This window comes from Rhinatrema bivittatum, chromosome 2, assembly GCF_901001135.1.
Source record: "Rhinatrema bivittatum chromosome 2, aRhiBiv1.1, whole genome shotgun sequence".
In the NCBI taxonomy this organism is placed as follows: domain Eukaryota; kingdom Metazoa; phylum Chordata; class Amphibia; order Gymnophiona; family Rhinatrematidae; genus Rhinatrema; species Rhinatrema bivittatum.
The window spans coordinates 365,452,885-365,524,973 of record NC_042616.1 but is presented as its reverse complement, the minus strand read 5'-3'; the positions used below and the strand labels follow the sequence as shown (position 1 = coordinate 365,524,973).

At 43.9% G+C, this 72,089-nt stretch overlaps 1 long non-coding RNA gene across 2 annotated transcripts; it reads right to left on the bottom strand.

The window, feature by feature from the left end:
* Positions 1-48,082: 48,082 nt before the first annotated feature.
* Positions 48,083-58,929, bottom strand: LOC115084716. 2 transcript variants are annotated; one of them, XR_003854638.1, is made up of 3 exons: positions 58,843-58,929; positions 48,700-48,923; positions 48,083-48,212 (listed from the first exon to the last, which is right to left on the bottom strand). It is a non-coding gene; the product is annotated as an uncharacterized LOC115084716 (long non-coding RNA). The 2 variants fall into 2 exon arrangements; XR_003854637.1 differs by lacking the exon at positions 48,083-48,212 and having other exon boundaries at positions 48,533-48,923.
* Positions 58,930-72,089: the final 13,160 nt, after the last annotated feature.

Sequence of the window (72,089 nt, the reverse complement as noted above, 5' to 3'; positions counted from 1 at the left end):
AGAGCATAGAAGCTTTCAGCACTGATGGTGCTAATGCTCTGAAGACTTTGGATGCCAGTGCACAGACAGATACTGATGCACTGATGAGAATTGGTGTCAAGCACTGTGGTGGTGGTGGAATTGCAGGGCATCAGTTCCATGAGGCCCATTCCCTTCCATTCCATAGATGCATCAGTTCTACAACACCCATTCCATTCCATTCTATTGTACAGATATATATGTTCCATGGTATCCACCTATGGGATTGCCACTTGGTGCCAACTGCATCAATGTCAGATGCTGTTTCTCCAGTGGAAGTCAAGATCAGGAACCAAAATGATGTATGGTTCTATTGTGCATTCTGGAATTGAAATCAGATGCTATGCACTGACAGTAGGCATTGGGCACTGGGGCACTGATGCCTCTGTTGAGCATATCAGTGGAAGTTTAGGCTGAGCCCTTTAGGTAGATATACGAGATCCCACCTATTCAAAGTCAGGCTATCCAGACCAGATGGGATTATCCATGGAGAGGAACTATGTATCAAAGGACTCTTCAGATCAAGGGGATTTACCTCCTCCACAAAGAATGGGAAGATCTCCAGAGTAACTCTCCTCTGATGGCTTGTGAATTTGGTTTCCTGTTACTGAAGAGCTCAGCATGAGTTATTATGCCAGATTCCAAAATCTGTAAGCAGCAATAAGCTCATGAATTCTATTATGTATTTTATGAGGTGGAAGCTCCATTTCTAGGGGCTATGCCCATGATGGCATAGCTAATGATCAGCCAAGGGGGTTCTTCGATCATCTCCTCTTTGCCCCTTGACTTTCTTGGGTCACCGGGGGATAAAGGACTGAGGAGCAGAATCACAGGGTCTGTTAGACCTGTTTCATTTTAAGTACCAGATGCTGGTGAACTCTTATGGTTGTAGGCACTGAGGGCTTAGTGTTATGGTCATCACATGCCTTCTCCACTGCCACTGTAGTCCCATTATACACAGCCAGTAACTCATGAGTGGGGCACATTAGTGAAGGATTTGACCCCATCAGCAGTCTAGTCTATTTCTCGCCCTCATGAAGGAGAGCAGAAGACACAAAGACCACAACATAGCCCAGTCAGAGCCCGGCTTGGGGTTTTGAGTGGATTAAGGGAATATTGCCCAAATCCCAGTGTCACTGCTGTAATACCTCCCAGTTGAGAGGTGGATGTTAGTTTAATTAAATTCAGAGTATCCCAAGATATTTGAATTATCATGAGGAGAATACCCCTATTAATACTTCTCCAAATTTCTTTTTGCTTGTACAGCATTTCAGTATCAGGGAGTGTTCTATTCTTCTCTACCAGAGATCCATGGGGCCTGACCAATTTACATGAGAGGTGTTATGGCCGCCTGCCGCGGCAGTTCGCGACTGGGGCCAACTGTCATGGCGGCCGGCCGCGGCAGTTCGCGACTGGGGCCAACTGTCATGGCGGCCAGCCGCGGTGGTCCGCGGCCGGGCCCTGGCACTCACCCGCGGCGTCGGGTCTCCACGGAGGCTCCTGCTGGTGCAGGGAGCCTCGGAAGACATTTCCCACGCGGCCAGGGCCGATGTGCGGCCGGTCGCAGGCCTCTGACTCCCGCCGTGGCTCCGCCCCCTTCTCAGATTCCCTAGGGCCGCGCGCGCGGCTGAAGACAGCTCTTAAAGGGGCCACGACAGGAAGTGTCGTGGCTCCCTTCTGCAGCACTTCCTCTGGATTATGTATTTAAAGGCAAGGTCTGCTCCTCAGACCTTGCCTTAGTATTGAGGTTAGTTTGGTTACTGCGTTCCTGGTTTCCTGGTGCTTCGTGCCGCTCCTGTTCTGCCTTCCCTGCTGCTTGATTCTTCTGGTTTTGACTTCGGATTGGATTTGGACCTCTCTTGGACTCTGACCTCGGATTGGACGTGGATCTCGCCTTGGACTCTGATTCGGACTGGCTTTGGACCTCGAACTGGACTTTCGACCCTTGCACCGGCTTTGGACCACGCTCTGGATTTCGACCCCTGGACTGGCTGCGGACTGTGCTTGATTATTGACACTGGGACCGGCTTGTTGGATTTCTTCTACTCCCCACAGAGATCTTTCACGACCTGCTGGAGGCACCAGCCGTCTGGAAATCACGACCTGCAGGAGGCGCCTGCATCCAGACCATCTTCTGTCTTCTGGGAGTTGCCTAAGTCCCAGCGGCCGTGGTCCTGCGGGCTCCTCCGGGGGACTCACGTGCTTCCAGGGCGAAGTTCGATCCACATCGTCCACAGGCCTCGCCATCTGACGGTAGTAGTCCTCAAGGAGTTCCGTCCTTAATCGACCATACTGAGTCTACAGCAGAAACAAGGGTCCACGCTCCAGCTCGTAACAAGAGGAATGAGGATGGTATCTGGTCACGTGTTCCACAGCCCTTCAAAAAACTTAGTGGGGCTTGGTCCCATCCTGGACATGAGGGCATTATACGATGCCTGCTAGGGATACCTGAGATGATTTTCTGTGGGCACTTTGGTTTCTTCTCAGAAAAGGAGATGTACTATACTTCCTAGTCCTGGGGAAGTTACATCTGAATACTGATCTTTCCAGCTCCTAGAGAGTGTATTCCTTGTATACAAAATCCACTTCCAAAACTGTGTACTTAATGTGGCCTCACATCAATACCCTGCATGTCTTACAATTGCTACCGGTGCAATTGGTTGGCCCCTGTCACATGGTAGGGGCTAAAGGTCACCGGCGCCATTTTGCTTAGTGGCAGCCGAGGCCTCGGGAGCACCAGATCGCTCCCAGGCCCTCCGCTGGACCACCAGGGGGGCGACTGGAGGGTGGCACTGGGGGGGAGGCAGGGCAAGTTGGGGGCTGGCTGCCTGCTGCGGCGCCCCCTATGTCTCGGTGCCTGTTCTCCGGCTGTGCCGATCTTCCTTTCTTCGGCCACGTGATCAGCTAGACCGGCTGCGCCGATCTTCTCTCTGTGTGTGTGTATGTTGTGTGTATGTGAGAAAGGAATCTGCCAGTTTAAAAAAATGAAATGTGTTAATATATTTACCTCAACTTTTGTGCTGGTAGAGCAACTTTTGAAAAGTTGGATGAAAGATGAAATTACTGAATTTTAAGCATCCCTCTTCTGGAAAATAAAATTTAACAAAGTGGGTACAGACAAATACTAAAGCAAAAAAAAAAAATTAAAGTATTTAAAATGTTCATCTCAGCACAATCACAAATTTAAGATACTGATGCCAGGTGATTTTTTTTCTTTTTAAGCATAATTTAAGCATGAAGACTAGTATAGTTCCAATTTGAAACGGTTTTGGTTTTTTTTTTTTAAGCCTTTAGAAAATGTATATTTTTAAATGACTAAGACTGGAATCTTCCCATTTAAAAGGGAAGCTGACTAAAGATGTCTTTCTGTTCCATATCTCCCACATAAATAATCATACAACTGATAGTTTGAAGAAAGACACTTGCATTATTGCCTGAAAGTGTAAAACAAGAGAAGCTGTACGGTGTGGGTGGCTGTCCCTTGGGAGGACAGAACCTGAAGGAAGAGTGTCATTTCGCCTTCTGATAGAAATGTGGTTTTCTTATTTAACAGATGGGAGCATCACTTTTACTTTTAGTAAAAGTGAAAAATGCTGCAAGTCTGAAAGCAAGGTGCTTCTGTGAGAGTGTAATGTGTTTGTGGGACAGGGAGGGTGCTTCGTGTATGTGAGACAGGGAGGGTGCTTCTGTATGTGTGTGGTGTATATGTGAGTCAGGGAGGGTGCTTGTGTGTGTCAATGTGTGTGTGCAAGAGAGATGGAGCATGTTTTTGGCTGGCTTGTGGCTGTGAGAGAGGGCATGTGAGTGATTGAGCCTGTTTGTAAGTGAGATAGAACATGTGTGTGATTGAGAGCTTGTGTGTAAGTGAAATAGAGAGAGCATGTGTGTGATTGAAAGCCTGTGTGTAAGTAAGAGAGAGCAAGAGCATTGTGTGATTGAGAGAGACTGGACAGAGAAGTGGCGTGTGTATGTGTGACTGATCAGGGAGATGACTGGTATGTGTGTGCTTGTGTGTGTGTGAGAGAGGGAGAGAGAGAGAGAGACTGGTTGGGGAGATGATTGGTGTGTGAGAGACAGAAACTGGTCCTGAGGGTGTGACTGGTGTGTATGTGTGTGTGTGTGTGTGAGAAGAGACTGGTTGTGGTCCCTAAGGAAGAGGACTCTGAGGACAGCTTCAGCAGCTACTGCTGCTTCTGGTGTGGCCTGCAAGGGAAAGGAGTAGGAGAACTGCTGGAGAGGGTAAGTAAAGGTGGCTTTTTTAATTCATTTTTTTTATTGACTACCATTTTAATTATTGGGTAGTATGTGATGTGTCTGCTGTTTGAAATATTTTATAGGTGTTTGGGAAAGCTTTCAAAATTTGCATGAGTCTTTAGTTATTGGATATTCTATTCATCAGCTGTTTTGAAATTATTTTATTTGTAAGATTTTATAATTATGATTAATTATTTATATATCTTTATTTTATTGATTTGTTTCACGAGGAATGGTGAAATTTTTGTTTTTCCATTGTTACACTGTATAGAGTCTGGCGGGATGCACATTTCTATTTATACTTTATGTGGCTTTATTCTGTATTTGGTGAGGGTTTGTGTTTTGCATGCAAAGACTGAGATGAACCATTCTTTTAGCATGTGATTTCTCTGTAGGGATCTGTAGTAGCATGGTCTGTTCTGTTTTCCTGATAGGAGGTGTATTGATATTTTAGATTCTGGTGTAATATTTGTGGTATTGTTTTATATAGGTGGGGTTGTTATTCTTTGAGTGTTAGCAAATAGTACTGTGTTGATACGGGAGGACCATGCCGAAATATATCACAATAGGTATGATGCCATTTGAATTCCAAGATGCAAAGTTTTCTTGATTGGCATTATAATAATACATGAAATTATCACAACAACTTGTATATTAATTTTACCTCAGAATGTCATTTTTCATGTAAAATATGTTATAAATGCATAATTTAAAATTGTGTATGGGGAGGGGGCGCCAGACTGTAAGGTTTCCTAGGGTGCCTAATACCCTTGCACTGGCCCTGAACATGATTCATATGTTGAATGTCTGCGGTGAACAACATACGGTAAGTATGTCACCTAACATCCATTCATGACAGGTCAGATTAGCCTTTATAGGATCAAAGGTAAGCAGTTCTTCTCTGATACATCAACGTTGTCAAGGAGTACACTGAACCCTATAATATTGGTGGGTCCAAACACTCCTTTCTCAGGCAAATCTGCAACATATATCCATGAGAGACTCTCAGACCTGGTGGCTTTTTCATTCCAAAGTTGTCTAGTACAAATTATCCTGATTATGGTTATGTCTAACCTTGGATTGAGGAGCTTCTGTAGAGGGCTTCACACTCAGGTTTGCAGGGACACTCAAAGGACGTATAAGGACAGTAAGCTTTAACCTAAAATCTTGAGGGTTCAATTGGCCAAACAACTGATCCTTGTCCAAACAGACATTAATTGTACCTTGTGTAACAGGAGGTTATCCTGTTGAAGAACAGGACCATTTTTACAGTAAAGCTCAAAGCTCTATGCCAAGTGGATAAGAAGTCTGTCCTGATGATCAGATTGAGCCTGGCTCTGAAACCTTCAAAGGTGCCTACTCCAGATATTTCTTAGGAGTAACACACCTGCTGTTGTGCTCTGCGGCCGCGGACGGCTGTGACCGCGTCCCCCTACCTGACCAGGACCGGTGGGCCGTCGCGGCAGCGTCGGGCATTCGCTGGTGACTGAGGCCTCTGGTCTCTGCGCACTGGCGTGGGTCCCTGGGCTTGGGAGCCATTCCTGCTCTCTCTGTGCAGCATCGGGTGGCTTCCCCCGCGGGCCAGGAATCCAAGATGGCTGCCGCCATCTTAGGCGTGAGGCCGCGCCTCCTCCCCAGATTTAAAGGGACCTGGTCCCTTTAACTAGCTACAGCTGCATCCAATGAGCCAGAGCAGAGGAAGTATAAAAGGAAGCTTCCTCTGCTCATTCCTTAACTTGGCAATGTCCCACGTAGTCGAGTCTGCTTGCTTCGGTGAATCTTCTAGTGCTTTGATCCTTATTCCTGTCTCGTCTTTGTGTTCCTGCTTCCTGACTTCGGATTGGCAAGTGGTGATTCCTGGTGTGTGACTTCGGACTGGCAAGCGGTGATTCCTGGTGTGTGACTTCTGACTGGCAAGTGGTGATCCCTTGGTGTGTGACCTCGGACTGGTAAGCGATGACCCTCTGGCACTTGACTTTGGACTTTTTCTGGACTACCATCTCCAAGGGCCCACCTAAGACCCAGCGGCCCGGGTCCCTATGGGCTCCTCCCGTGGGGACCAAGGGCTTCCAGGGGTGAAGCTCCAGTTAGCCCTTGCACCGAACTCTCGACTCCTTGACCTCTCAAAGGTCCACCTAAGCCCCAGCAGTCCGTGTCCCTCTGGGCTCCTCCTGGGGGGACCACGGGCTTCCAGTGGCGAAGACACAGTTCCGCTCCTCAATGTCACGACTCTTCGTCTGCCTCCACAGTAGCCTTGTCTCCGGTGCTGAGGGTCAGCTGGTCGCATCTTCTGACCTGACTCGCCACCTGACGGGGGAACCTACGGATCCACTTCCTAAGGTACACCATCCTCCCATCGGCCCAAGGGTTCACAACCTGAGCATAACACCTGTGGTACCTATGTTTATATCTCCTTTAAGATAAAAGCTCCTGCAATGGGCTGTGAACTGGGCAAGCCACTGTTCAAATCCCACTGCTGCTCCTTATGATCTTGGGCACGTCACCTCCCTCCATTGCCTCAACTACAAACATATAAGTAGATTTACTAAGTCATGATAAGGGTATATTGTGTTTAAAACATACAATACATTATGAAGAGATTTCTAAGAATCCTGAAGCCTACTGACCACTATCTGATGCTGCTCATACATGTTGGCATGAATGATAATGCGAGGTACCACACTGATTGTATCAAAAGTGACTTCATGGCTCTGGAAGAGATGGTAAAGCAGATAGGTGCACAGGTGGCTTTCTCCTTAATCCTCTCAGTTAAGGATAAAGACTAAGGCAGGGAAGTTTGCATTCTGGAGTTAAATGAATGGCTGCACAAATAGAGTTAATATGAACATTTTGGCTTCCTAATTTAAGGAATGATTGCTGATGGAGAGGAAATCCAGTTGTCGAAGAAGGGGTATGGTGTCTTTCAACACAGAATGGCAATCCTACTGACAAGAGCTTTAAACAGAAAACAAAATCCCAAGGTAAATAAAACATTAAATATTCATATAGAAATGGGAAATATGGAAATAAAAGATAATATTTGGAAAGCTATGTACATTAATGTTCATAGGATGGAGAATAAAGTCCCAGATTTAGAGGCAGTCAGGAAGAAGCTGATTTAGATACAGCAGTCAGTTGTCATAGAGACAACTTCCCGAACCTCATCTAATACGCCTCACCAGCAAACACGCGACACAGTAGCTGTATATACTGTACACTGTACATATTGTATATTTGTATATAATTAACCTCTTCTATCTCTCTTCAATTTCTCCACCCAGTTCAACAGCCCTTGTTAATTGTAACTGCATCTCTTCATCACGTTTATTTATGTTCGTTGTTGTATTCATCGCACCCCTGTTTTATGTAAACCGACATGATGTGAATTTTTTCATGAATGCCGGAATAAACAAACCTTAAATAAATAAATAAATAAATAAATAAATGTAAAACCATGACTGGGATATAGTTATACCCAGCTAGAATCTATTCAGGAAGGTCTAGGTAGGAAGGAAAGGAGGAAGCGTGGCATTATATATAATGAACAGTATTAAAGCAACAACATTGCTGGTCTTAAGAGGCAAGGAGGAGACACTGTGGGTTAATCTGGAAAGAGGGAATGGAACATCTGTTTATATTGGTGTAATATACAGACCTCCATCACAGAGAGAGGAAATGGATTGAAATTTAATGGAAGATATTCAGAGAATAGCTGTGAAAGAGGAAGTGCTGCTGTTAGGGAATTTTAATCTTCCACATGTTGACTGGTACATCCCAACTGCAGTATTCTACAAGCAGGAACATCCTGGATTTTCTGCAAGGAGAACCATTCTGTCAACTGGTAATGGAACCCACATGGGAGGAATCAATACTAGACCTGGTGCTTACCAATGGGGACAGTATTTCTGATGTTGTAGTAGAATATTTTCTGGAATCAGTGATGACCAGATGGTGTAATTCAATATTAGGATGCAAGAGATGAAGGTTGATTCTAAGGCGAGGGTCCTAGACTTCAGGAAAAATAACTTTCTCAAAAAGTGGGAATACTTCAAAGAGCTGGATGGTAAAATCTAGGTGAAATAGAAGGACAATGAGCAAAATTAAAAGGAGATATCATAAGGACACCTAATCTTTTTGTTAGGAATGTAAATAAAGGGAAGAGGAAAAAGAGACTGCTATGGTTTTCTAAAGTAGCTGAAAAGGTAGGAGAAAAGGTTAGCATTCATAAATTACAAAAGATTGCTGAAAGAGGAAGACAGGTTTCAATACCTGGAGAAATTAAAATTTACTGAGAAAATAGTCAGGAATGCAAACATTCAAATAGAAGAAAAAATAGTAAATACGGTAAAACGGGTGGACAAGACTTTTTTTTTAGCTATGTTGGTGATTGAAGGAATTGCAAAAATGGAATTGAGAGATTCAAAGGTGAAGGGGACGAATATGAAGAGGCTGATGAGGAAAAAGCAAAATTACTTAACAAATATTTGTATTCAGTGTTCATTGTGTAAGGGCCTGGAACAAGACCACATAAAACAAATAAAAATAAGATTGGAAGTGAGGTAAACCTTAATCAGTTTTCAGAAGTGTATTCATGAGGAGCTAACTAAACTTAAAATACATAAGGTGTTGGGGCAGGATGGGACACACCGGAGGGTACTAAGGGAACTTAGAGATGTCCTTGCAGCTCTGCTGACTGACATTTCCAATGCTTCTTTAGAGTCTGTAGTAGATTCAGAGGACTGGAAAAGGGCAGATGTGGTTCCTATTAGAGATGTGAATCGTGTCCTCGATCGTCTTAATGATCGATTTCGGCTGGGAGGGGGAGGGAATCGTATTGTTGACGTTTGGGTATGTAAAGTATCGTGAAAATCGTTAAAATCATGAGCCGGCACACTAAAACCCCCTAAAACCCACCCCCGACCCTTTAAATTAAATCCCCCACCCTCCCGAACCCCCCCCCCAAAATGCCTTAAATTACCTGAGGGTCCAGCGGCACACTAAAACATGGCACACTAAAACCCCCTAAAACCCACCCGACCCTTTAAATTAAATCCCCCACCCTCCCGAACCCCCCCCCAATGCCTTAAATTACCTGGGGGTCCGTAGCGGCGGTCCGTAGCTTAAATTACCTCCGTAGCGGCGGTAGGATCGACTGCAGGAGGTCGTTCAGCGGGGGTCCGGAACCCTCGCTGAACGACCTCCTGCAGTCGATCTCCTGCCGGCGCCATTTTCTGTACGGAAAACGATTCGCGGCAGGAGATCACTCCCGGACCCCCGCTGGACCCCCAGGAACTTTTGGCCAGCTTGGGGGGGCCTCCTGACCCCCACAAGACTTGCCAAAAGTCCAGCGGGGGTCCGGAACGACCTCCTGCGTCGAATCGTTTTGGTCTATGGCCGCCGCCATTTTGCGGCGGCCATTTTGCAAAATGGTGCCGGCTGAAGACTACACGATTTAGCTACGGACCGCCACTACGGAGGTAATTTAAGGCTACGGAGGTAATTTAACCTACGGACCGCCGCTACGGACCCCCAGGTAATTTAAGGCATTTGGGGGGGGGTTCGGGAGGGTGGGGGATTTAATTTAAAGGGTCGGGGTGGGTTTTAGGGGGTTTTAGTGTGCCGTGTTTTAGTGTGCCGCTGGACCCCCAGGTAATTTAAGGCATTTGGGGGGGGTTCGGGAGGGTGGGGGATTTAATTTAAAGGGTCGGGGGTGGGTTTTAGGGTGTTTTAGTGTGCCGGTTTTCCTGCCCACCCCCTTCCCCCGATTTACGATTTTTTGACGATAAATCGGGGGAATTGGTATTGTATCGTGGCCCTAACGATTTTTGATGATTTAAAATATATCGGACGATATTTTAAATCGTCAAAAAACGATTCACATCCCTAGTTCCTATTCATAAAAGTGGAAGTAAGGAAGAGGCTGGGAACTACAGGCTAGTTAATCTGACTTCTGTGATGAGAAAACTAATGAAATTACTGCTGCAGCAGAGGAAAATGCAATTTTGGAATCTAATGGATTGCAAGAGCTGAGGCAGCATGGTTTTACCAGAGATAAGTCTTGACAGATGAATCTGATCAATTTCTTTGACTGGGTGACCAGAGAGTTGGATCAAGGGAGAGCGCTAGAAATAGTTTACTTGGATTTCAGCAAGGCCTTTGACATGGTCCTGCACAGAAGAATTATACATAAATTGTGAGCACTTGGTATGGATCCTAGAGTGACTGGCTGGGTTAGAAACTGGCTGAGTGGGTGGTGACAAAGAGTAGAGATAAAGAAATTTTCTCTGAGGAGGGGGTTACTACTAGCACTGTGTTTCAGGGATTGGTCCTTCGACGTGTTCTTTTCAACATATTTTTAAGTGACATAATGGAAGGGTTGCCGGGAAAGGTTTGTCTTTTTGTGATGATACCAAAATCTATAACAGGGTGGACAGCCAGGAAGGAGTTGAAAACATGAGAAGGGATTTAGTGAAGTTTGATGAATGACCTAAGGTCTGGCAGCTATGATTTAATGCTAAATAATACAGAGTAATGCATTTAGGATGCAAACCCCAAAGGAAAAGTACAATGTTGGAGGAGAAAATATTCTAAGAAGAAAGGAAGAGTGGGATTTGGGGGTAATTGTATCTGATGAACTTAAAGTGGCCAAAGATGGCAAAAGCCAGAAAGATGTTTGTTGTAGGGGTGTGCATTCGTATTGAACATAAATGTAAAACGCTACTTTTTTTTTTTTTTTAACTTAAAAAAGTGATGAGACATAAACGATCGGATTTCCAACTTATTCAACATAGCTATGTTGAATAAGTTGGAAATCGCGATTGTTGATCCAAAATAAAAATTTAAACCCCTCACCTTCCTTAATCCCCCCCCCAAAGACTTACCACAACTCCCTGGTGATCCAGCGAGGAGTGAGGATGCCATTTCTGAAATCCTTTCCGAGGAGCACGTGACGTCGGCTCCTCGTCGGAGTGACGCGGCGTCACGTGATTCCCCGCGGGTTTGCGCCGGCACGCTCGTTCAGCCCAAAAGGAACTTTTGGCCAGCTTGGGGGGGTCAGGAGGCCCCCCCAAGCTGGCCAAAAGTTCCTTTTGGGCCGAACGAGGGAACTCGCGGGGAATCACGTGACGCCGCGTCACTCCGACGTGGCGCCAACGTCACGTGATTCCCCGCGGGGTCGCTTCCGGGATCCTCGTTCGGCCCAAAAGGAACTTTTGGCCAGCTTGGGGGGGCCTCCTGACACCCCCAAGGAGGTCAGGAGGCCCCCCCAAGCTGGCCAAAAGTTCCTTTTGGGCCGAACGAGGGTGCCGGAGGGAACTCGCGGGGAATCACGTGACGCCGTGTCACTCCGACGTGACGCCGACGTCACGTGCTCCTTGCAAAGTTGGTCAGAAATGGCGTCCTCACCCCGCTGGACCACCAGGGAGTTGTGGTAAGTCTTAGGGGGGGGGGGGATTAAGGAGGGTGAGGGGTTTAAATTTTTATTTGCACATATGGACATATACTCAACTCATTGAATTCTGTTTATGTCCATATTGACCGCAAATGGGACCCCCTTTGGACATATGGACATATGAACTTAAACTTTTTCTCTGCACATCCCTAGTTTGTTGCATAGGGAGAGGAATGGTCAGAAGAAAAAGGGAAGTGATATTGCCCATGCATAGGGTCCTAGTGAGACCTTGGAATACTATGTATAATTCTCGAGACGGCACTTTCAAAAAGATATAAACAGAATGTTGTCAGTCTAGAGAGTGAATATTAAAATGGTCACGGGCCATCCATTGCTCCTACCATGTGTCAGGGGCTAGCCAATGGCACCGATAGCCCCTGTCGCATGGTAAGGGCAAAGGGCAGCCAATGGCCTGAGAACAGGAGATCACTCCTGGGACTCCCGCTGGACCAGAAGGAACTTTAGGCAAGTTTTTTTGGGGGGGTCGGGAGGGTGGGGGATTGTAAAAAATTAGAACTGAAGGGTTAGGGTGGGTTTTGGGTTTTTTTTTTTTCTGTGTTCTCTCCCCCCCCCCCCCCCCCCAAATGATAAGAAAAGCACACAAAATTTTGTGGGGTTTTCCTATCATTTTCAGGGACCCCCGATACATTACGAAAAAGGAAATATCTATTATATCTATGATAAAATTCCTTTTGTCATAAAAACGATGCACATCCCTAATTCAAATATCTCAAAGGTTTTAACAGGAGGTGAGCCTTTTTCAATGGAAAGGATACTCTACAATAAGGGGTCATGAGATGAAGTTGAAAGGGAGTTGATTCAGGAGAAATCTTAGGAAATATTTATTTTCTAAGAGGGTGGTGGATGTGTGAACCAGTCTCAGAGTGGAAGTGGTAGAGACATAAACATTATCTGAATTCAAAAAAGCATGGGATAAATACAGAGGATCTCTAAGGAAGTGATGAGAATTATGACACTAAATTAATTGGAAAGATGGGTAGACTGGATGGGCCATATGGTCTTTTTCTGCTATCATGTTTCTATGTTTCCATGTTTATCATGCAATATCACCATATCATGGTGATATTGCAGTAAAACATTGTGGTATAGTAAATTTCTCCCTTAGACTGGGAGACCTCTGGGGACAGGGAAATACTGTTTCTGATTGAAATCTGCTTTGTTGTGTCAGAAAGTCAGAATATATATCAAATAAATAAAATACATTTGTTACAGCATAAGGAAGTGTGGCACCTTAACCTGGATATCTTCATCCTAGGCTACAGTCTGGGTCTTCAAAACATTTATTTTCAAATTATTCAGATTTAAAAAGTCTTATGTAAACTCGGAAAAATCCAGGCAACTATGATTCTCATAGCTCCCAATTGACTGAGTCAGATTCAGTTCCCTGGGGAAAAATTTGTCAGGGATCCTGTCCAGTTGGGAAATTTAAAAACATAAGAACATAAGAAATTGCCATGCTGGGTCCATCAAGCCCAGCATCCCATTTCCAACAGAGGCCAAACCAGGTCACAAGAACCTTTCAATTACCCAAATACTAAGAAGATCCCATGCAACCGATGCAATTAATAGCAGTGGCTATTCCCTAAGTAAACTTGATTAATAGCCATTAATGGACTTCTCCTCCAAGAACTTATCCAAACCTTTTATGAACCCAGCTACACTAACTGCACTAACCACATCCTCTGGCAACAAATTCCAGAGCTTTATTGTGCGTTGAGTGAAAAAGAATTTTCTCCGATTAGTCTTAAATGTGCTACTTGCTAACTTCATGGAATGCCCCCAAGTCCTTCTATTATTTGAAACTGTAAATAACTGATTCACATCTACTCGTTCAAGACCTCTCATGATCTTAAAGACCTCTATCATATCCCTCCTCAGCCATCTCTTCTCCAAGCTGAATAGCACTAACTTCTTCAGCCTTTCCTCATAGGGCAGCTGCTCCATCCCCTTTATCATTTTGGTTGCCCTTCTCTGTACCTTCTCCATCGCAACTATATCTTTTTTGAGATGCGGTGACCAGAATTGTACACAGTATTCAAGGTGCGGTCTCACCATGGAGTGATATAGAGGCATTATGACATTTTCCATTTTATTAACCATTCCCTACCTAATAATTCCTAACATTCTGTTTGTTTTTTTTACTGCTGCAGCACACTGAGCCGACGATTTTAAAGTATTATCCACTATGATCTTTTTCCTGGGTGGCAGCTCCTAATATGGAACCTAACATCGTGTAACTACAGCAAGGGTTATTTTTCCCTATATGCAACACCTTGCACTTGTCCACATTAAATTTCATCTGCCATTTGGATGCCCAATTTTCCAGTCTTGCAAGGTCCTCCTGTAACACATCACAATCCGCTTGTGATTTAACTACTCTGAATAAGTTTGTATCATCTACAAATTTGATAACCTCACTCATCGTATTCCTTTCCATATCATTTATATATATATTGAAAAGCACCGGTCCAAGTACAGATCCCTGAGGCACTCCACTGTTTACCCTTTTCCACTGAGAAAATTGACCATTTAATCCTACTCTCTGTTTCCTGTCTTTTAACCAGTTTGTAATCCACAAAAGGACATCGCCTCCTTTCCTATGACTTTTTAGTTTTCTTAGAAGCCTCTCATGAGGGACTTTGTCAAACGCCTTCTGAAAATCCAAATACACTGCATCTACCGGTTTACCTTTATTCACATGTTTATTAACCCTTTCAAAAAAATGAAGCAGATTTGTTAGGCAAGACTTCCCTTGGGTAAATCCATGTTGACTATGTTCCTTTAAACCATGTCTTTTTATATGCTGTACGATTTTGAACTTGAGAATAGTTTCCACTATTTTTCCTAGCACATAAGTCAGGCTCACTGGGCTATAGTTACCCGGATCACCCCTGGAGCCTTTTTAAATATTGGGGTTATATTGGCCACCCTCCAGTCTTCAAGTACAATGGATGATTTTAATGATAGGTTACAAATTTTAACTAATAGATCAGAAATGTCATTTTTGAGTTTCTTCAGTACCCTAGGATGCATACCATCCGGCCCAGTGTTGATCTGTATTGATTAGGGGCTGCTACTTTATCCCAGCATTGGGTTTAAGACCTCTTAGCTAATCACTGAAAGAGTAGCCCTGTAGCCCCAACATCTGTCTGGTAATGTTTTTCCTACTCCTCTGGTTTCCAGAAGTGATTTCAGGAGGGAAACCCACAGAGTGGAAATACAAAGCCTTGCAGTACAGTTTGAGGGAAAGTTCTGGAAACCTATCCCCTGTTTTCATGTGAAATCATAACTTCCTCCTGCATTTCTCTGAGGCTGTTGGATAATCAATGCAATTACATTTCACCTTGATCAAATTGTTTTCACTACCATGTAGAAATTAACTCTGTTTCCTTACAGCTTCAGTCAAAGCTCACTGCTGAGCCTTCTGCTGAGTTGTGGGATCTCAGAATGGCGCTCACCCAGTTATTAGAAGTTCTTTTGACCCTATGGGCTATGATCAGCATAGTATCTGACCTGGAAGATCATCAATTTTTTAGTGGTCACGTCAGTCTGGAGGGGGGTCCATCTGCTGCAGACCCTAGTGCTTTTTCCACCTTGTTCTATGTTTTTTCCTAGTAAGTTGTTTTATGCATGTTTCTATTCATTTTCTAATGTTGTGCATTAATCTGTAAAAATGATCTGCCATTACTCTTTGAATTCAAGTGATCCATTGCCTTCTGTCTGGAGTGGTCTGTAGCTCCAGATAGTCCACTCATATTTTCATCTTGATAACAATAAACCTGGAATGGGCATACCCAAGAGCTCTGATTATCTTGGTTAATGAACTGTGGCCTTTCTCATGCCCATGAGGACCTGGATCAGAAGTTAGTGTAATGGAGAAGGAGGATATTAGAGAGATAGAAAGAATAAATTATTATTATTCTACAAGGTAGCTTGCTTTAAAATTAATATTTCTGCCAAAAAAGATAAAGGACAACCATAAAGAAATTACAGGATTCTGGGCTGTTAAATAGCCCCTCTTTGCAGCCTTTCACAGCCTGCAGCCCACAGACCTCCCACCCCGTACCTTATTTATTTATTTATTTATTTATTTATTTATTTATCTATCTATCTATTTATTTATTTATTTATTTGAAGACATTTATTACCTGCCTTTCCTATGTTCAGAGTGGGGAACAGTAAGATCAAACATAATTAGACATAAAAGGGTAACATGACAGTACCTTCACAGCCCTCAACTCCCCCCAGCTCTCCCTTCCCCCTAATTTGATGCCTGAATATGTCAAGATCACTCATAGAGAAATAGCCAAATACAGATGGAAACAAGACCTTAGTAAGAAAATAATATAGGTAGATAGGGAGTTAAATTTTGTCCTTGGGCAGCTCCTCTTGGAACAGTCAAATGTAGAACATGTAGTTTTGCTAGTGCTAGTTCTGAACATTGAAAAACTCTTGGCAACTGCCCAGTCTTAGATCAAAGATATGGTATAAACTGGACATAATTTTTATAGACTTTATGGATACACGTGCACTTTCAGCTTTTGGGGCACACACATTCATTTTCATAGCAGTGTTTACTTATCTGAATTAATAGTTATATGACTGCTTATTTTTGGTTATTTGTTGGTGTTTTATTTAGAAGTACTGGAGGGACCTGGTGAGAGGAGCAGTTACAGCTGTCTCAGGCTGGCTGTGCAGGAGGAGAAACCACACACTTTGCCTGACGTCATTGTTGTGAGACCTGCACAAATACAGCATACCTACAGAGCATTGCTGTCAGCTAGCAGCCCAAGGTGTCAGCCAAAGGGGCATGCTCCTTGTGAGCCCTCTTGGAGCCCTGCAGAAGCCGCACCTTGATTGGACCACTACTAACTTGTGAATAATCCTACAGGTTTTGTGAGCAGTTTAAGGTCTCAACAGTTATGGGGAAAAAAACAAAAGGAAACACCATCTCCCTGGCAAGTGAAGTTGAAGTTACTGGTTCTGGTCCCTTAGACTCTTGGGTCATTTCCCCTATTGTTTCATCATTCGGGGGAGCTTTAGGACAAACTATAGATGTAAGCTCCTCGCTATCTCCTCCGAGCAATGATTATTGTGCCCCGATAATTGAATTCATCTGGTACAACCATCTTCAATTTCAGATCCTATAGTTTCATCTCAAGTGCCATTGCCTGATAACTCATTTTCTTCTGATTTTAATGTGATTGGCCTTAAAAATGAAACTCAAATTCCAGGGAATAGTTTTGGACGCTCTTGAAATATTAAGTATTCAAACAATTCTTTTTAACTGATGGTACATTCATTTTAACAATACTGTTGTTAAAATGAATGTACCATCAGTTAAAAAGAATTGTTTGAATACTTAATATGTAAATTCTCATCTTTCCCTAGTTATTTTTCCCAATATTCAAAGTGATACAATTCCAGTTAGGGGAAAAAAGTATGATTGAAAGATTTAGGAGGGTCCCTGCACCAGATGGAAGGTATCTTACAGGTTGTGTGATGTAATTGTGTAAATTTTCTGCTGATGCCCCTACATTGATAGAGGCTCAGGCTGCTTGTTTATCTGCACACACTTCCCAGTTTAGATAACCTCTCTATCAGGTCGATACTGTAACGTGCGGTTGAAGATTTCCCGTCTGTAACGTGCTGGGAGCGCACAATTCGGACGCGTAAGGCGATCCAGCGATACAGTCTCCAGTTTCACGCGTCCTTAGCGCTTCTTAAAACAGACGCATAACCCTTTCCGCACGCAGCATGTATATGATATGTAAATGAATGAATTAGCTGTATAATGAAGGAATTAGCTATTCCCCTCCGATACTGTGACGCGCGCTCAGATTATCTCCTTTGTAACCCGCTATTTTGCCGCGTCCTTAACCTGTTAGTTTACCGCCTACCCTCTACTTGGTGTTAGTGTGGTGTTAGTGTGGTGTTCGAAAATTAAAATGGGAATAAAGTGTAAAAAATGGGGGCGATTTCGGCGCTCAAGGCCCCGTCCGGTCTCCGGTGCAGCCCCAGTCCTGTCCCCTCCTCCCGAAGCAAAAAAAAAAACAAACCGAAAAAGTAGCAAGGCTCAGGCCTGCTACGGTAGTCCCTTCTCCCTTCTCCTCTCCTCCCGATTTTGGCGATCAAGGCGGCTGGATGGGCATGCATTCATCCAGGGAGAGGGAGCCGGCGGCGAAAGCGGCCTCCAGCTCCCTCTGCCTGGATGAATGCACGGCCCCCGCCGGCAGTGAATGAATGCCCGTGCGATTTCGGCGCTCAAGGCAGTCACATGACGTGACGTCATGCCTTGAGCGCCGAAATCGCATGGGCATTCATTCACTGCCGGCGGGGGCCGTGCATTCATCCAGGCAGAGGGAGCCGGAGGCCGCTTTCGCCGCCGGCTCCCTCTGCCTGGATGAATGCACGCCCACCCGGCCGCCTTGAGCACCGAAATCGGGAGGAGAGGAGAAGGGAGAAGGGACTATCGTAGCAGGCCCGAGCCTTGCTACTTTTTTGGTTTTTGGTTTTTTTTGCTTCGGGAGAAGGAGACAGGACTGGGGCTGCACCGGAGACCGGACGGGGCCAGGGCAGGTGAGCGGGGGCTGGGGGAAAGTTTGCCGAGCATCGGGGAACATAACTGTCCACTTCCTGGTACCTGTCATTTCAAATGTCATTTGAAATGACATTTGAAATGACAAATACCAGCACGGCCGTGAAGCGTTAGGCCCGCGAACCCAGGATACTGTATAGGCGCTCTATACAGTAAAATGGGTTGCGCGGGCCTAACGCTTGCCTAAGGCTTCGCAGCCGCGGCATGCATTTGCATGCAGTTTGAAGAAAGTATCGAGCGGTAGGTGAAGAGAACTGTGTGTGCGGGGAACGAGGGTGCGCCTGACACTGCCGCACTGTTTCTACCGCGGCCTTAGAGTATCGATCTGTATGCAAGTAGCTGATCCTGGTTAAAGATAATATTTTATTGCACTCTAAAACTGAATTGCTTTATGATGCCAATAGATGTAAAAATTTGCATTTTCTAAACTTTCCTAGGAGTAGAGATGTTTATCCCCCTATGAAATGGTTAAGAAATACTTCACACAGAATTTTAAAATTTCATCGCAAAGTATTCCACCAATGTGTAAGGTATTTTGTATAGTGTTCACCTAATTCTAATGATGGGGCAGCAGCTTTGCAGACTTCCCCATCAGAGTTGGATGTATCAGTCTTATTAGAAACTTCTCAGTTAGATATTGTAGCCAGAGAGACCTTGGTTGGTTGTAATCTTTGCCCTTGGTATGGATAGGGATCTAGTTCTGAAATAGTTTTTCAAGAACAGATCTCTTCCCTTTATGGGTGCTAAAGAAAATATTTTTCCTGATCTCTGCAGGCAAATGCAACTGCAGAGATATAATTTTCATGAATCTAAGCCACGTGTATTGGCTTTAGGTGCAACATTTTTTCTTAAATTTCCTTGCCAGTGTGTAGATGTTTATCAGGGAAACAAATTTATTTTTTATGACCCCAAGCAGTTAAAAAGATTTCTAGATGATAAAGCTGTACCTTAATTCTGCTTCTTTCCTTTCTGCATAGTAGCACTAAGGTTTAATTCAAAGTATTGTTTAGATCAACGGTTCTCAACTGGTATGTCGGAACACACCAATTCCTGGTCCCCTGCTGACCCAGCTGCTCCCCCTGCCCCAGCAAAATAGGAAGTCATCCTCCACCCGGGATTAAAATTCTGATAGCCTTGGCGTAACACAGCAGGAGAGCTGGAATCAGCGGCACCAGCATGCTCTCTTCTACTCGCCCCTCGTGTCCCAGAAGAGGAAGTACTGTGCAGTAGCTATTAGGGATGTGAATCGTGTGCCCGATCGTTTTAACGATCGGGTTCGGCTGGGGGGGGGGGGGGGGGGGGGAGAGAAATCTGATCAGTTCCGATTCCAATTCACATCACTAATTTTTTTTAGTGAGGCCCGCGTCGATAAAAAAAACCCCACCCAGCCCTTTAAAATTACCCCGTAGTCTCCCCCACTCTCCCGACCCCCCCAAAAAACTTTTTACACATACCTGGTGGTCCAGGGGGACTGCGGGCAGCGATCTCCCGTTCCCACACTATCAGCTGCGCTAAAAAAATTGGCGCCGATGGCCCATTGCCCTTACCATGTGACAGGGCAAAGGTAGCGCCGGCGCCATTTTGAATACTGGCAATAAGGCCAGAGTGCAGGAGGTCGCTCCCGGACCCCCGCTGGACTTTTGGCAAGTCTTGTGGGGGTCAGGAGGCCCCCCCAAGCTGGCCAAAAGTCCCTGGGGGTCCAGCGGGGGTCCGGGAGCGATCTCCTGCACGCGGGCCGTATTGCCAATATTCAAAATGGCGCCAGCGCTACCTTTGCCCTGTCACATGGTAAGGGCAAAGGGCCATCGGCACCATTTTTTTTAGCGCAGCTGATAGTGTGGGAACGGGAGATCGCTGCCCGCGGCCCCCCTGGACCACCAGGTATGTGTAAAAAGTTTTTGGAGGGTGTCGGGAGAGTGGGGGAGGCTAAGGGGGTAATTTTAAAGGGTCGGGTGTGGGGGGGGTTTATCGGGCCATCGGTGCCATTTATATTAGTGGCAGCCAAAATGGCGCCAATGGCCTGAGAGTGGGAGATCGCGCCGGGACCCCCCCGCTGGACCACCAGGTAATTTAAAACATGTTGAGTGGGGGATTTGTTTTAAAGGGTCGGGGTGGGTTTTAGGGTTGTTTTGGTGTGCCGGTTTTCCCGCCCTCCCCCTCCCCCGATTTACGATTTTTCACGATAAATCGGGGGAATTTCTATTGTATCGCGACTCTAACGATTTTTGACGATTTCAAATATATCTGACGATTTTTTTTAAATCGTCAAAAAACGATTCACATCCCTAGTAGCCATCGCGTGGGAAGAAGAGACCATGCTAGTGCATGCATCATTGGTCTGAAGAAGAGAGGCATGGCATGAAGAAGAGCAGCATAGTGCAGAGCAAAAGGGGAGCAACATCAGCCCCCATGGCAGATGTGTTTTTTCTCGAGGCTGCGAGGGCTGGAAGTGGAGGAGGCTGCTGCTGCTGCTAAGGCAGGAAATGGAGGAGGCTGCTGCTGTCATTTTTTCAGTGGGGGAAGGAAAAGCGTGAGTGAGTGAGCAAGCATATGTGTTTGAGATCCTGTGTGTGTGTGTGTGTGTGTGTGTGTGAGACAGCATGTATGTAAGTGAGTGATTGAAAACCTGTTTGTGTGAAAGAGAGTATGTGTGTGTGAGAGCCTATATGTGATTGAGATCCTTTGTGTGTGAGAGAGATAGCATGAATCTAAGTGTATGATTGAGAACCTATAAGTGTAAGTGAGAGAGATCATGCGTATGTATGATTAAGAGCCTGTATAGTGAGAGAGAGCATGTATATATGTCTGTGATAGAGAACCAGTGTGAGAGAGAGAGCTTGTGTGTGACAGAGAGAGGAGAAAGTTGCAAGCAAACCATCCCTCCTGCGAAATCAAAACAATCTCAGGGCATCTGGATATCAAATGTTCCCAGGTATGCTGAGCAAAGCATTTTTTTATCCTTAGTTTTCATTATTGGGTCTTTGTGTCTACTATTTTGAAATATTTTATTGGCATCTAGACATTTTTTATATGAGTTTTTAATTATTGGATATTCCATTCATCAGCTATTTTGAAATCTGTTCTTTTTGTTAATATGGTTTTACTGCTATTGATTTTATTTTTCTTGGTTTGTTTAGAGGACTAGTGAAGTTTCACTTTTTCCTTTGTTACACTGCATACAGTCTCTCTGGCTTGTTGCAGTTTCCAGTTCAGTTTTTGTCTGCATGTTTCTAGTTATTCTTTATGGTCTCTTTATTCTTTGTTAGCTGAGGGTCTGCACATGTGACTGAGGTGAGGTATTCTGCTGGAGAGTAGTTACTATGTAGGCCTCTATAGTAGCCTGGCTTGTTCCATTTTACTAATAGGAGGTATATGGTATCTTAAGGCCTGGTGTAATTTTTTCAGTGTTGTCTTTTCTTTGGTAAGGTGGTTCCTGTTTGAGTGCTAGAAATTGGTGTTTTGGTATGGGATGTTTACTATTTATGCAATTTCTGTTCAGACAGAGTACTTATCTTTCTCTTGTGTCATTCTTAACAATACAAATAATACTGGACCTTTATTTTTCATTTCCATTGTGAATTGTAATGAGCAGAGTATCATACATGTGAGCGTGGTATATCAGGTGTGTCACGATGGGGAAAAGATTGAGAACCACTGGTATAGATGCTCTTGATTTCAATCTTCCCTCCAGTGTGGACTTGAGTCAATGTTATAAGATTTTCTGTGTTTCATGTTGTTTGTATTCTTTTTTTTTTTTTTTTTTTTATTTATTTCCAATACAACTTAATATTTCTTTTGTATAAATGCTTTGATATTTTGCAAACATTCTAATAAATATAATTTTTAAAAATAAAGAAAAAAGTACAAGTCTAATGGTCACACACATATGAGAGAGAAAGTCTGTACAAAATGGCGATTAGAGGTAGTGAATAAACCACAAACCATCCACCACTGCAGAGTTGTCTTGATACACATAATAGTTTTGCATTACACTTATCTTGGCAATATTTCAGGAGAGATAGGACACAAAGAAAACTGCACAGTGCATGTCCAGACATAGGGATAAGACTAGCATCCAGTGGGATGGGCATAGTCTCTGCCAATAGCTGAAGAAATCACTTTGGCAAGACGAATCTCCGTAAATGAAAAAATAATTTCTGGTACCGTTTTCAGCCCTCCCCTGAGATAATATTTGTGATCATTGACTGGAAAGATAAGAGGGTACACATCCTGGAAAGTGGTAGCTTTTGCAAGGTCTTTGTGCATATATTTCCATACTTGTTGTAAAATAAATTTTTACCCTTGCTTATTATGCTGATATATAACCTGTTTGTGCCCCAGACATTCTTATAAGCATCTGTTTTGTGCATATATTATACAGAAAATATTAGGGATGTGCAGAGGGACGCCATACGTTGCATTCGGGATTCGTATTCGTCGGGAGGCAGATAAGTTGCATTCGGCAAGGGGGGCCCCCGATACATTTATACGTTAATTCTTATTCGTTTCCTGGCTAAAATTAAATTAACTACAACCCCCCACCCTCCTGACCCCCCCAAGACTTACCAAAATTCCCTGGTGGTCCAGCGGGGGGTCCGGGAGCCATCTCCTGCATTCACACCCTCGGCTGCCGGTATTCAAAATGGCACCGATAGCCTTTGACCTACTATGTCACAGGGGCTACTGTTGCCATTGGTTGGCCCCTGTCACATGGTAGGAGCACAAGATGGTGCTGGCCATCCATTGCTCCTACCATGTGACAGGGGCCGACCAATGGCACCGGTAGCCCCTGTGACATAGTAGGTGAAAGGCTATCGGTGCCATTTTGAATACTGGAAGCTGAGGGTGTGAGTGCAGGAGATGGCTCCCGAACCCCCCGCTGGACCACCAGGGAGTTTTGGTAAGTCTTGGGGGGGGGGGGGGGTCAGGAGGGTGGGGGGTTGTTTAAATTGGCTCCTTCAGATGGACAAATAATTTGGAAAAGATTTGTTGTATTCGTGGGAATCGCGATACGTTTCGCTTCCCCACAAAAACAGCAAATATGGCCCTATACATTGCGGATTAACAATTCATAGGGAATGAATGCCCACCCCTAGAAAATATTGCTCTTCATATTTTCATAAATGCCATAGTCAGATGTCATCTTTTTCTTAGTGTGTTGTATGATCCAATCTACATCCTTCCACCCACTACTGCAACTCAACAAAATTAAGAAGCAGACAGAAGTCCAGCAGGAGGTAATGGGCTATATATGTACCAAGTCCCACATGTATGATTATCTACCTGTTGGTGAGAGGTTGCATGTGTGCGACCTGGTGTAAAGAGTTCCTGTTTCTCAGAGAATAAGTCTGATATCTTGAGGAGATGAGGCAGATAGAAAGGTATATGGAGGAGACCTTTAGGTAAATAGTAGGACAGCCCCAAATCCAGTCAAGCAGCTCTTGTGCTGCTTTGGAAAAGCAAGGTCACCTGGAAGGAGATTATCACCAATACACCATGGTATAACAGGAAGTGATCCTTTAGTAAAGACCTTCCCTCCAGATGATGCTTTATCCTCTTGCACTAAGGCTGTATCTCCAGGGGTATGTTCCAGGAGCAAAGGGTACGGATGGCTGTAGTAGCTGGTGATTCAATCATTAAAAATATAGATATTGGGTAGCTGGTCAGCATGAGTATCTCTTGGTAACTTGCCTGCCTGCTGCAAAGGTAGCAGACCTCACACCCCACCTAGATAAGATTTTAGAAAGTTCTGGGGAGGAGCCTACTATCATGGTAGGTGTGAGTCCCAATGACATAGAAATATGCAGGAAAATGTTTCTGGAGGATAAATTAGGCTTTTAGGTAGGAACCTGAAATCCAGAACCTCCAGGTTTGTATTCCCAGAAATGCTCTCTTCCACATACAGGACACAAGAGAATCTCAATGAGTAGATGAGACAATGGTGCAGGGAAGAGGGTTTTAGATTTGTTAGGAACTGGGGAACATTCTGGGGAAGGAGGATCCTATTCTGATGGGATTGGCTTTATGATATCTAGACTGTTGGGACTAAAAGAAGAAGCTTTTACTTTCAAAGTAGGGAAAAAGTGAGTGAGTGAGTGAGTGAGGCAGTGAGTCTGTGTGTGATTGAGCATGTTTGTGAGTGTCAGAGAGGCTGTATGTCTGTGTGTTTGTGACTGAATGTGTGTTTGTATGTGAGATTGTCTGTGTGTGTGATTAAGCATGTGTGACAGAGAGGTCTTATATCTCTGTGTGAGATTGAGTGTATCTGTATGTGAGAGAAGCTGTGTGTGTGAGAGAGAGAAAGAGAGAGAGACTATTCTAGGATGTTCACAAACTTTTTCTCAGCACTGTATATCATGAATCATTATTATTATTCTGGAAAAACTGTTCAATGTGAGTTAACTCTTAAGCATAAGAAACCATAGAGAGACTATTCTAGGATGTTCACAAACTTTTTCTCAGCACTGTATATCATGAATCGTTATTATTATTCTGGAAAAACTGTTCAATGTGAGTTAACTCTTAAGTATAAGAAACATAACAAAACATAAAAATTAACTACAAACATAGTATAACAAAACAAACACAAATAACTCAACCTAACACATAAACATACAATCAAACATGCAGCTAAACTTAAAAACAACAAAACCTACCAACAACTACTTAATTCAAATTCCTTCCATAAGAGCAACTACCATAACAGTCCTTAAGATAAAGAGCTGAAGGAACATCTGGGAAACTAGCAGGGCTGGTACTTCCATTAGGCAAACTAGGCAGTCTCCTAGAATGCCAACATTTTGGGGATTACAAAATCCTACCAGCATAAGGCACAAAGGGGTGTTGTGTCAGAATCAATACCACTAAAGAAAGGAGTGCTGTGTCTGAGTGACTGCTGCTGATAGGAGAGAATGCTGTCCTGTAGGTGCCACCAATCGATAGGTTTAGGACGAGGGGGATACATGACCGAAGGTTCATCAAAGGGCAGTGATGGCATGCAAATCTTTCTCATGCATATTCATTGTAGATATCCTGAAAACCTGGCCTGTTTGAGGCACTTGAAGAGTGGAGTTCACTATCACTGATCTAGGATGTCTAATACTCTTGCACCAGCCCTGGGAACTAGGCTTTTAATGAACATATTAAGATGCAAAATCAAAAGCAGTGGCTCATTGGTCTAGGGGTATGATTCTCGCTTTGGGTGCGAGAGGTCCTGGGTTCAACTCCCAGGTAAGCAATTCCCTTTACTAGGGTGCAGCCTCTAGAGTAGTGCTTCAAACCTCCACCTGGTATAGGGAGTAGTAAATCAGGTACTAGTCAAGCTTTAAAGTTCACTTAGAGAATAGCCACTGCCATTAGCAATGGTAACATAGAATAGACTTAGTTTTTGGGTACTTGCCAGGTTCTTATAGCCTGGATTGGCCACTGTTGGAAACAGGATGCTGGGCTTGATGGACCCTTGGTCTGACCCAGTATGGCATGTTCTTATGAGAAAGCCACAATTAAATAGCACATCTAAATCTCAATAAATCAGATAACTTGTACATATTTCTTGGAAATTTTATCCAAAGTATAGAGCAGGAAATGGAAAAGAATGATGTCTTTTCTCCATTAAGCATATCTTTTTAGGGTAAGGAATCTGCAGCAACTCTTCCTGAGATGACCTAAATGACCTTATAGGAATATATGGTTTTAGTTTTTCATTTAATTACTTTGGGCCCAGTCTATGAATGGACTTAAATGTTAGAGTCAGTAATAAACTGGACGTGAAGAAAAGGGCAACCAATGGAGCTTCTTGAGGACAGGAGTAATTCTTTCTCTCTCCTGAGTGCCAATCAGAAGTCATGCAGCTGAATTTTGAGCCAACTGAAGTTGACAGACAGCCTTAAGACCAAAATATACAGCACTGCAATAATCTAGTTGTGAGAAGAAATGCAAGCATTAGCTGTGGAGTACTATATAGGAAATGTACCCTGACAATAATTTCTATTCTAGTCATTTTGTTCTTTTTGCTCCCTCACTTTTTCTTCATTATGACTTTCTTTTTGTGTGCTAAAGGCGTACTTCCAGAACTATTTTTATTTCTTCAGGTCTCTTTCAACCTCACAATATATTTTTAAAATAGACAAATTTTTCATATAGTGTGCCCTACTGTACATAGAAACTGACTTCAACAAGAGGCCATTATCAAGATTTATAGACATAAGGGAATAATGTTTTTCTAGCAAAGCTAAAGCTAAACATAAAAGATATACAGGGCAAATATCTCTGGTCTTTCTGTATTGTTTCCTTAAGTGACTAGGGATGCATTTTCTTTGAGAAATCATTTTCCTGCATTTTTTATTCCACCTGTTCAGCAATCCCTATAAAAAGATTGTTATGCCATTGAATGCCTAATAGTAATACAGACACTGGCAGTGTAAGATTGTTGAAGGTTTCAACTTCCTTTTCCCACACTCAATCCCCCCCAACCTTTCCTGAAAGAAACCTAATTCTGTAAAGGCTCAGAATTTCTGCTTTTACAGAATTAACCATTTCTCCCTGTTTCAGGAGAAAGTGGCCATGTTGTTCTTTTCCTTCCACTCGCCTTCCCCTTAAATCCCTGGGTTTACATGACAGATTTTATAATTGTAATGACATTGGGGGCTCTCCTTTCTAGAAGTTGTCAGCAATATACAAACCAAAAGTGACTGAACCCAGGGGCAACAGAAAGAATGACCGAATTAGTCAAATGAGCATCCCGGGCTGTTGAGGTGCAATTGAGGTGCTGTGTTATTTTCATGATTGCATCCTAACATCTTCTGAGTTGTCTTTTTAAGGACTTTGCCTCCAGAAACTTGTCCAGTCCCCTGTTAAACCCAGCTCTGTTAGGTGCACTTACCATGACCTCCAGCAACAGCTTGATTGTGCATTGAGGGAAAAAGTACTTTATCTGATTTGTTTTTAATCTGCTACCTGTTAGTTTTATGAAGTGTCCCCTACTCTTTGTACAGTTTGAAAGAGTAATAGATGTCCCTTGTTAAAATATTCCAGACCACTCATGTTTTTATAAACCTTCTATCATATCTCCTCTTAGTCAGCTCTTCTCCAAGCTGAAGATATCCTACCGGTTTACCATCTCCCTCTCTTTGGTACTCATTTACTAAGCTTTTTTCCCATAGCTACAGAATAGGAGCAAAGCCTTAGTAAATCAGGCCCCTTGTAAGAGAGCTGTTCCACCCCCTTTATAAATTTCATTGCACTTCTCTGTAGTTTCACTGAATCATATTTTGAGATGGGTCAACCAGAATTACACACAATTCTCAAGGTGTGGTCTCACCATGATTTCATACAGAGACACTATGGTTATTCTCCACTTTATTCTCTATTCCTTTCTGGATCATTCCTACCATTCTATTTACTGTTTTGACCACTGAGCTCAGGATTTGAAAGTATTGTCCACACTGTGACTCCAAGATCCTTTTCTTGGGTAGGGACTCCAATTACAGAACCCAGTATTGAGTACCTACATTTGGATTTCTTTTCTTATGTGCATCACTTTGTATTTGTCCACATTAAATTTTATCTGCTGTTTCAATGCTCAGAACCCCAGACTTGCAAGGTCCTTCTGGAGTTCCTCACAGTCTGTTCATGTTTAACAACTTTGAATAATTTTGTATAATCTGCAAATTTGATCACTTCACTCATTGCGGTTTAACATTTTTGTAAATGATCTGAACAAGGGAGCAATGAGTGAAGTGACCTCTAGTTCTCAACCTGATTATTAGCAGTTGATAGTTGATACAGATATTTTGGAATACTTTATATTTGTCTGCTCATTGCTTTATTTCAGCTGGGATACTTCAGACTTTACCTCAACCTTTTTATAAGGATATTCTAACTTCCCTGTTCTACCAATATCCTTAAATGATATCACTTTCTGAACCACATGCTTCTTAAGCTTTCCAGACTCCAAACCAGACATCTGTGCCATCACAGAAACCTGGTTAAAAAGCTCTGACACTCCCCTGATAAACCAACTACTGATACACCTCTACGACTTCTTCTCAATACCAAGACTCAAAAAAAAAGGAGGAGGGCTTCTACTAGCCGCCAAGAAAGAATTCCATCTCACACAACAGCCAGTCAAGACCCCCACAAAAAAACTGGAATTAGGTCTCTTCAAGTCAAAACATATCCAAATTTTTTTGGTTTACGCTCCACCAGGTATACTCGACACCGAAGCCTCCCTTCTCATAGAAACTATCGCCAAATACATCAACACAGACTCTCCAGCTATGATATTGGGGGATTTCAATCTTCATGTAGATGCCTCACCTCTCTCTACCAATGTTGAATCCTTACTCTCAACTCTCAGAGCCATGGGTTTTGAACAAATCATAAATAAACCAACCCACAAAGCAGGTCACACGCTTGATCTCATATTCATTAATTCTAACCTGTCGTACTATAATTCTCCAGACTGCACCCCTGTACCTTGGTCAGACCACTCCCTGATATCAACTACTCTCTCCACCAAAGTAAATCATATTGAATCTCAACCTCAATCTACCATCCACTTCCGGAAAGCATGCCCCTCCGACACTCTTAGCGAACATCTAACTAAAGATCTACCTAATATGGATATCTCCAACCCCAACGCGGCCCTTCTCTCTTGGAGCAACATCACGGAATCAATAGCCAACAAACTCTGACCTAAAATGTCGAAAACCATCAATTGGTCACAAAAAAAGAAACAACCTTGGTTCTCCCCAGAACTGAAACTGATGAAGCTAGACCTCAGACACAAAGAAGGCTTATGGCATAATAACCCCAACACCACAACTCTATCTGATTACAAACGTACCCTGCATTTCTACAAGATCTCTATTCTACAGACAAAAAAAAAATTCTATGCTAGCAGAATCCACGACATACAATACGATGCCAGGGCCCTGTTTTCCTTCGTATCCCAACTCACAAAACCTTCTGCCCCTACTATCCCAGATGAACAGGCTCAATCAAAAGCCAATGAACTAGCACGCTTCTTCCAAGATAAAATCACAAACACACTGGCACTCCTTCCTACCAACCCAATGAACCCAGCTCTAGACTCCAATCCCACCCATCATCCCAGAGCCACCTTCGACTCCTTCGAACCTACTACCACTTTGGAGATAGAATCAACCCTTAAAAAAATGAAACCATCCAGCCATCCGACGGACCACATCCCTACTAAACTTCTGCTCCTCATCCCCAGCACCATCTCCAGAGCACTGACTAACTTCATAAACTGTTCCCTAACTCAAGGAAACTATCCAGATGAGCTAAAATCTGCATCTCTCAAACCCCTCTTGAAGAAACATAACTTGGATACAAAAGAACTCTCCAATTACAGACCTATATCCAACCTTCCGTTTCTAGCAAAGCTCACAGAGAAAATTGTGAACACACAACTCTCTGACTACCTCGAGGAACATAAAATACTATACCCCTCACAGTACGGTTTCCGGAAATCCTCCAGCACAGAAACCCTCCTCATCTCCCTATCAGACCACATCCTCCTGGGTCTTGACAAAGGGCTTTCATACCTACTGGTCCTCCTAGATATCTCAGCGGCTTTCGATACGGTAAACCATGCCATTCTTCTAAACCACTTATCTGACATTGGAATCGCTGGACTCGCCCTCAGATGGTTCAACTCTTTCCTCAAAAACAGAAGCTACAAGGTTAGAGTCAACAACAGAGAATCACCAACTTATAAAGCAACGCTAGGCGTCCCACAAGGCTCTTCTCTATCCCCTACCCTCTTCAATATCTACTTACTGCCCCTCTGCCATCTACTCACAAACCTAAAACTAACACATTACCTCTATGCAGATGATTTACTTATTTATTATTTATTTATTTAGCATTTTTATATACCGACTTTCCAATAACAGAATTACTGATCAACTCGGTTTACATTATAACAGAACAATCACATTTACAAGTAAATGTCTTACAATGAACAGGTAGATATAACTTGGATAGGTATATATGGGGTTAACTAGTAAAAAGATACATTGCCTAATGTAGGCATGAGTAAAGATACAGTGCCTAATGTAGGTTAGATAAACAGTGCTAATTATAAGACTAGGTTATGATCCTCGACTGCCAAAGTTTACGTGTATTCTATAGATGATCTGAATAGCTCTCAGGTGGGTTACCACCGAGAGGAACATTGGCAGGGAAGTTCCGCGGGGTTATGGGAACGCTTGGTTGAATAACCAAGTCTTGAGTCTTTTTTTAAAAGTAGATAAGCATTGCACTGATCTGAGTTCTGGTGGGAGAGTCTTCCAGATTTTGGGGCCCGCTGTGGAGAAGGCTCTTTTGCTTAATGCTGACTTCATCGGTGGTATGTGCAGGTTGTTTTTATAGGCTTGTCTTACTGGTCTGGTGGATGTGTGGAATTGGAGAGGGATTTTGAGCTCGAGTGGTGCCAAGTTGTGTAGTGCCTTGTGGGTTATTGAGAGCACTTTAAAAAGAATTCTGAATTTAATGGGAAGCCAGTGTAGGCTTTTCAGAATGGGTGATATGTGGTCTCTTTTGTTGGACTTGGTTAAGATCCTTGCTGCTGCGTTTTGCAGCATCTGTAGAGGTTTTATAGCGTTAGCCGGGAGGCCTAGTAGAAGTGAGTTGCAATAATCAATTTTCGTGAGAATGAGTGCTTGTAGCACTAAACGGAAATCTTGGAAATGGAGGAGAGGTTTCATCCTTTTCAAAACTTGTAATTTGAAGAATCCATCCTTTACGATATTATTTATGAGAGATCTGTAATTCATTTGATTATCAAGGATAACCCCTAAATTTCTGACTTGTGTGGACATTGTTAATTGAGTAGACAGGATGGTACTGGGATGTGTGTAGGTTCCGTCTTGGGAGATAAGGAGGTATTCTGTTTTTCTTTGATTAAGAATCAGATTAAGGCTAGTGAGCAAGTTGTTGATGGCTTGTTTGCAAGAGTACCAGAAGTCCAGATGATGTGCAGATATTGATCCCCATAAAAGATTCTCTGCCAAAAACGCTCGACTACTGGGAAAATTGCCTGAAGTCCATAAAAAGCCTCCTCTCTAGCCTTAACCTGGTTCTAAACGCATCCAAGACGGAAATCCTTCTTATCTCCCCTGAACACTCGACCAACACCGACATTACAGCTCTGGACCCACAGACCTCTCAAACCAGAGATTTAGGAATTATACTAGACAATCATCTAAATCTAAAGAAATCAATTAATAATATCACCAAGGACTGTTTCTATAAGCTTCAAGTTTTAAAAAGAATCAAACCCCTTTTCCACTTTCAGGACTTCAGAACCATCCTTCAAGCAACGTTATTTTCAAAAACAGACTACTGCAATGCCTTACTCCTGGGGCTCCCCATTTCAGCCACAAAACCTATACAAATGCTCCAGAATGCAGCAGCGAGAATCCTAACCAACACCAGCCGCCGTGCTCACATTACCCCCATCCTTCAAAACCTGCATTGGCTGCCAATAAAATATAGAATTCTATATAAAGCTCTCACGATAATCCACAAATCTATTCACCAACAGCTCACACTAGACCTTCAGAACCCTCTCAAACACCACTCGTCCGAAAGACCCATCAGAGAAGCTTATAAAGGGACCCTTCAAGTCCCACCTTCAAAATACACCCGTCTAAAAACCACCAAAGAACGTTCCTTTTCCACAGCAGGCCCGGTCCTCTGGAACAGACTTCCGACCGACCTAAGACTGGAACCTTGCCTTCATACCTTTCGAAGACAACTGAAGACGTGGCTTTTCCTCCAAGCCTTCCCCTAGTCAAAATGCCACTTCGAACTCAGCCTAAGGAAGGAGATAATTACCAGTCTCATAACCAGTTATTTATTATTTATTTGTTGCTTATTTCCGCCCCTACCTTTCTTCCTGGCTACTCTAGCCCCCAAGTTCAATGCCCCTGTTTTATGTAACTTTGCTTGATTCAGCTTTCTTGTTCTTGGTTACACTTGTTTTTGTTTTTTCCCCCAAGTTCCATGTAAACCGGCCTGATGTGAATTTCTATTCATGAAGTCCGGTATAGAAATATATATTAAATAAATAAATAAATAAATGATTTAGTTTAAAATCTGCTCTATCTCCTTTATACATTGTTAGTGTCAGCAGCCAGATTCCACCCTGGTTAAGGTAGAGCCCATCCCATTGGAAGAGGCTCCCTCTTCCCAAAATCTTCCCCAGTTCTTAATAAATCTAAAACCCTCCTCCTAACACCATCTTTTCATCCATGCATTGAGACTATGGACATCAGCCTGCTTGATGTCCATAGTCCTGTGTGTGGAACTAGAATCATTTCTGCAATTATAACCCTAGAGGTTCTGGATTTTTTCTTCCTACTTAAAATCTTAGAATTGCCTTCCAGAACCTCCCTCCTGCACCTTCCTATGTTGTTGGATCCCACATGTACCACAGCATCTGGCTCCTCCCCAGCACGCTCTAAAATCCTAGCTAGGTGACCTGTGAGGTCTACAATTTTCCCATCAAGCAGGCAAGTCACCATACAATCTTCATGCCCATCAAATATCCAGAACATCACCTCCTACTCCACCATCAGATCTCTTGCCAGATAGGTACAAAAAACTTAGATTGTAAGCCCTCTGGGGATAGAGAAATACTTACAGTACCTGAATGTAAACCGGTGTGATATCTCAATTGAGATGAATGTCGGTATATAAAAATAATAAATAAATAAATAAATATCTCAATTACCACTATCCACTCCAATACGACACTTTATCTGTCACTGCTAAGAGAGTCCAGTCCAGCCTGGTATCAAGTTGCCATAGGAAGTGGGAGCACTGGAGCTTAATAATGTTTCAGAAACCTGATCTGCCAAAGATGCTAGCATGCCCAACAGGCCCAAGTAGTCCAGTCTTCATGTATTCATCTGTCGCTGCACAATCAGTTTTGAGTTTCCTTTTTGTTTTACTCATCTTATAGGATGCATAAAATAATAAACAGACAAACATATATAGGGAATGAATTTGCAGCAGCTGAAGTAAGGATTTTGGTTTCAGTTTCTTTTTAATCACAAAACAGTTATAGCCACAACAAGGAGCAACACTTCCTTTGTAGTTCTTGTTTATCAGCTCTTGCCAGTCATGGACCACTTTTCACAAATTCTATGTATCTTTGTATGTTCCTTAAAAGTGACACAGCACTGCACCTCACTTAATTCTAAATAATGCCCTGTCAAGTTAATTTTGAAGTCTCCATCCCTGAACTGCACTCCAGGCCTCTTGTTGGGTTTGGAATTGGCAGGTGTTGAAGGCTTTTCCATCTCTTCCAATGGAACTGTGTCCATATCCTCACCTTTCGATTCTGGGTGGGGGCAGGGGAAACTAATGATTTGCTCTCTCACCAGAGATTGTGGACTCCTCCCCATCCCAACAGCTCCTTATCTGATTGAGTTGGCAAATTTGCCCCTCTTTCATGATTTCCAGACCTGTCTTCCTGACATTTCATAACAATGTTTCAGCATTTCAGATTATAGATGTATTTCATGCATAACTTGACCAATTCAAATTCTAGCTACAAACTCCTAGCAAAGCTAAAGACCCAGGGTGTATGAGCAAAATGGGAGGACACCAAGCTCAAATAAATTCCCACTGGGTTACTAGACAGAAAGGAAAATTGGTTTGGGGTAATAAAGAGAAAAACAAACCAGCTCAGATGTTAGGAACTCCTATCAAGGGTACAGATGGGACTCAAATAGAATTAGTTTTTGTTTCTGCATATTTATCTGTATCCCTAAATCAGAGTATATAAGGAGGGTGATTTTACAACTCCTTTCATAGCAGCAATGTCTGCTTGTATGTTGTACATTCTGAATTTTCCAATGGGACACCCCCCCAAGACCAATTATCTTGCAGAGGCATTGTTGAGTCCTGAATCGACCTGGCAGGAATAGGCAGGCTCCATCAGTCCTTTGCTCCATTTGGTCCTAGGATTCAAGGCCAGATTGGTATGCTCCAGTGGACCAGCCAGGCCAATCACATAGCTGGTGTTGGTTGCAGTAGCTCCTAGGGATGTGAATCGTTTTTTGACGATTTAAAATATCGTCCAATATATTTTAAATCATCAAAAATCATTAGAGTCGATATTTAATAGGAATTCCCCCAATTTATCGTCAAAAATCGTAAATCGGGGGAAGGGGGAGGGGAAGGGGGAGGGCGGGAAAACCAGCACACAAAAACATCCCTAAAACCCACCCTGACCCTTTAAAATAAATCCCCCCCCTCCCGAACCTCCCCCCCCAAATGTCTTAAATTTCCTGGGGTCCAGTGGGGGGGTCCCGTTGTGATCTTCCACTCTCGGGCCACGGGTGCGTTGATAGAAAAATGGCGCCGGCGCCATTTTGGTTCCTATCCCCCGACGTCACGAGCGTAGGAGATCGCTCCCGGACCCCCGCTGGACCCCCAGGGACTTTTGGCCAGCTTGGGGGGGCCTCCTGACCCCCACAAGACTTGCCAAAAGTCCAGCGGGGGTCCGGGAACGACCTCCTGCACTCGAATCGTGTTGCCGTACGGCCGGCGCCATTTTGCCGTACGGCAATATGGCCGGCGCCATTTTGCCCTGTCATATGACAGGGCAAAGGTAGCGCCGGCGCCATTTTTCTATCAACGCACCCGTGGCCCGAGAGTGGAAGATCACAACGGGACCCTCCACTGGACCCCAGGTAATTTAAGACATTGGGGGGGGGGGGTTCGGGAGGGTGGGGGATTTATTTTAAAGGGTCGGGGTGGGTTTTAGGGATGTTTTAGTGTGCCGGTTTTCCTGTCCTCCCCGATTTACAATTTACAAGATATTTAAAAAAACAAAACCGCGACGATTCAATTCCCTCCCCCCCCCAGCCGAAATCGATCGTTAAGATGATCGATCACACGATACACATCTCTAGTAGCTCCAGGCCTGTCAAGTTACTGCAACCAACACCAGCCCCCATCCCACATCAACTTTTTTCAGAGTGGGAACCTCCCACAAGGCTTTCCACTCACTTCAGAGTCCTGCCTCATCTAATTTTTTTCCTGTGGTCAGTGACTCCAGCTTCCCCCCCCCCCCCCCCCCATACTATGGTAGTGGTAAAAAATAATAATAAGAAAACGAAAAGGATCGAAGCCATCTAGACCACCCCTTATCATAACAAGGGATACCTCCTACAGCCCTAACTGCCCACCCAGACCCTGTTTTCATGAGGCCCTGCCTGAATCTCCCTGATCACCATTGTACCTGAAACACCGAATCATTTCAGCTGTGCTTGAGATCAAGGAGCACCCTCCACAAACAACAAACTCAATAACCATATCCGTCAGGAAACCTTGCACCGGAGATCTGCTCAGCTCACATCTTACCACGGAACTAGTGCATCTGGACCTATCGGACGCCAACTCTGCCACAACATCATGGATCAACATCACCAACAAGGTAGCAGATCAAGCATGCCCCATGACGACAAAATCTCTCAATCCAGACAAAGACAACAGGAAACCTTGGTTCACCCCTGAGCTGAAGTCGCGCAAACAGGAACTCAGAGGTAAGGAACACAAATGGTGGAAAAGCCCATCTACAACAACCCTACTCTCCTATAAATCATGCCTAAACTCATATAGAAACGACATTAACAAAACCAAGAAAGAATTATTTTCCAAAAAGATACACCATTTCATCTTCGACTCAAGAGCTCTGTTCTCTTATGTATCAGCCCTCACTAAACCCTCTACACCCATCATACTAGATGAACAAGCTTTCAACAAAGCCAACGAACTGGCAGTCTTCTTTGACAAAAAATCACCTCACTCGTCGCCCCCCTCAAGGGACCATCGCCGCACCCGAATGACTCAATCACCTCCAGTCCCCAATCAACGCACCCAACCCTCCAACAACATAACACAACCCCAGCGGCTCTCAATACTTTCGAGCCAACCTCCACTTTAGAAATAGAGAACATCCTTAAGAAGATAAAACCATCGTCCCATCCTTTAGATCACATTCCCTCCAATCTGCTGAGCTCCATCCCCAATATCATTGCTAAACCCGTTGCAGACATCATTAACTGCTCGCTCGCTAAAGGCCATGTCCCTAACCAACTCAAGTTGGCAATGCTCAAGCCTCTCCTCAAAAAACCCAACCTTTCCACCGCAGACCCAGCCAACTTCAGACCCATAGCAAATCTCCCAATGATTGCCAAAATTATGGAGAAAATTGTAAACAGACAACTTTCAGAATTCTTAGACGAAAACAATATCCTTACCACAAACCAATTCGGTTTCCGCAAGACCCGGAACACCGAATCGCTATTAGCATCACTATCAGACATGATTCTCTTTAATCTGGAAAAAGGTCAACCTTGCCTGCTCGCACTTCTGGATCTCTCCTCAGCGTTTGACACCGTGAATCACTCGTGCTTCCTACATCGTCTTGACGACATCGGCATCACAGGATCAGCGTTCAACTGGTTCAAATCTTTCCTTGAAAACAGGTATTACAAGGTCAAGATAGAACCCCTGGTTCCTCAATGCCACCCTTTCCTGGCATGCTCACGGTACATTGCCTGTCTTCTCATCCACAGCTCAAGTCTCCAGAGGGTCATCCTTGCCTGAAGCCAAGTCCTGCATTGGTTCTGTTTCCTGTTTGAAGCCAAGTTACGTCTTGGTCCTCCGTCCTGACTCTCATTCCGGCCCTTGGATTTTCTTGGGGCTGCTCCGGAGGGTTGTTCAAATACACATTTTTCCAATTTGGCAAATAAGCGATTCTCGCGAAGCCATTGCAATACCAAACGTACTTGTTATCGATGGGTATGGATATCTTTTGAGAATATAAGAACTTCATCAAGGTAAACAATTACTGAAAAATGGAGCATGTCTCGAAAAATCTCATTCATCAGCTTTTGGAAAATCGCTGGTGCATTACAAAATCCAAAAGGCATGACTAAATACTCGTAATGCCCATCTCGAGTATTAAATGCGGTTTTCCATTCATCGCCTGGTTTTATTCATATTAAGTTATATGCTCCTCGAAGATCTAATTTAGTAAATACCCTTGCTCCTTGTAAACGGTCCAATAGCTCAGGAATGAGAGGAAAAGGATATTGATCTCTGCAGGTGATGGAATTGAGACCCCGATAATCAATACAGGGTCTAAGGGATCCGTCTTTCTTAGCAACAAAGAAAAATCCAGCTCCAGCTGGAGATGTAGATGGCCGAATAAATCCCTTTTCCAGATTTTATTGGATGTATTGAGACATTACCCGAGTTTCAGGTAAAGACAATGGGTAAACTCTTCCTCGAGGCGGTATAGCACCAGATAGTAAATCTATGGCACAGTCAAAAATCCGATGATCAGGTAAAAGTTCCACCTTTTCTTTGGAAAAAACATCTGCATACTCTATGTACTGAGGCGGCAATGCCAAAGGTACACAAGACCATGGCAGATTTGACAAGCAACTCAAAAAGCAGGGTGTACTCCAGGAAGTGATTTGTAAAGACCTCCAATCAATGAGTGGCGAGTGCTTCTGAAGCCAGGGTAGGCCCAAAAATATGGAATGAATGGATTTGTCCAACATATAAAAAGAAATTTTCTCCTTGTGAAGAATTCCAGTGCATAGTATCACAGGAGCAGTGGTAGAGGAAATGCTGCCTGGCAAAGGAGTGCCATGAATAGATGAAACCCGTAGTGGTGGTGAATGTGGAACCTCCGACTGTTGTAACTGTTAGAGATGAGCTTTGTTTTTTTCTACCAGGTCGTTTTTTGAGTCAGGCGCTTCGGCGTAAAGTTTGTTTTTCCTTGGTTAGTTTTTTGGAAAAACGAACAAAAACTAAACGGGGAAAAATGAAACAGGCCCAAAAAACGATGCGGGAAAACGAAGCTAAAAAAACCCCCACCCCAAGCATTAAAATACATAAAATACAACCCCCCCCCCTCCCCACCATCCTGATCCCTCCCCAAGACTTACTAACATCCCTAGTGGTCCAGCGGGGTCCCGCGAGGAATTTCTCCCTCTGTGCCGTTGGGCTGTCTGGCCCGCCTTGATCAAAATAGCGCCGATAGCCTTTGACCTACTATGTCACAGGGGCTACCGGTGCCATTGGTCAGCCCCTGTCCTGTGGCCATCGGCGCCATATTATGCTCCTACCATGTGACAGGGGCTGACCAATGGCACCAGTAGCCTCTGTGACATAGTAAGGGCAAAGGCTATCGGCGCCATTTTGATTACTGGCAGCCATCGGTCCGAGTGTAGGAGGCCACTCCCGGACCCCTGCTCAACCACCAGGGACTTTTTGCAAGTCTTGGGGGACCCTCCTGACCCCCACAAGACTTGCCAAAAGTCCAGCAGGGGTCCGGGAGTGACCTCCTCCACTTGGACCTTCGGCTGCCAGTAATCAAAATGGCGCCGATAGCCTTTGCCCTTACTATGTCAGAGGGGCTACCGGTGCCATTGGTCAGCCCCTGTCACAAGGTAGGAGCACAAGATGGTGCCAGCCATGTGACAGGGGCTGACCAATGGAACCTGTAGCCCCTGTGACATAGTAAGGGCAAAGGCTATCGGCGCCATTTTGATTGCCTACCATGTGACAGGGGCTGACCAATGGCACCGGTAGCCCCTCTGACATAGTAAGGGCAAAGGCTATCGGCGCCATTTTGATTACAGGCAACCGACGGTCCAAGTGCAGGAGGTCGCTCCAGGACCCCCGCTGGACTTCTGGCAAGTCTTGTGGGGGTCAGGAGGGTCTCCCAAGACTTGCCAAAAATCCCTGGTGGTCCAGCGGGGGTCTGGGAGTGACCTCCTGCCCTCAGACCGTTGGCTGCCAGTAATCAAAATGGTGCCGATAGCCTTTGCCCTTCTATGTCACAGGGGCTACTGGTGCCATTGGTCAGCCCCTGTGACATAGTAGCGGTCAAAACATCTAAACAGTGTTGCTGCTGCTGCAACCATTGGGCAGTCCCGGTATGGCCTGGAGGCCAGAGAGATCCACTGAGTCCATGGCCTTGGCAAACTGTTATACTGTTATAATGTTATCTATTTAATTTGTGGACTCTTGTTTGACTTTAGATTTTATAAAGTCTATAAATGGATCTAAGATCAGTTTTTCAAAGCAACTGACTTTCAGCTGAGAAGTCGAATCGAGCACAGCAATGTTTCTTAAAAAATATTTATTCATAAAAACCAGTGTAGATCAAGATATTTTCATAACAAGAACATCAGGAACAAGGAAAAAATACTTGGCAACTAACACATGTGCCGATACAGTAAAAATTGCCGATACAGTAAAAATCCCGGCGCGCGCACAGGCCACTCTCCTGTGCGCATGATTCAGTAAGTTAATTTATTTAAATTAGGGCCCGCGGTAAAAAGAGGCGCTAGGGACACCAGCGCATCCCTAGCGCCTCTTTTGGGACAGGAGCGACGGCTGTCAGCGAGTTTGACAGCCGATGCTCAATTTTGCCAGAGTCGGTTCTCAAACCCGCTGACAGCCACGGGTTCGGAAACCGACGCCGGCAAAATTGAGCATCCGGTTTTCAACCCGCGAGCCGCGGGCCCATTTTACTTTTTTTTTTTAATTTTTAACTTTTTTAACTTTTGGGACCTCCGACAATATCGCCATGATATTAAGTCGGAGGGTGCACAAAAAAGCAGTTTTTACTGCTTTTCTGTGCACTTCCCCGGCGCCAGCAGAAATTAACGCCTACCTTTGGGTAGGCGCTAATTTCTTAAAGTAAAATGTGCGTCTTGGCTGAATAAGGGGTAAAGCTAGTGTGTTGAAAACACGTTGAAAACGCGTGTCCAAATGCCGGTTAACAGTGCGCTCCACTGGAGCGCACTGTACTGTATCGGCCTATAAGTATATAACATACAAGGTAAAAGGCAAAATACTAGATCAAAATGCAGAGACAAGCTGAGGAGTTGTGTTCACAGTTGCTGATGGTTGCCAAGGCAACCTGAACGCTTCTCTTCAGTACAGCAGTTATACAAGGAATCCGTGACATACCTTCACTGTTGAAATTGGAACCAGCTCAAGCCCCTAGTGATTCCCACGAGGCTCCCCTCATCCCAGCACGCGCTTTCCCATCGCTTCCAAACACTGTCATTTTACACGCACACGCACGCTGCGATGAACTCCCCATCTCGATGCGCATGTGTGCAACCTGACGTCAGGCATGCATGTGCATGTGTGCTCCTGACGTCAGTCGCAAGAAATCACACAGCTGACGTGCAAACCAGCGAAGCCGATGATCTCGCTGCCCCAATCCCAACCCCACAAAAGGTAATTTTACAACACCAACATACCGTCACCAAACGTTCCGCTATGTCAATCAATTCCGTATACCTTATGGGATTCCTTTTATCCTGCACTCCTGCGTTCTCCTGCTGCCAGCCTCCCAACATTCGCTTCACTACGAAACTAGCAACCGGATTTCCCCAACCCTTCAACTTTTGAAAAAGGCAAATCCTGCTAGCTTGGATTTAACAGAGAATCTGGAATATCCCTGCTCCTTTGCCCAAGCTATAAAATGCACCACCAGACACTCCTTTACGGGTCCCCCTCTCCATCCCTGCCCTTGTAAAAAATGGACCACTACACTGCAACCCACTACATAAGCTGTCCAGGTTGCCGGAGCAACCAACTGCTGAATTAGTCTCCATTCTGCTGCCGTCCAAGCCTCCAAAGGTGTTCCGGACAGTGCTCCCCAGTTGTATTTGCTTGTGGCGCCAGCTCCCGAAAGACCTGCAACTTGAAGAGAGAGAGAGCATCTGCAATGACATTCTGTACCCCGGGACGTGTTTTGCTCTAATTGTAACATTTGTTTTTAAGCATAAACCAACTAACTCTCTCAACATTGCCGCTACCCTTAAACATTTTGCCGATAACCTATTAATTACTTGTACGACCCCCATATTGTCGCACCAAAAAGCCACCCGTCTGTTGCTGAGTTGCACTCTCCATATATCCAATGCCACCACTATGGGTAATAATTCAAGGAACGTGATATTCCGCATAATGCTCTCTTCCACCCATGTTGTGGGCCATGGCTCCGCACACCACTGCCCTTGAAAGTAAACTCTGAAGCCATACGCACTGGTAGCATCAGAAAACAATTCCAAATCAAAATTTAAAATCTCTTTCTCCGGTATAATCCACACCTCGTTAAAAGTTTCCAAACAATTCTCCCATATCCCCAATTCTGAACTGATCCCCCTGGTCACCCTTATAAAATGGTGCCTACTAGCCCTCACTCCCGCTGTTGATGCCGACAGCTGCCTAATAAACGCCCTCCCCATCGGGATGACCCTGCAAGCGAAATTAAGCGATCCTATCAAGGACTGCATCTGCCTCAACATAACTTTCTTTGCCCTCTTGACCAGCATCACCAGCTCTTGCAACTTTTGAAGTTTGTCCTCAGGTAATCGCGACACCATGTCTACGGAGTCAATTTCTATGCCCAAAAAGGTTAACCTATTACAAGGTCCTTCTGTCTTGTCCTGGGCAATTGGTGCCCCCAGCTTTCTTGACACTTCCATGAAATCCATTAACTGCTCCTGACATTGCTGGGACTGCCCCATACCTACAAATAAAAAATCATCCAAATAATGCATCATACTGGGGCGCTTTATGCATTGTTCTGTGACCCACTGCACAAGTGTACTAAAAGCCTTGAAATACGCACACAATCTCATGCAACCCATTGTTAAACACCGATCCACATAATACTGCCCTTCAAATGAAAACCCTAACAATGGCATACTCTCCGGGTGTATCAGAAGCAAGCGAAACGCCGACTCAATATCAGCTTTTGCCATTAACGCCCCTCTACCTGTGCTCAAGACTAAATCCAATGCCTTGTCAAATGAGGCATAACGCACCAAACAGGCATCTTTGGGAATGATTGCTAATGGAGAAAGATGCATTTTTTTTTAAAGGTGGTTTGTGGAGCGGCCCTGCTACTCGCCCTAGCAAAGTTTCCGCCCGCAGTTTTTCTTTCACCCCTCTTACTGATTGCTGACCTCACATTTAATACCTTCCCCCCTTCCCCAGGTCCCTCGTAAGGTATTCTGAAGCCCTTTCTAAAACCCACCTCTAAAATCCCAGCTGCCCTCCTATCAGGATATCCCTTTAATTCCCTACACAACTGCGATACTACAATTGGCAAAATCAGCTTGTCAATCTTGACCCCATACTAATTTCCTTTTCATGTAACACCTCCTTGCCCTTTAGGACATTTGCAGGCTGGGTGTTGTCCTCCTCAGGAGCTGCAAACATGCCTAACTTGCATTTGGGAAACAGACATATGTCTTTATTAAAATGCCAACACATATCTGCTCTCCCCCCCTGCCGATTTGCTATCCTCTCCCAATTTACTGTTTCTGTTACCCTGAAAGGAACTCTGCCCTCCACTCCCAGCGCTTGGATTAGCCACCCCGAGTTGCCCACCACCCCCTCCTACGGCACACCTCCCGCTTCCTGCTCCCTTATTCGTCATCGGGGTTAACCACAGATTAATATCCTGGGTACCCCCACACCATATGTCTATTACCCTCCATTTTGTCTCTAAACTTTTTGTCATAGTTGAGCCAGGCCCAACCATCGTAATCTCTCTGCTTCAATGGCAGAGGAGAAAGACTGATAATTCACGCATATCCAGCATAACTCTGCTTCAACGGCAGAGGGAATGAAGAAAAGTGGATCTGTATACAGACAACAACCAACAAGGACTGAATTACATAGTCTGGGTAAACAAATAAGTATGGGTATAGCTTGCTCATTGCGGCGGTTACTACCCCTAACTAATTAAGATAGATATTTCACTTAGATGCAGCTCCAACACTGCTCTCTACATTAATGGTGGGGGTGGAAGGGAAATAGAACCAAAAGGTTACTAAGAGCCAAGAGAAACAGATAAGTATGAGAAAAAAAAAGTGTGAAGCTTGCTGGTCAGACTGGATGGGCCGTTTGGTCTTCTTCTGCTGTCATTTCTATGTTTCTATATGCTATCTGCATAAGCTAATATGGGCCCTTATTGCACTGGCTCAAAGTGCCTTACTATGCTAGCCAATCTTAAAAACCCACGTACCCAATTTAATTTATTTTTGGCAACTTTTGGTCCTCGCTTCCCCTCTTTCCTCTTTTTCTTCCCTTTCTTCTTATCTTTTCCTCTACCCCTTCTGCCTTCCAACAGTCTAAATATATTCACGTACTTACGTTTCCTTATCCGCTTTTGAATCTTCCTGGGAACCTCCTCCCACAATTCTGACAATGACACTAGAGTTGGATGCCCCATATCCTGCCTTGGGCCCTGACTAATCTTGGCATATCTCTTCCCCTCATTCTCGCTCGAGGAAGTAGACGAGGACGATGTCGAGCTAGAATCCAAATCTGAAGTTTCATGCCTGACTCTTTTCCACTGTCTCCGCTCTTTTCCTTTCCATTCACTTATCCTTGTGTCCTCCAATTCACCTGCTCGATCTCTTGGTAAACTCCCTCTCATCACCTCCGCCGGTCTATCCACTGTCGGAATGCCGCTCTGTCCCCATGCGTCGTCTGCTCTTGCCATGCTCCTCTCCCTCCATGCTTCTTGCTGCGAAGTCCCCGGAACTGCTGCTCTCTCGTTACCTGTGAAAAGACATACCAGCCACAGCACCTCTCTGCTGATAGCACCCCACACTTCCACCCTCCTTAATCCCCTGATCCTGGCTCCCTCCCTACCAACTGCCTGCTTGTCCCCCCTCCCCTGCCCCAGCCTCACCCACCCTCATCACAAACGAAACCCCATCTTCCAAAGATAAATCCCCATATTATATTGGACACCCCTTCTCCTCACTCCACCCCCAATATCCCCAGTACCCATATGGGAAAGGAGGGGGCATTCCCACCTGCATACTGGGAGCAGTGCCGCCTCCTCCTGGTGCTGCCTCTTCCGCCGTATCCACCCTCCTCCTTCTCTCTTTACTCCTGTCACCTTCACTTCTCCTGCTCGCCGGCCTACTCATGCCTGCATTCACTGTCCTGGGTCCTCTTGCAGGCCTCCTCAGCTCCTTTCCTCCTTTTCCTATGGGTCTTCTAAAACACGCCGCGGGGAACTGCCCTCTCCGTAAGGCCTTGCCACCACTATAGACCGCTGCACTTAATGCTGCAGACATGCTCAAAGGCCAACTAATGCCATCAGGCCTCGCCGCAGGATCCTTGCCCTTGTTTCATCCCCTGCTGGGCCCGCTCTTACCCCGACAATGAGGTGGAGGTATGGAATGAAGGGGGATGGTGGGGCTGGGGCACCTTGTATGAAGGGAAACGCCTGAGAAGTTAAAAAGCTATCCCCTTATAGGAGGGACATCTCCTGTCGATCCTGCTCAGGGGAAGCAGGATGGGGGGATGGGAGAGGGTCCTCTACCTCAGGCCGCTGTGAGGAGGGGGCCGCCGCCCCATGGGGGGGCCCTCCGGGACTGCTCGTGAAACAGCCCGCGCTGGGACCCTCGCCTCCTTACCTCGCCTCTGCATACTACTGTTATCACAGGAAGCAGCGCGCCCCGGAAGAAATGTGACTTCCTGACTATCCAAAGTATGTATTGTACTAAACTAATTGATTCCTTATTCCTAACTACAATTTTTGCTGCTATGCTGAACTCTCGCACCTTTCTCCTCTGCCCTCCGGGTCCGTCTAGCAAACCGTTTGCCTCATCCTGGCAGGCAGAGGAACCCCCCACCAATGGTTGCGCAGCGATTTGAATTGCTGCACCTCCATTCGCTGCCTCAACCACTTCTCCACCCTGTGCACTTCACCCACCCCTCCCCCCGTCACGTCCGCCACTGCACACCTCGACCCTGGTTACGCTCGGAGGCGCGAGCCTGTCTCGCACCGCCAATCATTTCTTTTATAGCCCCATCAGAGTACATTCCGCACCCGGGGATAGGGTTAAACGTGTATAAGTAGCATCTACTCACTTGCATGCTGTTTTATAAAGTTCAAACATATGCATGCATTTTTGCTTTCATGAGCACATATGCATATGTAAAAAGGTGTCAGTTTAGTGGTGTTCTAAGGTATGACCAAAATATGTGTGCATATCTTTCTATTTCAAAGGACACGTACATAGATTTTACAACTTACTCGCATAATTTTACACTCGCTGATTATCTGGAGTAAATTATATTAAATTTGCTTCTTACATACTATTGGGAGGTCTGAGTGACCTGGGAAGAATTCAAGTTGATGAATGAGGAAGGTCTCAATGAACTGGAGAAGAAATGGGAGAACTGGTGGAGTAATTGGAAAAACTGGTGATTTCATTTATGCGCAAATGTTTTAAAATATATTGGTTTACTTACATAAATCCTGAATTATGCGAATAAATCACACTTTATATTTGTACATAAAATACACATGTATCTATTTTTTTTAAATAGGTAACAAATATTCACATTCAATACTTGCTTTCAATGCATTGCATGAATTACTATTCATGCATGCGGGGTTAATATATATATATATTTTATTAGGAGCATATGTGATATACACAGGTTACAAAATAATATGGTAAAAATATGAAGCCATATACATTTGTATATGATGCTGCATGGAGTTGTTTGAAAGTTATCCTCCCTGTGTATGCAAATTTATCTTATGCATATTAATTTTGCCTATGACAATACCCCAACTGCTCTTTTGTTTTATTATTACTTTGTTTTATTTGATGATTTAATATTGTATCCTTTTTTAGAATGCTGTCTTGATATTTGGTCACTCTTTTTATGATTTATGATTACGTTATGATAATATTAAGGATTTTTTTCTCCTTTTATTATATTTATTAGTTTATGATTTTATTATGTTAATTTGTAATTTTATATTGTTATTTTGTTTAAAATTTTGATATATATTTTTATCTGTTTTTAGGATTGTAAACTGCTTTGATTTTTTATTGGAAAGGTGATATATCAATATAAAAAACTGAACTAAACTGGCTCTGAGATCTCCAGGACAGGCTTAGGAAGTCCTGCCTGAGCCAGACTGGTTTTCTGGTTTCCACAATTAATATGCATGAGATAGAATTTCATACATGCATGCATATTCATTATGGATATTCTGAAAACCAGACTGACAAGGATGTGCTCTATGACTATCTTGAGAAACACTGGTATAGATAAACTATTTTGACAATATGTAGAAACACCCTGCTCTCCACTGGCTGACCCTAAATCACTGCTCTGGGTTTTTCAGCTTAGTGTGAAAAAATATTTCTTAACAGCATCTCCCTTAGAAGCTTGCTGCCAATGATAGCTCCTTAGTGCACAGGGGGGCTAGTAGTATAGTGAGTGTGGTCATTTGTGTTTAGCTTTTGGAGTGTGAGTAGTTGTTCCTTTTTCTTCTGTGTTAGGGCCTCCTGGCCTAACTTGGTATTTTAGGAGAGGGTGCTTGTCAGTGCGCCCCTTGCTTGTCAAAATCTGTCTCCATTTTTTGGTAAAGAGACTTTTCAGTGAAGTTTTGGAGATTTTTTTGGATTTTCTTGATCTGAGATGAGAACCTGGCTACTGGATAAAGGACACCCCAGGGAAAGGAAAGTCTACTGTCAGGGAAGAAGCAGTGAAAATCATCACCTCAGGGGAAGATTTTGGATTTTGAAAATGTTTTCCTCTTTTTGATTTATGGAGACATTTAGTACCATCCCTCCTCTAATAGCTTGATTTTTTTTTCCCAGCAGAAGACATTTTCCAATAAGAGGTCACCTCAGGAGAAGTCCAGAGTAAGAAGATCAGAGAGAAGCAAGAATTTGGAAACCCATCCCTGGGATTTCTATCCCTTTGGGACATTTCTATCCCTTTGAGACATGGGACACAGGTCCAAATGAGTCCAGTTTGGCAAAACTGGACTCATGTGGACCTCAGGAATAATTTTACAACTAAGGGGATCCTCCTTACCCACAAGGATTTCCCTGCTCAAATGCAAGATCTTATTCTCTCACTCCATGAATAAGCTCTAACTCAGGTTCCTGTACTGGGGACTCATACATGGAGAATGGAAAGGAATTCCGAGAAACAGAGAAATGATGGTAGAAAAGGACCAAATGATCTACCTAGTCTTCCCAACAACTTACGCTTGTATCTGCCGCACTGTGTGGATTACCCCCATGCTTATCAGTTTCCCAGTCTGTAGAAGGCAGGGCCCTCATTGGATTCTGTTTGATTTCAATTTTCCTTTACCCTTGCTGTGGAAGCAAAGAGCAATGTTGGAGTTGCATCAAAAGTACCAGGCTTATTGTTTAAGGGTAGTAAAAGCCACATCAGCAAGTTACCCCTGTGTTTATTTATTTGTTCTCCACACCATAAAAGCCGGGGCCATCGTTGGTTGCTGTCTGAATCCAATTCCCCTTTTCCCACTGCTGTTGAAGCAGAAAGCAATGATGGCGTTGTATGAACAGCATCAATATTTATTTGTTAAGGGTATCAACTGCCACACCAGCAAGTTGCTCCCATGCAATCTATTCTTCGTTTCCATCCTCTAGCCTTTAGAGACCCACAATGTTTATCCCATGCCCCTTTGAATTCCTTCACTGTTTTCATCTTCACCACCTCCTCTGGAAAGGCATTCCAGGCATTCACCACCTTCTCCATGAAGAAATATTTCCTGACACTGGTTCTGAGTCATCCTCCCTGGAGTTTCATTTCATGACACCTAATTCTATTGATTTATTTTCAAAGGAAAAGGTTTGATGATTGTGCATCATTAAAACCTTTCAGGTATCTGAAGGTCTGCATCATATCTCTTCTGTACCTCCTCTCTTCCAGGGAAGAAATCAGTCTGATACAGATGTAGCTTGGAAAAGTTATCTGTTTGAAAGGGATTTAATTATTTATGAAGAATCATAGTAAAATTAATTTGAATACCCCAAACTGTGTCCTACCTATCCCTGTAGCACAATCACCTTTAGGTGTTACAGTAAACACCCCCAGAGGGATTCCACTACATCACCTGGGCCTTGAAGATTGGGAAAGTAGCAGCGGAGTTAGCCCCCATTAATAAATTAATTTATGGACCCTCAGGATACTGTACAAACCTTTAAAAAAGGGATACACATATGATGATAATATCTTTTTGGATGAGTGAGTTAATATGATACATTCAAAATATCAAAAAAAATATGTTCACAAACCTTTTCCATGTTTGTAATAAAAATTAACAGATATGTCTTGTGGAAGAGAATTGATAGGGAATGATAGAATCTACCAAATGCAGAAGTGAAAAGACAGGCAAGAGAGAAAGGAGAAGACAAGAAACACATTAAGTAGAAAAGTTGTTTTTAAATTGTGTAAATACCATTTCTAGCTCTTGCAAATATCACTGAAAAGTTATCCTTTGATCTTCTTCTTTGTGATATTACAGAACTCCTCTATGAAATCAATAGCTTTAGACATTCATAACATTTCTTATATTTCCTTTAACAAATCTGTCTGTCCATCTGTCTTGCGCAATGTTCTCGTTTCTTCATTCCTAAAGTACAGGGCTATGCTGTGAATACTTGGTGATCCCAAAGCATGTATCTGAACCAAAACACAAATTAAATCCACAATTTACCACAAACACTACAACAGCATAACATGTTTTATTCTGTAACATTTAATTTTGTCAGTTATTCTTAATGTTTTTATCCTTGGATAGGAAAAGGTCATGTTTTAAAAGTTTTAGATTGTTTTGATACAAATCAATACAGTTAAGGTCAAGCTATCCACAAAACACATTTGAATGCTTTATTTATTTGACTTCCAGCTTTACAAATTACACTCATGGGAGGCAACAAAACTGTAATCTGCTACAATGATGCTTCCCAGATAATAGAACCCTAGAAATTCTCTAATTTTTCTGAAGGCAAGAATAGGAGTATTGTTTAATTATCCTGTATATGAAAGGCTTGTTTCGAATGGATGGAATGAAAAATATAGCGTAGTAACATAGAAACTTAGTAACATAATACAAACGACAGCAGAAAAAGACAAATGGTCCAACCAGTCTGTTTTTATGGTAGTAACTGTTGCTCTGTGCAAGTTACCCCCATGCCTATGTTCAGCAGCCTTCTTGAGAATTCACACAATGCTGCTTCAATGTGCTTTGCTTTTGCACTTGGCCGTAGAAGCAGTCCTAGGCTTTTCCCTAATGTCTGCTTATCAGTAACCCGGACTGTAAAAGTCTGGGCCCTCGTTGGTAGTTGTCTGAATCTAATTCCCTTTCTTCCCCTGCCATCAAAGCAGAGAGCGATGTTGTAGCTGAGTCACAAGCATCAAGGCTAATTGGTTAAGGGTAGTAACATACCCCCATGCCTTCTGTTAAGGGTAGTAACTGCCCCTCCATGCAAGTTACTCCCATGCACCCTTCCCTTCATTTCCATCCTCTAGCCTTTAGGAATCCACAGTATTTATCCTATGACCTTTTCAATTCATTTACTGTTTTCGTTCTTACCATCTCTTCCAGAGGAGCATTCCAGGCATCCACCACCCTCTCCATGAAGAAACATTTCCTGATATTGATTCTCAGTTGTGTCCCCCCTCCCCCCTCCCCGGGGTTTTGTATCATAATCCTAGTTCTTCAGTTTCCTTTCATTTGGAAAAGGTTCAAAATGTGTGCACTATTTAAACCTTTCAGATATCTCAAGGTCTGTATCATATCTCCCCTGCACCTATTCTCTTCCAGTCTTGTACTTAATGAACCTAATGAACTAATATAATACAGTGTTTACTGTAAAAACCATGCATGATAATTCCCCTTTCATGAACCTATACTTCAAGTATGATTTAAACAACTGAATGGTGATAAGAGGGAGGTATTCATGATAATCATATTCTCAACAAGTGAACAAACATAATAAAACACATTCCAATTCAAAAGCAGGGAAAGAGGAACAAGATCAGCAGGGGAGGAAACAGAGCCAAGAAACAGAACATTTGATATTGTGTGTGTGTGTGTGTGTGATGGGGGCGGGCAGGTGTGTGTGTGCATTCTCAAAGGATTTTTTGAATAGTTTGAAAATATTCATTTAGCAAATAAATGAAATAGTAGTAAAAAATGAGAGAAGCAAAAAAAAAAAGTAAATGAAAAGATGGGTTAATTTAATCTGACAGTTTCAGAAGTTATGGCACAAGGCACAGTTAAAATGATGTTGTAATAAGTTGTAACGTGCACTCTGTCCCAAGTGACAATATAGCATGTGCTTAAAGTCTGTGATAGTTACAGGGAAAATGTCAGACAGGTATTTTCAGAATTGCTAAAGGGCAAAATGCTCAGAAGGGATCCTTTTTCCTGACAGGCCTGTAGTATACTGTACAAAAGAGATTTCCAGGAAATAAAAAAGCTATCCACTCTTATTTCATTAAATTTCCTGTGCCTTTAATCCATCTGGCTTTCTTATCAACTGTGTGTTAGCACTGACAAAATATTCAGAATTCAATTCATTCAAGTGAAACACGTAAGCTTTTGATGTTTAGTCAGAGTTTCTAAATTATGAGACACTGATCTTGCAGAGCTTTGTTCTGCTGTAGTTAAGGTAAATCATCACAGTTTGTTACATAAATTTTGTATACATTTAAATAAACTGGGGGCAGAGGAATGAAGATGGTGACTTGCTAAAGGTCAGGTTTATGCAGAGCTTTGGCAATGAATGACTACTTTGAATTTTTTCCCAGGCATCTGATGACAATTGCCATCCATCCACTGTGGTCTTTATGCAGCGGGCACCCGATTCAAAGTCTACAGGTGTCAGCAGAATGGAAGCAGAGGGAGTGGTTTCCGAGCTGGACGCTGAAATGTCTCTCCACCCCAATGAGCACGTGGTGACCCTGCCAGCTTCTTGCAGCATAACAATCTGACTCCAGGGATGTCCACCACTGCTGAACAGGCAGGTTTTGAAGCACGGTTGGGGAACCAGAGCTCTCAGTTCTCACAAGAGCTTAGCTCGTTTATGGGCTTGGAGAATCAATGAGAAATTCAGAGGTTTCCAGGAATGGCAACAGAGAACACAAATGCACAAATAAGATAGCAGAGGTGGTTGATGTCCACTGGGAAGGGACCATTTTTGGGGTACGTGCTTTGAACCCCCTGTGCTTCCTGGTGTAATTTCATTCCTATGTTGATTGCTGTCTTGGAGCCTCTGGCCATCATAACACTAATTAACATTTGGACAGGCCTTGTTTCCCTTACAGCAATTGATTTTCTCATTAGCTGCTTTGATCTCAGAAATGCATTTGTAGAATCAGGCTCGAGACCAAGGGTCCATCAAGCCCATCATCCTGTTTCCAACAAAGGCCAAACCAGGCCATATGAACCTGGCAATTACCCAAATACCAAGAAGATCCCATGCTACTGATGCAATTAATAGCAGTGGCTATTCCCTAAGTAAACTTGATTAATAGCAGGTAATGGACTTCTCCTCCAAGAACTTATCCAAACCTTTTATGAACCCAGATACACTAACTGCACTAACCACATCCTCTGGCAACAAATGTCTGAGCTTAATTGTGTGTTGATTGAAAAATAATTTTCTACGATTAGTCTTAAATGTGCTATTTGCTAACTTCATGGAATGCCCTTTAGTCCTTCTATTATCTGAAAGTGTAAATAACTGATTCACATCTATTCATTCAAGACCTCTCATGATCTTAAAGACCTCTATCATATCCCCCCTCAGCCATCTCTTTTCCAAGCTGAACAGCCCTAACCTCTTCAGCCTTTCCTCATAGGGGAGCTGTTCCATTCCGTTTATCATTTTGGTTGCCCTTCTCTGTACCTTCTCCATCGCAATTATATCTTTTTTGAGATGAGACGACTAGAATTGTACACAATATTCAAGGTGCGGTCTCACCATGGAGCGATACAGAGACATTATGACAGTTTCTGTTTTACTAACCATTCCCTTTCTAATAATTCCTATAATTTGACTGAGTATCAGATATGCAAATGACCCTAGTGTAAGAAAAATTCAATCTGCTCCGGAAATTGGAGAACTTAAAGAATTTGCAAGACATGTTCCCCAAAGTGATAACATCTACACCTGTGGAACTATTCAAGAGCTATCTGATAGGGATCCAAAGACTTCAAACCCCTAAGTAAGATCTCTTGCCTATTTGCTGGGAGAGGAATGGGAGACCAGAGAGCTGAGTAGGTGGATAGGAAACTTATATTTGGACAATTTTGATTTGATTGGACTTTAGCCTGATCTGGTGGTAAAGAAGCAAACAAGGCCACATTATTAGTGCCCTTTGCATGTGCCTAAGATAAAAACTCTATAATACACCTTTACTTCCATAAGCAAAATGTTTAATTTCTAGGGTTCAAAGTCTGGATATTTCTAAGCCTTTGTTAAAAAAAGAAAACACAATATACTGAAAAAGTTCCTTGAAAATGCATCAGCAGTTATATAGTTTAGGTGCTCAATTTTTTTATTAGCTTCCCATGCATATGTATGTTAAAACTGAATAATATTACTTATATTTCTTTAACCCATTCAACTCTGTTTCTTTTTAGAAGAGAATGGGAGGACCTGAAAGTCCCAGTCCTTATAGGTGTTCATGAGATTGTTCTGTGTTACAGTGCTAAATGTATTATTGGGATGCAGGCTTCAATCTACAATGTCCCCTTTCTTGTTAATGCTAGCAGCTGTTACTCTACCTCACGTAGCCATCGTCCCTACCTTCTGGCCCCTTACTGTACCTTAGACACTTATGCATTTGTTTTGAGCACATGAAAAACCCAGAAGCCGTTGTTGGTATAATAAGGCCACAGCTTTTATTTAACATATCAAGAAAAATTTCCCTGGATACCCGAGCTGGTATGATGTCTCCACTGCTGCCCGCCGTAGGGACCAAGCAAGGCAGCCTTACTCCGTGGGCCCCCCGCCTTGTCCACCAGCAAGGAGACCACGACCATCGGGGCATTCAGCGCCCCCACATTTTATCGCCGCCCCAGGCGCTGATCGGCTACCATGCCATCCTGTGATGTCACCAGCATCACTTGCAATATGCCCAACCGGCCTGGGTAACCGCCAAGACACGAGGTAGGGAGGACCCTTGCCTCGTATTCCCCCAATTAATAATAAGCTGTGGCCCATGTCTTATTCTTTGTCATAATTTGCCCCTTTGGCATACTGTAGAACCTTATTACGTCTTAACTGTCAATGAGCACAGGTCCTTGACCCCCCAGATGTATTATCAGTACATCCGTAGCAGCCCTCGAGTCCTCGGGCACCATAGTAGGCCATAATTGTTAACGATGCACTCTTGGTTTCTTCCGCTATGTGACGATGACCCAGTCCTAAGTGTGGTCCATATGATCGTCTGTGTGCTCTCGTGGCAGCCCTCTGTACATAGGAGTGCTCAATGATCCAAGCTAAGCACTTAGCCTGCTGTGGATCTTATCCCGCTGGACGCAGGTATTAGTCGCGTCGGACTGCCCCCTCCTCCTTCTCTAGCCTGCAGTCCTGTTTGCTTCCAAACTCTGATCAAACTCTGATCCACTGTATACCCGACTTCCTTAGATGTAATTACGGTCCACCATCCGGCTCTGGTGTTGCTAACCAAGCTGTTATTTTGATTGCTGCATACTTCTTGCCGCCTGCCATACTGATCAAGCAAGGCTGCATAAATGGGTTTAACTCCTCGAGCCTTTTGTTGCACCTTTCGCTGAGCACTTCGTTTTGCTGATAGAGGTTGACCGTCAAGCACTGGTCTACTGCCCCTACTATGATCATGCAGTCCGCACCCATAATTACTTAGTCTAGACTGATTGCACACTATATGGGGCTCCTCTCCCATGGGATCCAGTCAGTAGGCTTTGCCCTTGTTTTCTTGGTACTGCTCCACATATGTCTGTAATGCAAATAGCCATGACTGATGCTCCTCGCTCTTCCGTCCACCGGAAATACAAGTCTTTCGGCTGCTGCTTATCCTTCTTGATATAAACAGCTCCTATTGAATCATGATAGAAAATGAAGGCTTCTAATCCAGCTAGGTCAGTATGCAGAGGCCCAACTATTCCTTCTAACCCTCCGATGATAGTTATCATCCTTAGTAGGCTTCTCCAACTCAGCTGAGCAGCTATCATAGGCTGGACCCGGTAGGGGCTTTGATTTCCAGCCTCAATGTTATTACTCCGGGTTAAGGCAGCCAGGCTTTCGCACCAATCGGTTCTGGCTAATTAATTACTAGCCCATTGTACTTGGTTTTCTCTGATATGGACTTGTTGCTTAAATAATCTTGTACCCGACGCTCTCTCCTGTTACACATGTGCGTTTAGAGTGAAGATGATAGCGCCTGCTGACGCTCTTTCCATTTTCTTGCTGCGCCCCCCCAAAAAAATGAGGATGAACCACTATTAACTAATTCCGTGTTGCAGGTGCTTGCCCTTGCCGCTTTGTACTTCAGATGTAGATCCTTATGGGCATGCGAAATTCATACTGCTTACCCTGTATTGCACATCAGGCAGGGGCTGCTTCTTTACTCTTGCTGCTTCCTTTGTCTTATCCAACCCCTGACCGCTTTCTGTTCCGCTAGTCTGTATGTCCATCTGCCCATGGCATGAATACTGGTGGAGGAGGCTTCATTCTTCTCCGTGGACTTTGTCATGTTTATTGTATCCTGGGGAGTCATGGCCCTCGCTCTACCCAGACCCGACTGCCTCATGCCTCCCACCTCCAGGTTTTACTCAGAAGACTGAGATGAGCCAGACAGGTGATTTTGAAGTGGTGTGGATCGGCGAGATGAGTCCTCGCTGTATGAACCCTAGTGCGCCCTGACCTTCAATCACTTAGCGCTCACTCGGCCCTCCACCTTTTTCTTGTCCATGGTTCCCCCCCCCCCCCCCCCGACCTCTTGGCCCTGTAGAAGGTCGGAACTATGCACCTTAACTAGAGTGCCTGTCTCTTCGCGTCTGATCTCCTCTACTTCATCACCACCCCTGTGGCAGCCTTTGTCCCTGGCCCATCGAATTCCCATACTGGATCCGGCACTGTGCCGAGGATAATATTTCGTCCTGACTGGCACTGCATGCAATGAGGGGTTTTTTTTTTTTTTTATATTTGTCTCCTCCTTCCTCATGTCCTTTCCATATAATTGTAGCTATAATAGTAGCTCTGCTACTAAATAGTTCTCCTGTAAGAAGAAACGCTGAAGTTCGGCACCTTAGTCCACTCAACCCTTACTGCAACTAACTTATGTTTGTTTTTTTTTGAATAATGAAGGTAATCCTGCCCCGAAATCCTTCCATCTTGTGCTGCCCACTCCCGACTCCTAGGTGCGGGTGGGTAGTCTTCCTGGGTGAAAATTCCATGTTCCGTACGGTTGCCCAGTGAAGGACCGTCCATCATTCCGCATGCCCATTTTGGTCTTGAGCCTCTCCTGCCTGTCAACATACAGATGATGTGTTAGTGTTCATGTGTCCTTGGACTGGGATGATGAATCCCTAAGGATTTCCCTGTCGAATCTTAAATGTATATGTGTATATATATATATATATATATTTTTTTTTTTTTTTTTGCGATGTTGGCAATGTTTCAAGCATGGCACCATTGTCTCCCACACTGGAACTGCCACCTCTCACATCATTTTTATCCCGAGGCTGACTTCCTGAGTTCCTTATGTGGTGAATGAACTCTGCTGTTGCGAGATACCTGCCCTCTTTGAGCCATGCCCTTCTTTCATGGTTTTGGCATGCTTCTAGTGTGCCTTCCCTAGACAGCTCATCATGTGCCCGCACTGGGATGAATACCGATATCCCTCCTGAAAATGCCATTATCCCAACCCATTATGACCTCGGGAATCCTCCTCTCCTTTTCCCCACGATTCAACCCTATGAAGCGCAATCCCCTGGACGTCCCCCTTTGCTCCATCCTGGGAAAATTTGACTAGTACCCACTTTTAACTTCCCACCATATTCCCCAGCCCAGATTCAACTCGCGGCCCTTAGCAGTCGAAGCAGAACCCCTCCAACTTCGTTCCGCCATCACACAGATGATAGGCCGGGAACTGCCGTCTCATATGTGCTGCAGCTGCTCTGCCTCCGTGGCCTTGCCTGTCGTTATCTCCCTGTTGAGCATACGCCCCCTCACCCCCGTAAAGCGACTGGAGCCATATAAACCCCTCCTTATACCGATCACTCCTTTTACTAGTTGCTGTAATGGAAATTGAACCCTTTCTTTGCAAGAACATAAGGTTCTGCCATACTGGGTCAAACCTAGGATCAATCAAGCCTGGCATCCCTCCTCCAAATGGCCGATAAAGTCCAAAAGAACCTGGGGAGCACCCAAAAGCCAAGTCTATCCCACATCACTGATGCTAGCAATAGCAGCGGATATTATCCAAGCCAACTCAATCAATAGCAGGTAATGGACTTATCATCCAAGAACCTATCCCATTCATTCTCGAATGCAGTCATACCACATCCAATGGCGACAGACTCCTGACTCCCATTGTGCTTTGAGTGAAAAGAACACCCTCCGATTAGTTCCAAATGTGCTACCTGCTTACCTCATGGAGTGCCCCCCAATCCCTCCAGTATCTGAAAAGTAAACAACTGATTCACAGCTACTCTTTCCAGATCTCTCATGATTGTAAACACCTCTATCATATCCCCCTCCTGCAAAAGACCAAGGGTTCTTTAATGTAGAAGGAGAGTAGTCTGAATTGGGTTATGAGATTCGGTTGTACCTCACTTCTGCCATTGAGCTCAGGGATGCCAGCCATGAGTCATTTCCAAGCCCAAAGAGAACTGCATCCACAGCTAAGGGACACACATGGTGTGATCTCCCCAGCCTGTGTCTCCTGCAGGAAGCCCTCACCTAAGTCCACCTTTGCTGGGAACTCATTCACTTGGATCAAATGGTGCCCTGTGAGGGCAGCTGATGGCTCCAGTCTCAAACCTTCCCCAATACTTCAAGTGGAAGAGTGATGAACACTCAGTGGGTTGCCTCAGCACCAGGCTTCCCTCCATGTCAAGTCCAGCATCCTGTTTCAAACAGAGGCCAATGCAACTGATGCAATTACTAGCAGTGGCTATTCCCCAAGTAAACCTGACCAATAGCAGTTAATGGACTCCACCTCCAAGAACTCACCCAAACCTTTTTGAACCTGGCTGCAATAACTGCAGTAAGCACAATCTCTGGCAACAAATTCCAGCTTAATTTTGCATTGAGTGAACCTAACATCGTGTAACTACAGAAAGGGGTAATTCTTTTTTTTTTTAATGCAACACCTTGCAAGTATCTACATTAAATTTAGTCCCGCAAGGTTCTCCTGAAATGCATCACACTCACTGAACAATTCCGTATCATCTGCAAATTTGACCACCTCACGACAACCTCACTCATCGTATTCCTTTCCAGATCATCACATAAATATTGAAAAGCAACCGTCCAAGTACAGATCCCTGAGGCACTCTGAGAAAATTGACCATTCAATCCTACTCTCTGTTTCCTGCCTTCCAACCAACCTGCATCCACAAAGGAAATCGCCTCCCATCCCATGACTTTTCAGTTTTCCTAGAAGCCTCTCCTGAGGGACTCCAGAAAAAGTCCGGCAAAAGCCTTCTGGAAATCCCTTCCCTTAATGCCCAACACCAGACGATGTCCACTGTATAGTCATTATCAATATAGCTGAACGCAAAGTAGTAAACAGTGAACACAATGACCCCACCTGGAATCCATACCCCAAAATGCTATACCTTGGGGCAGGAAATGAAGCCCTTAGCCACCATAGGAGCTCACTCACAAGATTCTCTGCGCCTCTGAGCCTCTCGACCATCTGAGAATACCGAAGCGCAACCCAAAATATATACCAGGTGGGTTTGCAGGCTGCCATGCCGCGCTGGACAAACCAGGTAAAAGGAGGGCCCGAATTAGTAACCGGATGGATGCCCCTGAGCTGCTTGACCATCTGAAAATACCTAAGTGCAACGCAAAAATATATACCATGAAGCAGCACGCCGGTGTCGCCCTCGGCAACAGCCCGAATTGGTAATCGGATGCACTGCCATAGCCCCCCCGGTCCACTCAACACAGTTTCCTGGTGTGTCTCCCTAACCTCTCCCTTCGGTAAGCGCCTACACAGCAGTGGATCCCCCCATGGGGAGCTGGGTCACCCACTCTTCACTTCCAGCCGTTCCATTCCACTGCCCGGGTGGGACCCACCTCGGAGCCTTCCTGCAATGTGCCTCAAGACCCCGCGGAGACTTGGGACCCATGCTCACCTCCATCGATCCTCCCGCAAGAAAAGAAGGGAAAGAAAAGGCGCCACCGGCGCACAAAACCCCCCGGACAGGGTGCCCGAAGCACCTTTCCCCCACTCCCCCGGTCACGAGCGCATATGCCCAGGCCCTATCGCCTGTGTTGCAAGCAAGATATATCAAAGTTACTGGCACAGCAAGCACGCGATCTGCCCCGGCACCTCCCGCCATTGTGCGATGGTCAGACAAAAAGGCCCTCACCTCCTGAAGTTCACCTTTTTCCCGGCGCGCAGTCAAAAAGAGGGCTCTCTGGCCTCCGTTGCGGCCCTTTAAAGGGCCGCTGACATCATCAGCTGGCGCCGCTCCCTATCGACGCCCAAACCCGGGGCTTGGCTTAATGCCACAATCTCGCGCTTGCACGGGAAAAAAAGGGGGGGCGGGGGCGTGCCCGATCGCGCACCGGCTCTCCTGCCTGCATCCGCTCGCCTCTTCTCCCCCTCCCCCCACCTTCTTACGTTCCGCCGTCCCTCATGGGAGGACAGCGCTTCGGTTAAGGGTGGGCTCTGTTTATGGATGCAGGCCCACCTATTTCTTTCAGAATTCCATGTTTTCTTTATTTACTTGATTACTGCCCCTTCTCCTCCCCCAACACCCAGACATACTTTTATGAGCTGCATTTGAAGCGCAAGAGTATTTGGGGGATATTTGTGTTTCCTTTTGACTCTTTTTTTTTTTTGATTGTCTCTTCAATTTTCTTCTTTCAAGGAAATCTTAAATTATAATTGAAAACTGAATTATAAAATTTAAAAAAAGATGTATAAATAGATGAGAACTTTATTATTAAAAGCATTAACTTTGTTGTGCATTTGGAAGGAAACGAAAAGGTCAAATGGTTATTGGCTACCGGGATCATAGGCTAGCGGGAATAAAACCTATATTTTTGAACTATCAGAGAAGAAAGAAGGGATTCTGATGTTGATGTTAAAGTCAATCTGGGGACAGATGACCTGACAAGAAATGAAGACAGTGTAGTATAAAAGAATTTTCAAAATTTAGAAGAGCCGTTTAGGCACCTGGCACAGACCATAACATTTTCGAAAGTATTAATTGTTCATGATAAGAGCAAGAAAAGTCTTGGTTGTATCATCGGCTTCAATATGTGGCTCAAAACCTGGATCAAAGAAGAAATACATAATAGGGATGTGAATCGTTTTTTGACGATTTAAAATATCGTCCGATATATTTTAAATCGTCAAAAATCGTTAGAGCCGCGATACAATAACAATTCCCCCGATTTATTGTCAAAAAATCGTAAATCGGGGGAAGGGGGAGGGGAAGGGGGAGGGCGGGAAAACCGGCACACTAAAACACCCTAAAACCCACCCCGACCCTTTAAAATAAATCCCCCACCCTCCCGAACCCTCCCCAAATGCCTTAAATTACCTGGGGTCCAGCGGGGGTCCGGAACGACCTCCTGCAGTCGAATCGTGTTGTCTTCAGCCGGCGCCATTTTCAAAATGGCGGCGCAAAATGGCGCCAGCCGTAGACAACACGATTCGACTGCAGGAGGTCGTTCCAGACCCCCGCTGGACTTTTGGCAAGTCTTGTGGGGGTCAGGAGGCCCCCCCAAGCTGGCCAAACGTCCCTGGGGGTCCAGCGGGGGTCCGGGAGCGATCTCCTACCGCGAATCGTTTTTCCGTACGGAAAATGGCGCCGGCAGGAGATCGACTGCAGGAGGTCGTTCCGGACCCCCGCTGGACTTTTGGCCAGCTTGGGGGGGCCTCCTGACCCCCCCAAGACTTGCCAAAAGTCCAGCGGGGGTCCGGAATGACCTCCTGCAGTCGAATCATGTTGTCTACGGCCGGCGCCATTTTGCGCCGCCATTTTGAAAATGGCGCCGGCTGAAGACAACACGATTCGACTGCAGGAGGTCGTTCCGGACCTCCGCTGGACCACAGGTAATTTAAGGCATGGGGGGGGGGGGGTTCGGGAGGGTGGGGGATTTATTTTAAAGGGTCGGGGTGGGTTTTAGGGTGTTTTAGTGTGCCGGTTCACGATTTTAACGATATTTTAAAAACCCAAACAGCGACGATACGATTCCCTCCCCCTCCCAGCCGAAATCGATCGTTAAGATCTTCCAAACTGAAGAGCTGTTTCATAGGTTTCTTTCTCAGACCAAAATATTTTAAGAGCCACAACCCTGTCAAAAATTGGGACACTCTACCTACTCTCTCCCCCACCCGGCCTCTTTCCCAGCAGTCATTATCTCTCTCTCTTCAATCATCCCCACCCCCAGCACTCTCTCTCTCTCTCTTTTTCATTCCCCCCCCCCAATGCCAGCAGTCAGTCTCTTTCTTTCAAGAAGGGGGGGGGGGGGGGGACCATGAATACGGTTCCACCACAAGTAGTAATATCAGCATACAGTACAGAATAAACATATTTCAAAATGATGGGAAAAATAATATAATTCATTTTTATCAAACCTGGTAAACTGTTCCTTTACCTTCAGTTTTGCCCGAGAGCGGGAGATCGCTCCCAAGACCCTGCTGGACCACCAGGTACTTTAGAAAAGTTTGGGGGGTCAGGAGGGTGGGAAATTCTAAATAATTCTATTTAAAGGGTCGGGGTGGGTTTGGGGGTTGTTTTTCTCTGTGCCCTTTCTCCCCCCCCCAAAAAAAAACAAAAAACGATAAGAAAACCACATGAACATTTCATGGGGTTTTCCTATCACTTTCGGGGACTCCCTGATACCTGATGGATGAGACAATATCGTACAATATTTTTATCCGTCAGAAAAACGATTCACATCCCTAATTTTATCAGGCACTGTACCTGCTTATTGGGATTTAAATGATGGATTGGACAAAAGATCTTTTAGTCTTTATTATTTTCAATCTGGTCAATGTGTATGACACTGACTAAACTGAGTGATCACTCTGTATGTAAGGTTGAAAAACACACAGAGAGAATGCACTATAGTACTATGGCATGGCAGGAACTAGCATAACATTTCCTGCACCATTTTCTTCAGATGCAAGTAAGCTCTGAGCTCATTTACATCCTTAGCAAACTTTCATGGAAACAGGCCACTAAGCTACAGAAAATACTATGGTTACTACATCAGCCTCTATATGTTTTTTTTACACCTGTGACCAAAACACCTCCCACTCCCCTTCTCTTCATGAGGATAAAAGTACATACTTATAACAAGATTGAAGATCAATTTTCAGACAGCTTGATTTTGCAAGTAAAAGCTTACCATATAAACTGCATGATTCTTTCTTTCTTATTGTTGTGATTAGCTCACATTTATGCATTTATTTATTTCATTTATGTTTCTCTATTCCAAAACTCCCATAGCAAATTGCAAAGCAAAACAACATAACAGGTAACACTAAAATCAACAAACACAATGCATAACAAAATACATTCCAACAAAAGCTATAAAATACACAAAAGCACAAATTATTGTCTGAACAGGAGGTATAGAACAGTAATTAAAATTTTAATAAAAACCCCCATACATTTATAACTCATATTGTATAGAACATCTAATATCAATTAACATAATAATTTAAATAGAAGCATACAGGTGCTTAACACATTCTGAATACAAAATAAGGTAAAAGAAGCCAAGCTTCTTCAAAATATCTTTTCTAACATTTTTCACATTAGTACTAATTATTAGCTCCACCTTTGAGGGCTAGGCTTGCTGTTTTCCTTTGGAGGCAATTTGATATAATAATAATAATAATATTTTTGTATTTATATTTTCTGCCTTTCATGGCACTTCAAAGTGGATTACATTCAGGTACTGTAGGTATTTCTCTACAGTTTGCTATTTATATTCCTTCTGGGAGAGGCTGCTGTCTCTTTAACCTGGATATTTTATCAGTGATGCGAGAGGATGACTGATTGGCCTTGGCCCCTACCTGAAACTTCTTGTGCTCTGCTTTGGTCCATATCCTGCAGCAAGCAGATATTGTTCATTGTCATCTTCATTTAGTGGCCTTAACAGGTGTTGACAGATGAGGGAGTTGACAGGCCGTCCTGCTATGAAAAGTGAGATATTTAGTTACATGTGAATTTGCTGTCTGTTTGAGAGCTGAATCACTGCAATTGTATCTAAGGTCACCTCTGGACTCTGTTATAAGTGCAAAAGAAACTGCATTTTTTAACGATATAGGTTTTCTCCTCTTTTTTGAAAGCTAAAGTCAGGAAAATGTGCCTGATGTAGTGCTCACTCACAAGTAATTCAAATTATAGGTGAAAACAACATAACCAAATCTTCAACAAGAAGCTTTTTTTTCTTAGCATCATAAAATAGATTCAAGAAATAGAGTTTGTTTAAGATCCTTTTCCTTTCTTAAAAAATTATTTATTCAAACTTCAAAATAAATAGATTAAGGGATACTATTTACAATCTTCACAATATTATATTCTGTAGGAACATATTTATACATTTCAGCATTGGGCACTGAAGTGTGAGCTGGCAGCCGACCTGCTACTGCTCCGGAGAGCAGGTAAGTTAAAAAACAAAAAATAATTAGGTTAGTTAGCGGAGTTTTAGCAGGGGGAAAGGGAGGCAGGTTAGGTAGGGGGTTTAGGAAGTTCCTCCCAGTCTGCTCCTTTATTAGAGTGGACTGAGAGAGAAATGGGGAAAAGGTCTAGTCCGTTGCCACACGCATCTACTAAATTCCCCTCCACTTACTCGCACGAGATGGCACTCGCGCGCACATAAATGCACAGTTATAAAATCATGTGCACATGTGTGCACAGGTAGTGGATTTTGTAACATGCATGTATCAATGGGCGCATGTTATAAAATTGGCGCGTCTATGTGCGTATGCTGGGAACTGTGCGCACATGGACGCCCGTTTGTGGGTTTAAAAATCTACCTTTAAGATTTTCTGGGCCACGCAAAATCCCAGGGCTCTTGATTGGATTATGCAGCTCAGCCAGCTGGATGGACTAGAGATGTCTGGGCCCAAATCACCCTCTCACAGCTGACACATGGAGCACATCATTCAGTTACCAGAGCGGCTTGTCTCAGCATTCTTAATCAATGGTTGACGTCAGAGGGAGGTAGGTACAGCGTTCGCAACCAACATGGTGGGTAGGGACAAAATCCTGATGACCCAGGGCTCTCTATTGGCTTATTCAGACAGATGGAAGGGCTAGAGATGTCTGTTTCTGTCCAAATTACCCTCTCACAACTGCCTCACGAAGCACAGCATTCAGCGACTCCTCCCCTCCCCCTTATTTAAATGTTACCGCCACTAAAAGGCCCTTTTCATGTGTGATAAGGGCCTTTTCACATGCGATAAGTGCTTAGAAAATAACCTCCTTAGCTGGATAAGTAGTATTTTAAGATTTATCAGGCTAAGTAAAGGGAAATTAGGAGATTTTCTAGCATGTGTACAGCAATGAAATTACCAGTTTTAGCACCAATCAGTCTGCCAGTTCACCCAGTCCATCTATAAGTCACAGACAGCCTCCTGTCTCTTCAGCCTCAACACATTCCCATTTCAACCTGACCCCTACCCAGTCAGTATTTCACTTTTAAAATGTTTACAGTCATTTACTCCAAACATAGAGGAGGTGTAAATAATAATCTTGAGTGAGCTGCGAAATTTACATGCGTAAATTGCTTATAAAGTTGCAGCTTACTTGCTTAAATGTTGGCCGTGCCCTGGGATGCTCCTGGCCAACCCCTTTTTTACCCATGCAAATTTACTCACCTACCCTTCTTTACATGTGTCTTTTCAGATTTATAAAATAACATCTGCATGCTTTTTACACATTAGGTGCTAATTTTGATGCTCGCAACTCTTTGAAAATTTTCCTTATGTGGTAGTCCTTAATATACTACTGACAGATAGATGGCATTGAGTATCCCAGCACCAAGCTTTTCTGGTTTCTTTGCATGGTATTCTTTTAGCTACTCTAACGATTTTGTCAGAGGGTATCTTCCTCCCCAGTGAATACATTATATCTTCTCCCAGTAGTATTTTCTTATGGAAAAATATACTCCTTGTTTATGATGTTGCTGCCTCTTTTGTGATCTCCATATTTTTCTTGTGAATTCTCTTTTATTTATTTGTTCTTTTCCAGTCCAATCTCTCTATTTGAAACTTCCAGAAGAGGTAAAATAAAGACTTGCTCATTGACCATATGGGAGTGAATTTTCATATAGCATATAGTATATAGCATATAGTATAGAAATTTTCAAAAGCCCATGTATGCACGTTGTCCATTTACATATGTAAAACCTTTCAAAAATTCAGCCCTACAAAGTGAATTTTCAAAGACCGTTTACATGCATAAAACCTTTTGAAAATCAAAATCATAGGTTTTTAATCTTTTTATACTTCAGAAGAAAAGAAAACAGATATGAACTTTGGGCCGGATTTTCAAAAGGCCCGGCAACGCGCGTAAAGCCTCGGGACACGTGTAATTCCCAGGGCTTGCAAAAAGGGGCAAGGAAGGGGCAGGGCGAGGTGGTCCAGGGGCGGGGCGGGGTCAGAGGCTCCCAGCACAGCAGCCATTTGCCGCTGTACCGGGGATCGTGCGCCAGCAGTCGGTCGGCGCACGCAACTTACTTCAGCCCCAGGGCTGAAGTAAGTTTTAAAACAAAGAAAAAAAAAAAGAAAAAGGAAAGGGGGAAAGGGCGGGGGCGATAGGGGAAGGGAAGAAAGGTGGGGTAGGGGGGTGGGGAACGGGGAAAGCAGCGTGGCTCGGTGCTGGCTCGGCGTGCGCAAGGTGCACAATTGCGCACCCCCTTGCGTGCGCCGTCCCCGATTTTAAAACATGCGCACACCTGCGCGTGCACGTTATAAAATTGGGCGTACATGGGTGCGCACCGGGTAGCGCGCGCACATGTACGCCCGTGCATACGTCTGAAAATCTGCCCCTTTAACAAATTATGACAAATAATATTAAACAAATATGGCTATTCAAAACTAAAAAAAAGTGATAGTTTCTGATAATTTCTTGCATTATTATATACTATATAAAAAAAAAAAACCCACTCACCAGACTGCTCAAAATGTCAATTTTTCAGTTTCTTGTAAAGGGGCCCCTTATCCCTACTTTGGAGTAAAGTATATTGACAAAGAGCAATTTTATTTCCTGATACAAAGAATGCTCTCTCCTGAGGTAGTGTCTCCAAATGGATTTATTTTGATACATCATGACAAGAATGACATCAGTCATAAGCCAGGGTATGTTGGATATGTTCTAAATATCACAAATTTACTGCTAGTGCTCACCTCAATACTTGCATTATGCCAAAAAAAAAAAACCCTTCATTCTGGAGTTCATAAAATGTAATATGTATGCAGAGAGGAAGGTATAGTTGTGCGTTCTTCCAGTAAATGGTGGTTCAGCATGTTGCACTGAATTTCTAGTTCTTAAGCTTATACGGGACACAGTTCTGAGTGTGCCTCTGAAAAGGAAGACGTTAAAGTGCTTAGTCCAGCTTAGGGAGGAAAGAAATGAAACCTGGAAAGAAAAGTGTCTTCCCGGCCTCACTACTTACCAGAAGGCAGAACAAAACTTTTGAAGCTGCTTACATGCATTGCATGACTGCTATAGAATGTTTGTTCATGCTTTGCCCCATTTTGGGTTACTTGGAAGCTGTTGCTTCTGCTTTCAAGTTTAATAAATCTTGGAATGGAAAACTCAAATGTTAGAGTGAATATTATAGGATACATTTCTTCCTTCATTGGTTCTAATGGTAATAATTTAAATAATATGCACAACATAAAACAACATAACCTTTGAAACAAAATGACTGAGATGATTGAATCATGGAAAATTAAATGAAATGATTTAAGGTTGGAAGAGGGAACACCTTTTCCCTCTATTTGTGAAAGAGGACTTATAGTCCTTGTCAACAAGGCTGTCCAGAATTAAGAAAAAAAAGATTAAGAAATGGGAATAATTTGTGATAGCTGGGACATATGTCATGGCTAGATATGAAGCTTGAGACAGTGGAAGTTATTAGAAATTGTAACAAAGTCTGTGGTAAACAAGTTTGTGATTCTTGGATTTGTTGTGTGAATTGCAAGCTGATTTTCTATCAGTGAAACATTGATATTAGAATATAAAAATATTTCTTTTCATAGATAGTTTCGCCAACATTTAGATTTATACACCAGCCAAGAGGTGCCAGAAAAGTAGGGGGAAGGGTTGGGGTTGTTATAGGAATGTTTTACCTTTCACCCAGTTAACCTTTGGGGGGCTACTGGGATGTGAATGTCTCTTATTTAAAGTGAGGACAGATATACAATTTAAACTTTTATTGCTTTATTGCCCTCCTGAATTAGGTAATATTGTACCTAGTGAACCCTAAGATTGTTTCTTCAATTTGAGTGTACAGTTTTCCAATTTTTAGTAACTGGTGATTTTTATCTTCATATGGATATGGCAGATGGTTCAAAGGTACAGAATTTCAATTCTGTATTACATACTTGTGGGTTAAAGGAATTGTTGGATTATCCTTACATATCGATGGCCATACTCTGGATTTGAGTTATTGGGTTGGACAAGCTTAGACGGTGTGAACATCTTCAGTGGACATCAGTAAAATCAATCCCTTGGTCTGATCTAGTGGTTGTTAAATCTGGGTTTATTGAGAGATAAAGGAATTTGGTTGATAACTCTGTAGGGATGTGCAGACCAAAAGTTTAAGTTCATAAGTCCATAAGTCGAAAGGGGGTCCCATTTGCGGTCAATATGGACATATGGAGAATTCCATAAGTTGAGTCTATGTCCATATGTGCAAATAAAAATTTAAACCCCTCACCCGCCTTAATCCCGCCCCCCCCCCAAGACTTACCAAAACTCCCTGGTGGTCCAGCGGGGTCAGGACGCCATTCCTGAACTCCTTTGCAAGGAGCACGTGACGTCGGCGTCACGTCGGAGTGACGCGGCGTCACGTGATTCCCCTCGGGTTCGCTCCCGGACCCCTCGTTGGACCCAAACGGCACTTTTGGCCAGCTTGGGGGGGCCTCCTGACCCCCCCAAGCTGGCCAAAAGTGCCTTTTGGGTCCAACGAGGGGTCCGGGAGCGGAACCGCGATGGACCACGTGACGTCGGCGTCACGTCCGAGTGACGCGGACGTCACATGATTCCCCACGCGTCCGCTCCCGGACCCTCACGGAACTTTTGGCCAGCTTGGGGAGTTTTGGTAAGTCTTGGGGGTGGGGGATTAAGGAGGGTGAGGGGTTTAAATTTTTATTTAGATCAACAATCGCGATTTCCAACGTATTCAACATAGCTATGTTGAATAAGTTGGAAATCCGATCGTTTACGCCTCATCATTTTTTTAAGTTAAAAAAAATAATAAGTTGTGTTTTCCATTTAAGTTCAAAACGAATGCACACCCCTATAACTCTGTGTCATTGGGTTCCTAGGGAAGAAGGAAAGTAGAACTTGATGTTTTCAGTAATCACTTAAGTGGCTATGTTTCTTTTGGAGATAAGATTGGAATGCATGCCTTAGTAGGCCACTGGAATGATTCCATTGGCTTTATATTCGATGAGGTGACTCCACTTGTAATATCCACAATGTAAGCAAGCCATACATGGTTCAATGATGAGCTTCAAGCTATGAGGAAGGATGACTGGCATTTAGACTACTGTTGGACGAGAACTCAGTCCCCACTGATTGTATTGGTTACAGGAAGTTGGCAAATAAGCATAGAAAACTGACTTTGTAAAAGAAAAGGGAATCTTTTTCTCCATTTATTTTGTTAGTTGATAATGGCACAAAAGATTTATTCAAGGTGGTAAGGATTCAGGATTGTTAATGGTATCCTGGATTGTGATGCTTTTGCATCTTTTTTTTTAAATACATTAACCACTTTGTAGGACAGTCTAAAGTTCAAGAGAGAGCCATTTTTACAGATGAGTAAGGAATGAGCATTGCAAGCCCAGACTATTACCCTATCTTATTTGGATGATTTTCTTATTATGAATGGTGTGGGTCTTAAGACAATGTTGTTTGATAAAATTAGACCTTCTGGTATCCTGTTAGACGCATGCACTACAAAACTGTTCAGAATTCTGACAGGAGAAAATCTGGATTGGCTTTGTAAAATCATTAATACATCATTTGTAGATGGATCCTTGACTGTCAATCTTAAAAGATTAGTGGTGCAACCAATAAAAAAAATATATATGCATATGAGAGTTGTAGACCAATATCAAATTTCCTTTTTCTGTAAAAAATCATTAAGAAAATGGAAAATACTCAGTTTTCAACTTTTTTAGAATCTAACAAGCTTGACAACAATCAATTGGGTTTCTGCCCTGGGCATAATACAGTATCAGTTTTGGTATTTCTGTCAAATAAGGTTCTGCATTTATTGGATATGTGTGGATCATCATTATTGATCTTGCTTGATCTATCAAATGCATTTGAACTAGTAAATCACTAGCTACTAATTGAGAATTGTTATGTTTTGGGGATTAAGGGGAAGTCAGAACTAGATTATGTCTTTTGAGGACAATTCAAATTGTCTGACTTGACAACTCCAATTTTCCCACACAAAAGTGTGTTCTGGGTTTCCCCAGGGTTCTAGTATTTCATCATTGCAATGTAATAACTTCATACACACAATGAGGTTTTCTGGGATTTGGATATCACTGCATATATTATACTTATGCAGATGATATTCAGTTCCTAGTGCTAATGAATGAAGTTTTGGGCAAAGCTATCTATATATTTTAAAAATTCTTGCTTACTTCTGGTGGCTAATTGGTTATGTTAGAGTAACTTGGTTTTAAATAAAGACAAAACTGAGGTTCTATATGTGAGCAATGGAAGTGCAATGCGAAAAGCTAAGACTATCTGTCCTGATATTGAGGAATGGATATGGTATGCAGTCTAAGAGATAAATTTTAAAAACCTGGTTCATGCATCAATTGTAAGATGTGAGAATAAGTCAGGCTGACATGCACCAAGCCTTTTTTTAAAAGTGCCCAGATATTTGCGTTAAAACCTGCCGTGCGCACATCTGAAAAGTTTCCCAAAAGGAATGGGGAATAGAGATGTGAATCGTGTCCTCGATCGTCTTAACGATCGATTTCGGCTGGGAGGGGGAGGGAATCGTATTGTTGCCGTTTGGGTGTGTAAACTATCGTGAAAAATTGTTAAAATCGTGAGCCGGCACACTAAACCCCCCTAAAACCCACCCCGACCCTTTAAATTAAATCCCCCCCCCTCCCGAACCCCCCCCCCCAATGCTTTAAATTACCTGGGGATCCGGTGGTGGTCCAGAACGGCGGCGGTCCGGAACAGCCCCCTCAATAGAATCGTGTTGTCTTCAGCCGGTGCCATTTTTCAAAATGGCCGCCGCAAAATGGCAGCGGCCATAGACAAAAACGATTCGACGCAGGAGGTCGTTCCGGACCCCCGCTGGACTTTTGGCAAGTCTTGTGGGGGTCAGGAGGCCCCCCCCAAGCTGGCCAAAATTTTCCTGGGAGTCCAGCGGGGTTCCGGGAGCGATTTCTCGCCGCGAATCGTTTTCGTACGGAAAATGGCGCAGGCAGGAGATCGACTGCAGGAGGTCGTTCAGCGGCGGTCCCCCAAGCTGGCCAAAATTTTCCTGGGAGTCCAGCGGGGTTCCGGGAGCGATTTCTTGCCGCGAATCGTTTTCGTACGGAAAATGGCGCCGGCAAGAGATCGACTGCAGGAGGTCGTTCAGCGGCGGTCCGGAACCCCAGCTGAACGACCTCCTGCAGTCGATCTGCCGGCGCCATTTTCCGTACGAAAACGATTCGCGGCAAGAAATCGCTCCCGGAACCCCGCTGGACTCCCAGGAAAATTTTGGCCAGCTTGGGGGGGCCTCCTGACCCCCACAAGACTTGCCAAAAGTCCAGCGGGGGTCCGGAACGACCTCCTGCGTCGAATCGTTTTTGTCTATGGCCGCCGCCATTTTGCGGCGGCCATTTTGAAAAATGGCGCCGGCTGAAGACAACACGATTCTATTGAGGGGGCCGTTCCGGACCGCCGCCGTTCTGGACCACCGCCGGATCCCTAGGTAATTTAAAGCATGGGGGGGGGGGGGTTCGGGAGGGTGGGGGATTTAATTTAAAGGGTCGGGGGTGGGTTTTAGGGGGTTTTAGTGTGCCGGTTTTCCTGCCCTCCCCCTTCCCCCGATTTACGATTTTTTAACGATAAATCGGGGGAATTGGTATTGTATCGTGGCCCTAACGATTTTTTGACGATTTAAAATATATCGGACGATATTTTAAATCGTCAAAAAACGATTCACATTCCTAATGGGGAATGGGCATGGCCTGGGTGGGGCATGAATGTTTCAGGACCTTGCCAAGGCACATTATGGTCCCCTGCTGTGTAACTTTAATTCTGCCATGGAGGAGGTGTAAGTAATAAAATAAAATGAGCAAACTATTTCTGAGGGGCTTGATACTTCTAACCACGATCCTGGTTGCAAGAAAAATGTCTTTGATCTTGAGCTATTTATTGATGAAAAAGTCAAGATCCAAACCAAAACATTTAGGAGGACACCTGCAACAAACTCAGGGGGTCATTTTCGTGTGCAATGGCTAACTTGGGGCAGAGTCGTGGTGGAGTCGGCCCCAGAAGAGGAGGAGTCGGGGCATCATTGGGGCAGACGTGATGGAAAGATCACTGGCTGCGAAAAGGTAAGAGCCCTTTTCGCTGCCAGTAGCACACCCAATAGCACCAACTTTTACAATGGTGCTATTGGGTGTGAAAGCCAGTAGTGATACAGGCCTCAGTGTTGTTTGATGGAAACTCCCCTCCAAGATATCCCAAGGAAATACTACTTAAACTTAAAGGGAGATTGCTTAAAATGTGTTTTCATAATTACTGTCTCAAGCATTCAAATCAAACGAGTCAAAGAAATGTGATACACAATAGAGAACTATTAAGCATGGGTTTCTTTTGCAGAAAAAAAGCATAAGGAGATGAAAGGTCAAAATGCTTACATTGGCACTTTGCAATGATAGGCAATATTCAGGCTAGTGAAATTTACCAGAAAACTCTGAGAGGCTTGATCACAGACCCTCTTGCTTTCTAATATCTAATTTAAGATATCATTGAGTGGATGAGTAGCCTAGTGGTTAGAGCAGTGGGCTGCGAACCAGGAGACCAGTGTTTGAGTCCTGCTGTTGCAAGTCATTTTACCCTCCCTTGCCTCAGGTACAAGCTTAGGCCTGGATTCTATCGCAGAATGGTGAATCCAGCGAAAACGGGGAGGGGCGGGCCTGGCAATGATGTTAGAACCAGGTTCAACAGCTATTGCAATTGAGTTATCAGAACAATTACCAACTAAGTCACTATGGTAATTAACATTTCCTTCTAAGTCTCTCTCAAAAGATGTAAACTTTATCCTTTCTCACTCACAAACACTCAAATGTTCATTCTTTCTCACACACACAGTGTCACATATACAGACAAACAAGCTCTCATACACATGCACAACCTCTCTCTCACAGACACACACATACTCT